The following is a 69,786-nucleotide window of genomic DNA, read 5'->3' on the forward strand; positions in this document are numbered from 1 at the left end:
CTTACATGCACTACATAAAAGATTAGCGACTATTTCTTTGTTAAGCACTCAGATTGTTCAGCGTATAAGCATGATGCTCATCATAGGTGTATAAATGTGCAGAAGTTAAAACATTTTACTCTGTTCCAGATAATGAAGTTAACACAGTTAGCTATGCAATGTAAAGGCATCCTCCCCAGTGCCATAAGAAACTATTTACAATAACTAGTGTGAGATGTTTTTTCAAAGCACTTGTAACAGTTAATCTTTCCATAAATAATGAGACATACCTTGAAAGGTTCCCAACCCATCCATTGGACAATTTCTTTTATGTGATCAATATATTCTTTCTTTTCAGTCTCAGGGTTCGTATCATCAAACCTAAAGGCCCAAGTAACAAGGTCAAAAAATTAAACAAAATGGGAGTTCAAATGGGTTACAATTAATTACAATTAATGTTCTAGATTAAATGTTTTTTTGTCAAGTCATAAGTATTATTCCATAAGCAAAAAAGGAAATCTAAGAGGGACCTTACTGCAAGTAACAACATCCATATCTCTCTTTTGCAAGGCCAAAGCTAACAAACATAGCCTGTAAAACTACTAGTAATTGATCAATTATTTCCAAAGAAAATAAAAATCTCAAGAAACTCACTGGAAGAAGATATTACCTTAGCATGACCCATATGTAGGTATCAATTCGGTTATGGGGGAAACGAGAAAAAACTCTGCCTCCTGTTGCTTTCAAGTGCTTATCAAGCATTTCCTTTGTATTACATACCCTTAGCACAGAGCGGTCGCTGAAAAATACTTCAGTATGCACCTGAAATGAGCAAATCAATTCTACCGAAACGAACAATAAGAAAGAAAACACGATTTTCAACATTTCTATATAAAATACTTTTGTACTCTTGCCAAAATTTCAAAATTAAATGAAGCATATATGAGTAATGGATCATGCCATCACGGAAAATCCACTGTGACCCGGAAGGAGTACATGGACAGCAAATGTCATTGTTAGAACAATGATAAACAGCATTATAAAAACGAAATTGTTATGAGCTAAATGTGTCCACAAGGTTATATAGCTCACTTTTAGAATAACATAAAACAACATCATAATACAATATTGTTATGAGCTACTGTGTGCACGAGGTTATACAACTCACTAGGCAAATGAAAAACATAAGACCGCAACTGTTCCATTACATACCTTCAAATTTTCCTCTGGTTTAGGGAATATTAGAAAAGGATTGAGTTCTTCTTCAGAGGGAACTGCTGTAGGCACATCCACTACTTTAGCTTGAACCTAAAAAATTTGCCTAATAGGAAAAAAAATGAACAAACGAAAAGCTCAGGAAATTGAAATAAACTCAAAATCAAGTGCATGGCAAACAGAATTGTTCACACCTCTGCTTTAGCAGGCTTCTTTTTCTGTTTTATAGGTTTTTCATCATCTGCTGCAGTCCTCTCACCCACCAGGTCATACAGTTTCCTAAGAATCTCTCCCTATTATAAAGAAGTATATAACCAGAATAAATTAGAGTAACAGAGCATGGAAACAAGTAATAGCCACAAATACTATGCAATAACAGGTTCTTAGTGTGTCACCTTAACAGTCTTTGTATCAGCCCAAGGAAGTATTTTTTGCACTTGAGCAAACGGCTTATTGCAGACGCAAGGATATACTGAGAAGTAGGGCGGGTAGTAATATATATAACGTATAAACTATTAAATTCCCCTGTGTCAGGAGGGCAAGTGAAGCAGTATGTGGGCAGCTACAAATGCTTAACTCAATTCTGTTTTAAAACTTTAGAAAAAAGCTAGTTATGCAAAGTGTAGATTTAGAGTTATTGACAATGTCTGGGTTGGAATAAGAGACCAATAAACATTTTGCACAACATTTTTCTATATAACGGCTTGGATTCTTATCACCTTTCCCATTTTTCATCATGTATTTGTCTTTTAGAGTTGAAGAGCACAAAACACCGGCTTTTCACGTTTTCTACAGAGAAGAACCACATTTTGTGACTATGGTTAGGTTGCAAGAAATAAACAACAGAGATAACATAACAGATCTGCAATATTTCCAACACATTCTCCTTTTGCAGTGACTTCCCCAATGTTCTCTCCTTTGGCAAAGGCTTTATATATTGGAGTTCAAGTTGATGTAGATGTTACAGCAGCAACATTCTAAATGAAAGAAGTGAAATGAACAAGCTAGGTTACATTTTCTTCAACCTGCAAAGATATATGAAGGTTTGAAGGATTTAAGAAAGAAAAGTAAAAAAAACAAACGATTCCAACCTTTGCCACATTGGCAGCACAAGCCAATGGCAGGAAAAGGTGTGGCATGAGGGCAGTTGCCAACTCTACCCCAGCACCTATCTCCATCAACAGATCACCAGAAAATCGAAGCTGCAACACGTTTCAGTAGTCGGAAAAGGTCATAGTAGGAAAGTTCAAAAGAAGAGAATATATTTTTATTGATAATGCTAAAGAGGACAATATGTCTGTAAGTACAACTTTACCTGTTTTAAATCATAGTCGAATTTCTTTCCTTGCCTTGCAAAAAGCATTTTCCCGATACAACCTACCCCATCCTAGAATTGAGTAAAACATTTCGCACAAGCTTAATTATGTAAAAGGGAACCCACAGCTTAAAAATATGAATCCTGAACATAAGAACAAATTCAATTTTATAAAAAAAGAGAAAGAAAGCCGCAGTAGATGCATCTCTACGAGATCAAACATTGTAGCAACACCAACTAACGATACTAATGCCACATCTCTCTCACTGATCCAGTATATAGAAGGAATGAAGAGAGACGGTGTTTGGGTGTTTTGTCTTCAAATGGGTTTCATCGTAGGGTAGTGCTAGGAAGCCTACAAGATTTGTAGATTTCACAGAGATTGGTAGAAATCTTCAGGAGATAAGACTAAGGTTCTCATTGAAAACAAAAAATTCGAATGCAATAAAAAATATTTCTACAAACAATTTAAACAAGAAAAAAGAAATAAACAAAAAAAAATACTTACTTTTAGATTTCAGAAAACTTTGTTGTAGTAGTAATGATCCCTTCTCAAACAAGTTTAAGTGCAGCAAAGAAGTGAGTGTGCGAGAAACCAATGAGACAAAGAAAAAAAAAACGTAACAGTTAGGGTTTGCAATGGAAGGGGAAGAAAGATAAATAGACATAACCCTAACATCAATCCCTTAATATCCGGCGAGAGGGAAAAACAATTGGGGTGAGCAGGAGAATTTTCATTGCGAGGGGAACTTGGATTTCTCATTATTGCGGTTTCCATAAGTGAGGACTAAGGAGTCTATTGACGGTTCAATTCTTAGTGAGGAGTATTATTTTGGTATTATTTTTTTTTTTTTGTAAAGTTGTTGACGGTTTAATTGAAACCCAACTAGTGCCCAAAAAATTGTGAGAAAGTTGACGGTTTATTCTATTGCTAATTTGAATGTTTTAAGAAACACCTCCATATTTTTTTGATGCTTGTGTCATACACGACATAATGTTGCAACAGCCGTCATAAAATTATTATATTTTTTTGACGCTTGTGTCATACACGACATAATGTTGTAATAGCCGTCATAAATTTATTATATTTTCTTGATGCTTGTGTTATACACGACATAATATTGTACTAGCCGTCATAAATTTATTATATTTTCTTGACGCTTGTGTCATACACGACATAATATTGCAATAGCTGCCATAAAAATATTACTAAAACACCTATCTTGACGGTTTTTAAAAAACAAGCGTCATAATATGTCATTTTTTTAGTAGTGTGAGAAATTTTTAACTCCAATTATTATAACAGATCTCCCGTTAGAAAGCTTTTCAATATTGCTCACAGCTCCCTCAAAAACAGCGATAGCAAACGGAGGGTATAGTACAACGTATGTTATCCATGAAATGTAACATTCTTCAAACAACCAAATAAAGAAGAAAACTTGGATTAGTTAAAACAACCAAACCAATAAATTCAATAAACATTGTATAAAGAAGTTATTTACCTTATAATCTCAAGTAGTTTTAACCCCCAACAAACCGACAAGACCATTAAAACCAAGAACGATGGATTTAATTTATTAACAAAACGAGGCACAACACAATAATCAAATTTGTTAGCGACAGGTATAGTACACGGATTGAAGGAGGCTTTTTATCTTTTAATCGATCGTAAAGTTTATAACCTAATACACCTCATAGATTCGTCATCTTCTCAAAACACTAAACAAAAACTTGTTAACCAATGTTTCCTTTTATACTACAACATTTAGAGTAAGATTTAATACAAAAACTTTTAAATCAACAACACCAATATTGTGATTTCACGTTGAGCGAAAAAGTTTAGTATGTGGGCATATGTGTCCAATAGTAGATTACATATTAATCATATTAATCATAGTTAGTGAGAGATTTAGCTATAATGGGAAAGTAAATAAGGTGAGTTTTAATTCCAAGATTTTAGGGATATCCAAACTGAAAAATGAAACAAAAATAAATGGAAAACCCCCACAAATCTCACACCAATACGTGAGATTTTTTCCCTTTTTTTATTCTCCATTTTTCGACACCTATTTTCCCTCCTCATTTTATTCTTTATTATCCACCCAACAAAATCTAGTGACTTTTAAAAGAAATATTGTATATACTGAACATTTTGAACATAATATATATATATATATATATATATATATATATATATCACATTCATAATAAAAAGAAGAGAACTTCCATTAAAAGAGAATTCGCATTAAAATGTTTATTTATGAAAAAGAGGACGAAGGAGAAGAATGCTATTTTTTTGTTTCTCATTTATTTTTGTTTCATTTTCGGTTTGGATATCCCTAAAATCTTGTAATTAAAACTCACCTTATTTACTTATTCATTAACTATGGTTAATATGTATAGACACATGACAATACACTATTAGACCCATCCATATGCCTACATACTAAAATTTTCAACATTGAGTCCCATAATTTTCCACTAAACAAAATGTTATCTAAATCAAAATCAACCTCATAAAAACTATTTATGGGAGAGACATAAAAACTATTTATATAAATTATTATTTTTTCTCTAAATTTGAGAAATAAACTTAACTAGCTTGTAAGCCCGTGCATACGCACCGGCTCTTCTGAAAAAAATTATATTTTTTTTAGAAAATTGGGACTACCATTTTAGTCGCTAACCCGTTTTAATTTTTGAACAAATTATTTTAAATGAAGTTTTAATTAAATTTTAAAAACCCATTTTTTCAATTGGGAGAGAGATCCTGTTTTAATAGGAGAATAATTCTCATTTTAATTAGATATGCTAGATTTTCTCTTTTCAATAGGAGAGAAATTTCCATTTTAATAGGAGAATGATTCTCGTTTTAATTAAAAGTGTTATAATTATAATAATAAAAAAAAAATTCTCGTTTTTCAAATAAGAGATAAATTTCCTTTTTAATAGGAGATGACATGGAATTTTAATAGAGCTCGAAAAATACCCCTTGTGGGAGCTTTAATATTAAGATACTAGCTTGTAGGCCCGTGCATGCGCATCGGCTATTTTGAAAACATTTAGATTTTTTTAAGAAAATTGGGGCTATCATTTTAGTCGCTAACCCGTTTTAATTTTCTAACAAATTGTTTTAAATTAAGTTTTAAAAACCTGTTTTTTCAATTGGGAGAGATATCGTGTTTTAATAGGAGAATAATTCCCGTTTTAATTAGATATGCTAGATTTTCCCTTTTCAATAGGGGAGGAATTCTCATTTTAAATATATTAATGATTTCCGCTTTAATTAGAAGTGCTAGAATTTGTTTTAATAGGAAAGGAATTCCGGTTATAATTGGAGAAAAATTCCTGTTTTAATAGAAGATGATGTAAAATTTTAATAGAGCTCGAAAAATACCTCTTGTGGGAGCTTTAATATTAAGACTAGCTTGTAGGCCCGTGCATATGCACCGGCTCTTTTGAAAACATTTAGATTTTTTTTCTAACTCGTTGACTACCGTTTTAGTCGATGACCTGTTTTAATTTTTTAACAAATTGTTTTAAATTAAGTTTTAATTAAGTTTTAAAATCCAATTTTTTCAATTGGAAAAGATAAAGTTTTAATAGGAGAAGGATTCCCGCTTTAATTAGAAGTGTTAGAATTTGTTTTAATAGGATAAGAATTCTCGTTATAATAGAAGAGGAATTCTCATTTTTCAAATAGAAGAGAAATTCCCGTTTTAATAAGAGATGATGTGGAATTTTAATAGAGCTCGAAAAATACCCCTTATAGGAGCTTTAATATTAAAATATAGATATAGATATAAATAGAGTTGCTAATAAAAAAAAAAAAAAGTTAAAAAAACGGTGAAATTGGATTTAACTCTTGTTCTACACAAAATAAAATTTGATTACACAAACCCGTTTTATTGGGAACGGTTCGGAATCGGGTCAAAACCCGCACCTCGAAAGGCCACTGTAGTACCCGTAGCCTCCCTTGAAAAGCAAACCCAGTCTCATAATCCAATACTCGGTTTGCTACAAGCATTTCCCTCTCTCTCTCTCTCTTCAATTAATTAGAGTTTGTATTTTAAATTAAGAAGAAGAAGAAGAAGAAGAAGAAAGAAGAGTTTTTTTTTTAGAAATAATGGAAAAGAAGAAAGTGGCGGTGCCATTGGTGTGTCACGGACATTCGAGACCAGTCGTTGATTTGTTCTATAGTCCTGTTACTCCAGATGGATTCTTTCTCATCAGTGCCAGCAAAGATTCAAGTCCGATGCTGAGGAATGGAGAGACGGGAGATTGGATTGGAACATTTGAAGGACATAAAGGTGCCGTTTGGAGTTGCTGTCTCGATACTAATGCTTTACGTGCTGCTTCTGGATCAGCTGATTTTACTGCGTAAGTACCCAATACAACTATCTTTTTAATGCAATCCCCAAACAAACAAATACATTACATTTAATGTAGGTATCATCATAGTGGGAGCATTGGATCATCTAGACTAAGGTTTTGCGGATTAGATAGCATTGTTGCCACATGCTGACTACCTAGAAAAATACTTGTTTTAGTTTGGTGGTTGGTGGAGTAAATACTATATAGAGTAGGCCAAAGTTGGTTTTGTCCCTTGAAAAATCACCAGGCTGACCTAGCAAGAGAAGTTTTCGGTTCTCTTGGATCTGTTTAGAGGCTTCTTATTCATCTTGATAACGTAAAAGTTAGAAGGTTTCTTGTTTTCAAGTCCTACTGGTACAAATATGAAATGATAAAATTGATGTTGTCAAAGTCGATGCCTAGGTGCTTTTTGTTTGGCGAACCGCCTTGCTCTTTAAAGGACCGCTTCAGACACCTTGACTTATGTTATATTATGTTTTCAGTTAATGCCCACTTTAGGAATTTGAAAAAGACCACAACATGTATTTCCGTTTGTAAGATTTAATGAAATAACTATATGATATGCTGTCTTTTGAGTTTATACAACGTAGGGCCCCTGAAAAACACTGTAATATGGCGCCTAGGTGGTACCGCCTAGGCATCTTTTAGGCAACGCTTTGACGTTTGAGGACAGTCCACCACCTCGCCTGGCATATCCCCTTTGACAGCATAGCTCGAAAGACCTAGGTGATTCAAATATGAAGTCTCATTGCACACTTTTATTCTTGTTATCTGTTGATTATTGGTGCTCTCTAAGCCTTCCTGCTAACAACAAATCAACTATGCGATATGGTAATATTCGACTTAACCAGTTAGAGGTTATGAAGAAAAGTAATCAAGGGTAATCCTTGTATGCTCCCTCTTTGGAGAAGTTACAGTTTCCCCACTAGTGTAAACACTGCTATTTCACCATTTGGATTTTCACACTAACCAACATTAAGAGACGATAGTGTAACCTTAACCATCTTATGCTTTCACTGAGACCAATGGTGCGTATATAGAATTCCTGTGATTCTCTTCAAGGTGAATGGATGTCATAGGTAGTGGTCTGATAACTATGGAGATGCTCACATCCACAACACAATCGCGTTTCGTCTACTGATACCATCTCGCACTCCAATCCTCTAGGACTTTTAAACTATTGATATAAAAAAGTTGTGGTTCTAGTAAGTTATTGGCTGTCTTATGGTTTCTGCTCCTATCTATTTAGGAAATAGTTGAGGTGCGCCATGTGGCATGGTCTCCCTGTGAATGTAAGGGAAAATAGCTTGTAATATCAGTTTTTCCAAAGTATTTACCCGAACTGTATTAAGTGCATATGTACCTGTGATATTGCAATAGACTATTGTGAGATGGTGAATATTTTGTTGATAGACTTGAACACTGGATCTTACTCTTTTTGTGCTTGATTCATTTTCAGGAAAATATGGGATGCATTGACTGGTGATGAGTTGCATTCATTTGAGCACAAGCACATTGTTCGTGCCTGTACGTTTTCAGAGGTAATTCAGAGTATGCTAATTGCTAAAGTAGTTTACAGCAAAAGTGGTCCATAAAGTTATGCATCACTGAGCCAAGAACTTCTTGAGCTCTTTTGTTTATATAACACTCTGTATGCTACCTATAGACAATATATAGAGACTTTATTTTCTAGTTGTCATCCATGTAGTTTTCTCTTTTGAATTTCAGTGTTTCATATCTATTTGCTAAGAGAATCACTTTTTAAAATGGTATTGCAAAAGAATGCATGCTATCGTTTTGCAGTTCGTTGTGGACCAGTAACTTAAGAAGTTATGTTTCTTGTTGATTTGAGCTAGTGATTTTACACTTCAACAGCTTAACTCAGTCTTACAGTGGATATATGTGATATTGTGTCAGTAGTACTGGGTAGTAGAGCACTGAACACGTAATGTATTAGTGAACTAATTTAAGTTATAGATTTTTGTTTAAACTTTGGACGTTCAGGAGTAAACTAGAAGCAGTATATTGCGCATTGGAAAACCAATCAATGTAGGAACAGTTGTCTATTCTGTTACATGTTTTCTGTTTGTTGTTGGCCTAAGTTTTCAATTGCTGAACAGGATACACATCTTCTGCTCACTGGTGGGATAGAAAAAGTCCTTCGCATCTTTGATTTGAATCGTCCAGATGCACCTCCAAGAGAAGTAGATTATTCTCCTGGGTCAATTAGAACTGTGGCCTGGCTTCACAGCGATCAGACAATATTAAGTTCATGTACTGATATGGGCGGTGTGAGGTATGTTCGTGTCAGCTCTCACAAATTATGAATGCTTTATCTTTGTGTTTATATGCTTGCGGATGTCTTATCGTGATTTTTTCAAAAAATTAAGCATCAGTATCATGAAATTTAATTTGTTTCTGGGGGGGTTTTGTTTTGAGGGTTACTGATTTAATGAAGATCACGAGCATTAATAATCTCTGAAGAGATTCCATGAGTAAGGACATTATCTGTGTTTTACTTGAACTCTCTAAAAGAAAAATGGGAGGTTGCCAGTATATTATTATTGGGACCTGTTGTGCTCTGTTATTCGATAGCTCCCTACCATTTTTAGGGTTTCAGAATATTTGTCTGTGGTTAATGCTTTTGAAAGAAAGAAACAAATGTCTAAATCATTCTTTTAACAGAGCCATTATGGTAAACCAGAGATTTGCTTATGTGATGAAATGGATTCATAGTCTAATTTCGGTTTGATAGGACTCTTTATTGGGCTGAGTGCAGAGGTCTTTGATGTGCTCCATTCTTTCTATTGTTTGTTTGTTTGTTTGTTTGTTTGTTTTATTTTTGATTTTGATTTTGATTTTGATTTTGATTTTGCTTTTGCTTTTGTTTCTCTGTTTTTTCTTGACTTCTTGATGCATGTATAATATCTCGTCCTACAGTTGTCTTTTCATTAGGTTTTAAATTTATATGATATATCTACTTGATATTGATTGAAATATATGATTCGAAATAAAATGACATATCCCACAACAAAGGATTGCATATTGCCAACTATCTGGTCAGACATGGGGGTTTTGGAATGTTACATTGTATCAGAAAGTTAAAGATGAAACGATGGGTTTTTGTTGACCTTTGAGGAGTTATATATTTAACGAATACAAGTACTTTACTTTTTTGGAAATCATCTTGGATGGTAAGCATGCATTTAAAAAGCATATTTGGAGATCACTTGGATGAGACGATCAGTTAATACTTAACAGTTAGATAGCTTTCTTTTGTTCAACTGCCACATTTCACAACTTCCTTCCCATGGTCATGCATAACCAGAGAGTACATTCATCAAAGGGGTGCAAACTATGGAACATAGTACTGCCCTTTGCAATTATGTGAGGTCTGTGGCTAGAGAGGAATAGAAGACAGTTTGAGTATAAAGCCTTAACTGTGGAGCAGATAGTCATTTCGATTGAAGGTTTGGTGGCTCACCGGGCTTTGATTTGGAGGAGTGGAGGAATACTCCTTTTGGTAGTTTTGTTTTTAGATGGGACTCTATCTTGGGGCGCTGTCATGTGGACACTTGATGTGCCCTGTTACTTTTTTCTCTGGATGTCTATAGGACAGCTCTTCCTTGATTTGTTCACATTTTCAAGATAATACATATTTCTTATACTGGAAAAAAGGATCATCCTAAATATATGTGCCCCAAGACTGAAGAGGAGGATACAGGGCACTAAATTCTGCTAATAGATGTGGCGAAGGAGATATGGGGCAGATTTTTGGGTTTATATTTAACTAGGTTGTTAAAGGCCAAGTCAATGAGTGTGGATCTTTCCCTCCTGGGCTTCTTCTGGGTGTCCTATTGAAGGAGATGGCTATTTCAACATATGGGGATATCCATTTCTTGGTGTACTTGGAAGGAAATGAATAGTTGCATATTCAATTCCATGGAACAAGGACTCCGCTGTACTATATGGGGTCAGAGGACTTATTTTGTCTTGGCTATCAATTGACTGACTTTGACTTTGTAATTACGTAGTGGGATGTGTTAGCGGTATCTTGTTATCACGTAATTGGTATTACTTTAAATCTTGCGAAGGGGTAATCTCTTGGAATTGGGCTCCACTCATTATTTAATTTTCTCGTTATTGGAATTGGGTCATCACGTTAGTGTAGAAAAACATTGTATTGTATTCAGAATCTTCTCTTTTTGTTTTGTAAAACGGATTGGATTCCTTTCATCTAATGTGCTTGGTATTGAGAGCTGGATTTTCATTTTATCAATCATGAGGAACTTATGCAAAGTAAAAGAAACAGAGTGAACAGACGGTCTTTATATACGTCGTATTAAGTGCAAGAATACACAAAGCTGCTAAAACTTTGATCCTTTTTGGGAAGATTTGAATTTGATCAAATATGGTATTTGATGTTCAATCGCAAGCATTGAAACCAATGTGACCTGACTGACATAATAAGTCTTGTCTCATTTTAAAATAAGATCCGAATCTGAACAGAGCTGTATGAGTCTTAGTGTTTTGGATATGGTATACATGAAATATGACTCAAGCCGAATCCAGATCCTAATACCGTTGTTTATTGAAAAAAAAATGAACCCGAATCAATTTTCACTGACTCAAACCTGTTGTTTTGTGTCCTACACTCTAGTTGCATTGGGCAAGTGGCATCAATAACATGGAGGATTTAGCTCGAACTAGGGCTTCTGTAATCAGCCAGTTGCTAAGCTTATGGCCTCCTTTATTAGCCAGTTTGAGGATTAAGTTTGAGTTTATCCTACTGTTGCACATTTTCACTCTAATAATAGGTTTCACAGGATCAGAAAGGAATTTTTAGGTTAAATAGGCAAATTCACCTTGATGAAGAACACGCTTTCTGACCTTCAGGTATATTCCCTATCACTCTATGACTTCTTGTTGTTGCCAAGAAGAGCCCAAAAGAAAAGGTGAAAAACTAGAGATTTTCTTTTGGGCATCCAAGCAATTGATTGAGTAGATCACGTGGGACAAGGTATGTCGTATGCTTCTCTTGGCAAGTGGTTATCGGTGGTTCAGTACAAATAATTAAGCATCATGAAAGGATTTTAATGCCGGTAAATGTCTAATATAAAATATGGATTGGTGCAGACAGTCTTTGCATTTGTACTCTTTTAAAAGGTTTCACCAAAAATTCATCGACGGAATCTCTTACAAATCTGGTACCATAAAGCTTTGGCTCAATTTCTGTGGTGAAGCTGGTCCTTGGTAGTGGTTGACATGTTTAGCAAAAATCGCCCCGTGATGGAACCTTTGCCTTAGATGCCATGTAAATGTGGGGATGTGGGGAAGTGTTATAGCTTGCCTCAAGTCTAGCTAAAACAAACTGGAAATTGAGGAGGATAATGCAGTTGACTATGGTCCAAAGACCTGAAGTACTTATCAAAATCTTTTGCTGTGATGAAACTCGTCTGTCGAATGAGGCTTCTATTTAATGCTTATGGAGATCAATTCAGAACCAAAGCTGTTGATGCCTATGTTAGGCAAAATTGTTCTGTTGATTAGGTTTAGATAAAGGAAGTGACTGTTATACGAAAAATCTAGGATCTGCACCTTGCAGTTGTGACTGTCAATTTTGCACTTCTTATGGCCTCTTATCTTGCTGCCGTTGTTTAGTCTGTATGTGGTCCAGTGATGTTGCTAATACATTTGTGGTTCTGGTTATACTAAAATGTTGTGAAGTTGGGTCACAAATTAAGGAAATTAAGTTGAAGTAAATCCATTAAGTTGACCTCTTATATATTTTGCTCTCTCTAGTCCTCTTTGCCTCTTGTCTTACATCCGAGTCCTTCCCTGATGACCTATTCTTTGCTACTAGTTTTAAAGAATGTCAAGACTGGTCGTTTTCATTTCGAACTCTCAAAAAGGTTTATAAAATATTAAGGTATTCTTTTTGTTATCCGATCTGATCCAAGTCATCCAAGTCCTGAAAAGCTCCATAGTCGATACTCTTGCCTGTTGAGTACATGGCTTGTCTGAATTTCGTTAACAGTTATATTATCTTTGATCATTAAGTTAGTTTTGAAGTTTAATCTGTACGGGACTGGTATTTGGTGATATGAATCTTCAATTACCAGCTATTAGTAAGATCTAATCGCTGGGTGACAGACTGACAGTTGGCAATGTTGTGGGACTTTCTATAGTTGATTGTAGAAGTTCCGATATCTCCTAGAGATGCTTCAGTGGGTAGTATTTTGATAAATTTTAAAAGATTCAAATGGATCGCATTCCAATAGAAACCTGTTGAGTTGGAACTCCTTAAATTATAAAATCTTGGCAAATTTGAGGAGTCGAAGTTCCTCCATCTGAAAATGAAAGTACACCCCTCTGCCCCAAATAATAAAATAAATGTGTCAAATTTATATTAAAACTAGAAATGTGACACAGAAGTACAATTAAGGCAAGTATATGGCCCAGAGTGCCCACTTAGAGAAGAGTTTGACCAGAAAGGAGGCCTGCCAAGTTGAATTAATATGGTGGGCTCTCCAACCATAACTGATGTCTGTGGGTTGTATTAATTATATCTACTGGGGTAGGAATGATCCATCTTTAAAGTTGAAGTTGCGGCATGGTCAATGAATTATGTAGCCCACTTCACCAATTTCGTACCACAACCCTGTATATATCAGTTCGATATTTGTCAAATATAAGCGATATGTATTAGAAAATCCAGGGTCTTATTTATCTGACGATGTTGATAATTTGGGCCTTGTGTTGAGGTGAAGTCTTTCCATTAACTGTTTTATTTGTGCAATTTGAATAATGCTGATGATTCTGCAGGTTATGGGATGTCAGAAGTGGGAAGATAGTGCAAACACTTGAGACCAAGTCGCCTGTTACTAGTGCAGAAGTTAGTCAAGATGGTCGTTTTATTACAACTGCTGATGGATCTTCTGTGAAGTTTTGGGATGCCAATCAGTAAGTTTTGAGTGAAATGCTTCTTGAATTTACTATACATGCATGGTTTATTATATTGTCCCCTTTTACGTTTTAGTTATGGACTGGTGAGGAGCTACGATATGCCGTGCACGGTGGAATCAGCTTCCTTGGAACCAAAATGGGGCAATAAGTTCATTGCTGGAGGAGAAGATATGTGGATACGGCTATTTGATTTCCATACTGGTGAAGAGATTGGTTAGTATTGAAAATGCTCAGATTTCTGGCATACTTGATTAGGCTAACATTTATTGTGAGTTTTATAAATGGGGATGGTTATATGAACTCCACCTTATAGTGACTCCAAAGTTATTCCACCCCTAAAAGTGGACTTATTAGATTAATTGAGGGCTGGTTTTTTGTGGATGTATATATTTCATAATGGAGAACTCCCCAACAAAAAATCAACTCAATTGAATTTGTCTAACATTTTCAAAAGTTGTATCGAAATTGAACTAATCTAGACCGTTGGATAATTCCATAACATTCTAAACAATTTTTGACAAGGTTGTACATCTTCAAATGAGTTGATTTTTTGTGAGGATAATCTCTATTGTTTTTAGTGGTGGAGTTCGTTTTAATGGAGTTCATATAACCATCTAGTTAAATTTAGTTAAACTTGCTTTATGGGCTTCTTTTCAGTAGTTATATATGCAAAAGCTGAAAAGGTTGTGGGACATCAGGGTATATCTTGATCCTGAGATAATGAGATGTATACACGATGCATGACTATCTTATTCAATGAGTGCTTTATTGGTTCGCCTGGAATCTGGATTGATGGTTGACATTGTTAATATCCAGTAGGCTATCATATTCTAATTTTCTTGGGAAGCTTTCTTCAGTTATCCTTAATATTTGACTTTATCAATAATTCACCCCTAATCGGTTTGATGCAGCCTGCAACAAGGGTCACCATGGTCCTGTGCATTGCGTGCGTTTCTCGCCTGGAGGGGAATCTTATGCTTCTGGATCAGAAGATGGTACCATTAGAATATGGCAGACAGGTCCTATGAACCATGATGATGGCGAGGTTCCAGCAAATGGTTCAGCTGGGAAATTAAAGGTTGCTGTGGATGAGGTGACACGGAAGATTGAGGGTTTTCAGGTTGCCAAGGACAAAAAGGCCGAAGAAAAAGAAGAGTCATCAGTTGTCTGAAGATTTAGTTTCTGCAGTGTGAGCTGCGATAACTGTTATACCTTTACACCTTTTGCTCACTCTTCCTAGTTGTAAGTGTGTATGGGTATGCACATCTTCTTCCTGATATTGCAACACCCTTTTGTTATTTAGTCTTGACCCATCCATTTTTTGTTAAGCTTTACTTTACCTTTTTCTGCATTAGAGAATACCAAAAGTAAAGATCCCCAACGTGACGGAGTTTTTTTAGTTCAAAGTACCTGGCAAAAGTCAAAACTATTCTTCTCTGCAAGTCCACTCTGCTGATAATATTTTCGTTGAATTAGGTGGTAAAATAGCAAAGTTGCATGGCCTAATGTACAGGCTGCTACCTAATATATGTTACAGTATACGACTCACAATTTTATTTGCATGGCCTCAAGTTGCATTTCCTACTAAATTCAGTTTCCTAGCACATTTTTTCCTGTTAGCCCCTGGTTTACAGATGCTCTCTCTCTCTCCTGTCTTTCCATCATTGACATTGGTGTTGAATAAAGTAAGATGCTTTGCCAGTCAAGCTCCATCATCACCACTCCAAAATGCAAAAACATCCATACGATCAGTAGTAACCATCCCACTCGCCAATTGCAAAACCTTTTCTGCTTCTTCATTTTCCCCTCTTTAGACAAGTTTTCAAACTCGTGTAGCTTTTAGAATCAAATTAAGAGAAAGGGTTTTGCAATGAGTACACTTCTTTAGAATTTGTTTCCAAGTAATCACTTTGAATACAACACTTCCGGCAGTTGTCTAAGGTTTCCATTGTTCCAAGGTGAGCTCAGAACTCAAGTTCCAAGATGACTTATGACTAGAATTGATGGAACCATCTTGATTCTCTCTCTTTTCTTCTTCCCAGCACAACATCTCTAATCTATCCTTGTGGGCAGGGACGGAGCCAGGAATTTGACCTAGGGGGGCGAGTGTATACGCATAATCAGAATACAGAGACGGCCGGAGCTAGAAATCTGACCTAGGGGGAGTGCTTATACTATTTCAGAAAATAAAATAGCATGAAGCGTGTTTACCATTTTGACCATGTAATTAACAAGGGATAACAAAACGCATTAGTAGATGAAGTAAAACATTCAAATTATGAACATACCCCATGGATCTCGAAAAGGAACAATCAAGGTAGACTAGGAGAAAGCAAATGCTTAACTTTGCCACTTTAAGCTCCCCACAGTCATTTATATAGACTGTTTTAAGAGGTTTGTTCCATGTATTACATGCACTCTGAGCTCTTTCGTCTCCAAAAAACTAAGCCAAATCGTTGAATTGAAAAAAAATAGTTTAATATCAGAATTTTAAAATGTTTACATTTTCTTCTAACATCATTTTTTGATTTCTTTCCATAAAATTCTTGTTGTGAATGAAATAAATTGGTTTAAGAAGTTATGAAATGATTAAAATGAGTGATTTTTCATTTTTTTTTTCAAAACTCAGAAAGATATAGTAAAGAGTAAAGACAGAATGAGAGCTTATTAAAAAAAAGGTATAAATAAATAGTATAATAAAGCTTTACTTTTTGATATGGATTTGATATGACGCTCATACACCTATTATAAAAAGACTATTGTGGCTTCCCTCATTAAAAAACAGAGTCAAAAAGTTTGAGGGGGTAGTCAAATATTTGAACCTCTATGTGTTCAGAAATTTTCAATACATAGAACGCGACTGCCCCCCGTCTCCATCTATGCTTGGGCGGAAACTGTAGTGACCAGACTTAACTTATTATAGTACAGTGAAGGGAATTTATAGAATCCCAGTTTTCTGATATATACTCAGATTTTGCTTTTGTGGCCATGCTTAGACGTTTCAAATAGTTTTTCCCTTTAGCTTGAGAAGAGTAGACCATCTTCCATCAATTGAGGATGAAGTTTCGTTCGTGCCAACTGCAAGAACAAAAGGAAAGAAGAAACAGTTGTAAATTGATCTGGTGGCATCGAACACCAGGAAAAATGTTGTTTCTCCAACTTACACTGCCATCTTTGTTCGGCTTTCTCACATGACTCTGAGCAAGTCTCCTGTCAAATTACTAGATCAGTATAAACCATTAAGTATCAAACGAAAGCTTTTGACTCTATAGTACAGTTCTTGCTGGCATCAGCTCACAGTACCACATTGTAGTTGATGAGTTGAAATATTAACAAAGCATGACATGGTTTTCTTTCTTTCACTTAAATAATCGAGCATTTTAGATTTTCGCATAGATTACGTAAAACCAAGCCTAGCGTAGGCGTGTATCCTGTATATCATGAGATTACCTTCACAGAGGTGGTAAGCCGAATGGTATCTTGGATCAGTGAATCAAGGTTAGCTTCGCATCCTGGTTTTACATAGATTACCTGCAAAGCCAATTAACCGTAGGTGTTAACTTTAACGCAAACAGGAATGTGTGTTTATATTGATAAAAAGAGCATAGTCAAGAGAGATGGGGTTGAGAACTTAACGACGGATCATCATCACCCATATCAGGCAAGTGAACTGAACGGTCATCCTTGCTAGATGGTAGAACCCAAACATCGAATGCCGTATTGATCTGATATACGTACAATACAACAAAGTCAGAGGGGCAAAGAAAAGAAATTTAAGGTTGATTTGATGAAGGAAGAGGTAGGAGATTTTCTTTCAAAAGGCATAAGGTATGCTTGCATGTGCTCACTGTGCTCACTGCTCAGGTAATTAGATTGCTCATGTATTCCAAGAGTACTAGGTTATTCGAGCTTTATTTCGAAGGAAGTAACCGAATCCCAAGTCCCGAAGGAACTCTGTAATGTTTCCACCAAAATCAGCAGGAAATGCCTCGATAAACAGGCAGTTCTCTGTATTGTGCTCTAAAAACTGAATGTGAGAAAATAACACGTTGAAATGCAAAAAGAGGCATTGTTCCTTCATCTTTTTGAAGAGGACTACCCTGCTCAAAGCATTTTCCTTCTCCGTCCAGAGATAGTAGAACATTGTCCTACTGTCGTCGACAAACTGGGGTTCAACTGTTGTTTAAACATTGTATGTAACATGGCAAACATTGTTAAACCTCTTACAAAGGGCAAGTAATAATTCTCCGATACTAATTAACATCATACATGTGCAAATAATAACTTGGAACACTTTGTAATATACGCCTCAAGTCCTCAACTAGTACTATTTCAACCAGGGTTCAAGTAAACTGTAAAAGCTATACCTCCTTGCAGTATGAGGAAGAGCAGTTAATACATTTTCTGCCAAAGGATGTCGTAATCCTCCCATCCACTGAAAATCCAAAGCTAGCATGCTGGAAACAAAGCCTCGATCAGTGATCAGCGCTTTGCATGTTTGTGTGTTTAGGTTATAAGTTGAACATGGTTTGCGCTAGATTGGATAGTACCAAGTAAGGAAAATGCATGCAAGTCTGTTTGTTCTATCAGTGAGAAATTTAGCAGGTAATCAAAATCTAGATAGTCATTCGACTTTGTTTTTCCAGAGAGAAGTATCAGCGTACTGTGACAGCCGATATGAAGATGGAGTATCCATATTCAGATAGCTTGGATTGCCGACGAATCTCATTATCAATTCAACTTAGCCTAGGAATTATTGTACAATCACTTTTTAATATTTTACACTGTAGTTGGATCATGGATGCATGGAGTCGCTGACCTTCTCAATGGTGAGGGTGATGAAGACCTCGGCATCTTTGTGGCCATCCTCAGCTAGATCACCCAGCCTCAACTCATCAAGAGAAAAAATGTAGTCAGACGTCAATTTACCATTCCATCTCCAATCCCATGACGTGGCTATCTTTATCAGACTGCGATGACTCCTTATTGGACGTGAAATATTTTTGCTCCTTCTTCGTGGTGTAACTAGAGGGGGAGAGGGAGAGGTATCCCAGTCGTACTTTTCAGTAGAAGAAGAAGAAGCAGCTCTGAGTTTGAAGGTCACTTGAAGTGGTTTGGTTTTGGTTTTTGGAAATGAGAAAGGATTTGGTTGGATTTGTTTTTGGATGGAAACGCTGGCTGATGCTTCCATCTGCCCTTCCCTCCTCTTCAGACTTCAGTGTACTTATGTCACAGTTTTTTTTGGTTAGAAGAGAGACAGACAGAAATTTTATCATCATGACTATATTTAAATGTTTGTGGTGTATAGTCTTCTGTCCCTTATCTTTTTCTTGCACCAAATGATTTCACAAATTTAAAGTGATGTCGAAAAGTACTCGTGGTCTTTCAGTCTTGTTGTCTTGAGAAGCACTCACATTAGACACTGATGATGATGGGAGACGAACTTGACTAATAGTGGGGGTTCTGAGGAAAGTAATGAGGAGGAACCTGAAATTGCTTTTACCTCCATCCTTTTAAGCAAACCAGTAAATAACACTACCAAAAAGAAGAAAAAAGAAACCAGTAACAATATGCTGTTGTTATACGTACCCTGCTCTGGGGGTTCCTCTGGCACAAATGTTTCTTCCAGAATTTTGTTTCCTGATGCTGAGTCTGATGGCTATATGGTGGGTGACTACACTACAATTGTTATTTAGAGTAATCCAACTAGTACAGACACAGATCACTTGCTAATTGCTATCATGTCCAGAAGAAACAAACTACTGATTATTAACGAAAATGAATAACTACTAAGAATTAGCCCTGGCCTCACCAAGAGAAGGAGAGAGAGAGAAGTGAAACATATAGAAAGGCTGAAGATATACACCTATGCGAAACTACAACGTCTTCACCATACCCACTTCCCAGTACCAACGTGCATGGGCACCAACTTATTATTCCTTGGAGGACTTGTTGATAAGTGATTTGTGGATGTGGGGAATGACTCCTCCACCAGCTATGGTTCCTTTAATCAGGGTGTCAAGTTCTTCGTCCCCCCTGATTGCAAGCTGCAAATGCCTTGGTGTGATACGCTTCACCTTCAGATCTTTGCTCGCATTCCCTGCCAGCTCCAACACTTCTGCAGTTAGATACTCCAATATTGCTGCAGAGTACACAGCTGCTGTGGCTCCTACTCGACCATTTGCTGCAATCCTTGATTTCAGATGACGGTGAATTCGACCCACTGGGAACTGCCAACACATAGAAACATGTCTAGTTAGATGGAGACAATCACATAACTCGAGCATTTAGCATTTGTTACAGTTAAAATGAGATAATTCAAATTGAGAATAAAGACCAGACTACAGGATCCATTATCAACTTCAACAGACCAGTGGGCAGTTTCTCAAAAGATACCAAGGAACACCAATGTTAGAAAGCAATTCACAAACATTCTTTATTCTTAAAAAAACCGAAGGATGTACTATCCTACAAGTCAAGGTCTCACCTCTGGACTATATTGGCTTGTCAGAACAAATGCATCATGACTCGCACTATAGTCTTTCATCAATGAGTATGGTGAATATTCCAGAAAAGTCCTTAAGAGAAGACTGTCCAGTCTTCATACAATTGGATCAACCAGCATACAAAAAGGATACTTCCTTATGGACTATGGATATGTTTTAAATGTGACGCCCACATAGTCAAACAGAAAACTACAATAACCATTATTGTCAGAATATGAAAAGAAACAGAACAGCGAAGTGATCAGCAACCATTACAGCGTAATGAATTGATTGTGGAGGTATTCCTCATACTCCTCGTCACACCTTTTAACTTTTTGTTTTGTCAAATACTAGGCTTCATCCTAGCTTTCTTATTCCTATCTGCCCTCTTAAGACCATTGGATATCACCTTAACACTCTTTTCATCCTCAGAAGGCTAACCCAACATATACAATGAATAAAATCCTTATATACCAATTGCACTAATACCTCTCATATTTGCTTACGAAGCACACTGGATATCTGCAGATGGGAATTAGATATCCAATGCTAAAAGGCAGATACAATCTTTGAAACTGGTAAGGGAATTAGATTGCCATTTTCTCTCTGGGTTAAGAAAATTTTTACCTACTATCCATCTTTTCTTAGATTTGCTTTCACACTAATACCTCCTCTTATATGTGTGCACGGCTTTCACTTATCTCTACCTGTTAGTAAGTCATTGATCAGTTAAGTATGATATGGGGTTTAATATAGGAGCATGTGTTGAATAAAGTCTCTACTCATTTCAAGTTCGATACAGAAACATTACGATTGAAGGTTTGGATTAGAAGGCAGAAAAAGTTACTGAGTTGTAGATGACTTTCCTGGCTACATCTTGTCATGGTAAAAACTAAATATAGACAGGCCATGTAGGGGATTTAGATGACTTTAAATGAAGTCTGGAAAGCTAAAACTGCTTTATGACAAACTAACTTATCCTTAGGATAGTTTTCTTTTATATGGGCGGTTTTCATTCAGTTCAGACTTTACACTCAAGTTCCAGTGCCTCAAACCCTCGCTACCAGGTCACCATGAATGTTTCAGGTGCAGTCATAGCATCCACCTAAGAGTCTAAGACACATCGGCTAGGTGACTCCTACTATTACCCAGGCTCATTGTAGACCATCTACATCAAACCCTACGCATGCAATCGTACATAAAAACATGTGTGAACTACATATAAATATGTTCCCCTAACATGCAACTGGCTAATTCCTTATGGTAGATGTTGCTGGAATTGTTATCAGACTTATGTTCAGAAACTTCAAGACCATTACCAGAAGTATATATTGCAGTTTCCTGCATGAGAAAGAAGCACGAGTTTCCTAAATCTTGATTGACATCCATTACTTAATTTGGCACGCTCCAACCAGTTTGCTAAAGTTTTGGTTTTGAAAGATGAGATGTCAGAGAAGTTATATTTGGTAAATGATTTTGTGGAATTGTAGCTTCAGTAGTTTGAAAATGAAAATGTTGGAGAAGAAAGATTTTCTTGAAGTATATTTGTTGTAACCAAGCATAACCATAATGAGAAGATTGAGGAGTATATTTCCAATCTATTAAAAACATTATTCTAGAGCATAAGAGCACCCAGAAGAACTAGAAGACATAGTGAAAGATAGATTGAAGCATTAATATTTAGGTAAAGTTGAAAATCTATCGTGCATATCAAAACAAATAGATATAAAAAAGAAATTATTTGTTTCCGCCTCAAATTCATAAACTACATATTAGCTAGCTATCAACAGACAAGCATGGAAACCTCATAATGAATCTTATAATAATGAACAAGAAAGAAAAGCAAACAAAAAGTAACCTGAAGACCGGCACGAGAAGAACGAGAGACGGGTTTCTTCTTGTCTTTGTCCTTGTTGGATTTACCCATAATCAATCCTTTCGCTCCCTTTCCAGACATCTTTCCTTTAATTCCTAAACAAAATTCAAAGTGTACGTACGCTTTTTTTGGCAACGCAGAATGGACTTGCGTTGAAATTAGTTACTTATCAACTTCTTTCATATTTATTATTATTTATAACCACATCCCTGCTCGCTGCTAAATTGCACTAATGCCATTATTTTTTTAGACAAGAAAACTTGTTGCCTCACCAATATCATCACGCCCCAAAAGTGTTGCCAATTTCCAATGATACCAATTTCATCTTAGGCATTGGATCACTTGGGGTCGTATCCTATGCTCCAACAAGAGACTTGTTGGCACCAAGGACCAAAATATCGCATATATTTTCGATATATTTCGGTTTTTTAGATATTCGATATAGATATTCTATATTAATCAAAGACCATTAATACTGAGTAGTGGAAAATGCTCCCAATGACCCACGTCAACCCTTTTTTTTTCTGAGACTGACACATCAGATTTTTCATAAAAAAAAGGAATTCTACGCCCTTTTTTGGCGATTTCAATTGTTCGTAATCCAAAATAGATAAAAACCTCTTTCTATACTTTTTTTTCAATTCTACAAAACACTCTCAACTTTCCAAAAAAAAATCTCTTCAAACCCTTTATCTTATTCTTCTCTTCTTCCAAAATTAAACAAGGTCAAAAAGGATAATAGAGTGATGAAAGCATTCTCCAAAAAAAAAATCATCTCTTCAAACCCTCTTTCTTATTCTTCTCTTCTTCCAAAATCAATCTGATTTGGATCGTTTGTTCTCAAAATATGGACGTGTCGAACGCGTTGATATGAACTCAGGTAGTTCTTTCTTTTTTAATTCAATTTTTACATTTTTTCATTATTATTATTATTATTATTATTATTATTATTATTATTATTATTATTATGTAATAATGTTTTCATAATACGAACGACATGTTATGTATTAATATATTGTTGTTGGTTACGTTTATATGATTCAGATACAACATTGTGGAAGACTTCATATACAAATGTGTTAACAGGTTGGAGGGGCGGTGATGAGAGTGTGATATGTGATGGTGTTCTATATTTCTTGATCTATTCTACTGGAGGAGGCACGAACTGGCCCGAAACCCGCCATAGGCTAATTAGGTTCAATCTCAATAACTAGTATTGCCCTGATTCATTGATGCGCACTTATATTCCTGTGCCTTTCTCTCTTACCTGCGGTCGTCTAATGAACCTCAAGGATAAGCTGGTAATGGTGGGTGGAATTGGGAAACATGAGCGATCTGACATAATAAAGGGAATTGGTATCTGGACTCTTAACGGGACTGAGTGGCTTGAGGTTTCACGGATGCCTCATAAATTTTTTCAAGGATTTGGTGAGTTTGATGATGTATTTGCTAGCAGTGGAACAGCTGATGTCATCTACATACAGAGTTACGGTTCACCGGCTCTTCTCATGTTTGACATGAACCATAGGCAGTGGAAATGGTCACAGAAGTGCCCTGTTAGCAAGAAGTTTCCCCTTCAGCTCTTCACCGGCTTTTGCTTTGAACCAAGGCTCGAAGTGTTGCCTTGATTTACCTTCTTTCAGCTTCTTCGGATTTGAGCTATATTTGGTATTTAGTACAATTTTGCTATAATTCTGTCAATTTAAGTTATCTGAAGAAGTTTATACTTGGCATATACTAGAAAGATGGTACCTAACATTATTCATTGGTTAGAGATGGATCGTGGGAGGATGTAAAGGAGAATACTGTGGAAAGATATTAAAAGTGGCATGGTGTCCACATATTTTGGTTTGTCTTTATCTTTATACCCATAGAAATTCCACTTTCACTTGATGAGTTAATTTTGCTTTGTAATGCTATTATGTTTATATTTATTTATTTCCATGATCCATCTCTCTGTCTCAAACACGCACATGTGAGGGTGCCGTTCGGATAGGGACCCGAGGGATGAGCTCCTTAAAAGGTTAAAACATTCGTTCTGTTTCAGTTCTAGGCTAGCATATTGAAATTAATATAGCATTGAGCATAAATAACTCGATTTAGGTCATTGCAGCCTGGGCTTATCATCCGGTGCGTATGTTCTTGCCTGGAATTGGGATCTTTAATATTGTAGCCAAGGTAGTTGAGCTTAGAGTTCTTCTTTAGGTTTGCTGTTGTTTTTCCAGAATTTTGAAGTTTTGCATTAGATATTTGGTTGGTTAGTTGCATTTTCCCCCATGTTGAATTCTCACAGGTTTCTCCTCACAGATGATTTTTAGTATATCGGTATATCCAAATAGAGCAAGCTAAGCTATATTGGATTATATTCCAAATTTTAATATTTGCATTCTTTTTGTGTAACGTATTAGTATTTGACCCTGCCATTTTTTCGTTAGACTGATACTTTTACTGCATATAAACCTGGTGTAGCTTCTAATTGGTTAGATTAGATTCACTGAAATATTAAAAATTGATATAAACTTCATTTCAAGGAATATTACTGATTGGTACCTGCCAAACGCACATGATGGCTGTGTGAGGTAGAGTGACTGGAGGGATGAATAAGATGACCTGATAGTGTCCTTTCATGCATGGGGCTCATGTATGTTGATTTTCTGGGAATACACCTTCTGGGGCACCATCCCCAAGGAAGAATTCAAGAGGTGTTAACAAAATCCAACAAATACATTCTTTTACATTACATACCTCCATTTTTAAATGTTTATTTTCACGCAGGGAAGTTACTAAGGAAAACTGAGCTCCCCTCTGGGCTCATGGCAGAGGAATTCTTCCTGCCTTCCTGCTCATCAGCTCCATTCTCAAATGGCAGCATCCTGCATTTCCTTCACTTTGTCATTCATCACTCTCCCTCCACACTGCCATATTATGATAGTTGTTTTACAAGGACCTGGTCTTACTGTTCTTAGATGGATGAAACAGATTAGTCATGCCATGCCTACCACTTCTCTCCTCTTCAAACTGTCCAAAGTTGCCATTCTACAAGAATGATCATCATTTATATGCGTACTTACTGTTCATAGATGGATCAAAGAATTCGGTCATGTCATGCCTACTACTGTTCACTTACTGTTTGAATGGCGAAGCATATTCAGCAATGACTTCACAGTTCTGACTATTTGGGTTTAAACATTTATATCATCACCATGATTTAGTTCATCGTGCAAGGCCTTTACATTGTTGAATTCCTTATGTGCATCGGGCCTTCACCCATATGCAGGTGTTGTACTCTTTTATTTTTACCAGGGGAGAGAAGCGATGATTTCGCTGTCATATGAGGCCTAATTATAGGCACTTTTCATATACTGTATTACTTTCCTCTGACTTTTGTCAATCTGTTGCAGGATTTGCTTTTGTGTACTTTGATCATGAGCGTGATGCTGAAGATGCCATTCAAGCTCTTGACGATGCGCCTTTTGGTTATAGCAAACGTAGGCTTTCAGTCGAGTGGGCAAGGGTAATCTTTTCCGTTCATTTTCTGAGTCACTCTCCATTCTACTGTATAGTTTGCCTGTAGTTGAGGGGGTTTTTATTCTGGATGACTGCTATCAGGCGAGCACCACTGACAGCCACAGAATCAGAAACCGCTATACGTGATATGGAACTTTTGCTCTACCAAGCTCAACAACTCCATTATGACAGTACAACCATGATCATGAAGCTGAAAGCAAAGATTCAGTCTCTCGAAGAGCAGGCCAACTCTGTAAGTGAGAAGAGCTCAAAGTATGGACAAATAGCAGCTGAAGAAGTCCCGAAAAGCCTATACTGCCTTGGTGTCAGGCTGATGGTGGAATGGTTCACAAACTCAAATATTTAGAGGAAACTCACTGAAGACAATCGTGTTGTAGAGAAACTGAGAGATAACACTCGCTACCATTTCTGTGTTTTCTCTGACAACATTCTTGCTACTTCAGTAGTTGTCAACTCAACTGCGTTAAATTCCAATCATTTGGATAGGATTGTGTTCCACCTGGTGACTGATGAAGTCAACTATGCTCCAATGAGGGCCTGGTTCGCCATGAACATTTTCTGAGGAGTGTCGGTTAAGGTTCAGATGTTTGAAAATTTTAGCTGGCTCAATGCTTCATATGTTCCTGTCTTGAAGCAACTCCAAGATTCTGACACTAAGAATTACTACTTCTCTGGAAGTAGTGATGGAGGTCGAACTCCAATTAAGTTCTGCAACCCAAAGTACCTGTCTATGCTTAACCACTTGAGGTTTTATATTCCAGAAGTTTTCCCCGCCCTGAAGAAGGTGGTATTTCTTGATGATGATGTTGTGGTTTAGAAGGATCTCGCGCCTCTATTTTCAATTGATCTGAATGTCATGTAAATGGAGCTGTCTTTTTTTCACTAAGTTGGACACCTCAGCTTTTACAAAAGTTCGGCAGAAAAAAAAACAGACTCACGCCCAGTTTTGGGAATTGTTCGCGTAACAAGAAAAAGATTAAAAACTTCGTCAAAACTCAAAACTCAAAACCCCACCCCCACCCCCACCCCCACCCCAACCTTTACCCAAAAAAAAACAAAAAAACCCTAGATTGGTTGAAATTTTAACAAAACAACCCTTTATACTACGGATACCTGCCTCTCTATGAATCGACCCGGATAGATATGTTTGAGCAACTACGCCGATCCTTATATGTTTTCTCTCGCCTCTCTCAACAACAATATTTTTGAGAGAGAAAACATTCGTTTAATTCTCCACAAAACGATAATGGGTTTGCCATCTTCTCTCGAACCCGTAAGCATCTGTGAGAGTTCTCAATAGTATGGCTCAGATATTATCTCCCAATTTTTCTTTTTAACCCATCTCAACAATATTTTCATTAGAGATTGATTAGTTGGCTTTGTTGTTGTATTGGGATTGCTCAAGAAAGCAAATGAGTGGAATTATGAAAGCAAGTTAGGTGAAAAGTGGTTTCTCTTTCTCCAGGTGATATGGGGTGGCCTTTTCCTTTTGCTTTGTTCTTCACGGAGGTAAGAAATAAATGCAATTTCAAATGTCTTTAGGGATAAATTTGTATAACTTTTGGTGTATTTTGAAATTTAGAAATCCTTAAACACCTTATTTTCGTGCATGGTGTACGTCTATTCAGCTTATCAGGAAATTTGGTTTGGTACATCACTCTCATTTGCATATGCTTTATATTAAGCAAAATTTTCTTATTTCAAGCTTGAAAGCAGTTAGAAGTATCTGAGGCATATCACACGTGCAACAATGGTCTTACAAAGGATATGGGGAACTTAATATTTAATTTGTACACCATACTTGATGAGGACTGGACAAAAGATCAAATCATGGTTAACAAACTCTAGCTAGATACATTTCTTTTTTTCCCTTAGTATATTCATGTAATGTGGTATTAGCTTACTTCATTCTCATACATTCAAAATAGAGTTGATCTAATGTTCATTCATGGTTGTCTCAAGCTGCATTTATACAATTATACATTTCCTGGACTTGCTTATACGTTTTTACTTTTTAATGGAGCATTTCATTAACTCAACAATAGCGTCCGTTGTTAAGTTGTTATTCTTATATACGGTTATTATATTTTTCTTATTTTCAATTAGATCCTCATTATTCCCCGATTAATTCCAATGACTAGGACTCATCACTATGTGCTCCTAGACCGAGTAGCTATACATAGATTAGAAACCAAATGGTGACTGTCGATGGGACCAGTTTATATGAGTAAAAGTTATCATCCAACTTTGTCTCTCATTACTGTAATGTGTTGTCCGATAAATTGTTACTAATACGTTATTTATTTAACAGCAAATATAACTTTTATAGAAAGAGCAAAGTAAATTGATCTGGAAGATGTGAAATCATGTTATTTCTCTCTCATTGAAAAGGTGAGTTGTACTCACAACGATGTTATGAAGCAAGCCAGCGAGTGGGCAAATCCAGCTTCTTTAAGATAACTTTTTGTCACTTTAATCTTGCTGTGTGAGGTTATATCTCTAGAAATACTTTTTGAAAATCATCGAAAAGCCTTGGTGAAGATATTTTATTTCGTTACAGAAAAACCAACCACAACCAAAGTCTATAACTGAGTGAAGACCAGATAAAGAATGATACTCTTTGTGAGATTGAGAATATTATGGTTCGTAGGGTATTAATTATTATTGGTTAATTATGGTAATTCACAATTGGATGGTTCGTAAGCTAGAATTTCATGAAACTCCGCAATTTAGATTGAAATGACCATATGGATTGGTTATTGACAAGCTATTGATCAATTTGTTTATACTTACTACTCCTTGAAAAAATCATTATACTTACTCCTCAAAAGAATTAGTACAAAGGAAAATTAATTTCATGTGGCAGGCCAGCTATTAATTTTTTATGCTACTGATGCATCAATTATATTTCAGTGGAGGCAGGTCACTCAATACTCTGCCAATGGTAGATGGTAGGTAATGCAGGTAATGAGTAATATTGTATTATAGTTGTTAATAGTACGCTTGATAAAAGTAAAATAAGTTCATCGTGAACTATCAATGTAGCATGCCCGGCTGCAGGCGGGCTAATTGGCTAGTAATACAAAGCAGTGTAGAGCCCACGCTCTAAATTTGTTCTCTCAGATTATGACGTGGATCATCTAAGAGATAAAGGCCCGTATACTGATTTACATAGCAACATCCGATCTCGTTGGATTTAATCTAATCTAACTCTCCCGATCGTCTCTCTCTCTTCTCGCTCTCTTCAAAATCATCCGAATTTAATTTTAAAACATTACCTTTAAAATCATCCGAATTAGAAGAATTACAACTCTATTTATGTCTTCACTTATGAAAACATGAGGAATCTCAAGTTCACAACTCAAATCTAGCAGGTAATCTTTTCAGCTATATGTAAAGGCGAGGAAGAATCCATGGTTGGAACCTTTTCTCATCTGTGTTTTAATTTCTAACAATTTCTTTTGTCAATACCACTATTAATGATCAGCTCCATTTGTAAGCCTTTCTCATGTGTAAGTTTTCTGTTCTATGCAGTCTCGACCTTTTAGAGTCTCTCTTCTGATTGTTGGCCACGACGAAGATGGGCCAAGCTTGTAAGTTTTTATTTTTTTTTTTATTTTTTTTTTGAGGTTATAATGTGTGTCTGTGTGTGGTTTTCTGTATTCTGAACTTGAAGGAGTGCGGACTCTTAGTAAAGCAACTTTGGAAGAAAAGTGGCCAACATTCCGTATTTTTAGTCAAGTCCTCTCATTAGTTTGCTTTCTTATTCCTTTACCATTACTAGTCTCTACAACTTAAGAGGTAGAAACTGAAAGATGGAAGTAATGAATTCAAGTCCTAATTCCAATCGAGTATATCCTTCTCTTTTTCCTCTGAAAATTTTAGAAGCACATTCAAATGTCCACCGTTGCTACTTTACAATTGGAATTTTAGAAGAATTACAACTCTATTTACTACTTTAACATTGATTTAACATAATGTTTTTCGACAGGTTTTTTCTTGGGTCAAATAAAGTTATGCAAGTGTTAGGCCTGGGCTTTATAAAGTCTCCAAGGTTTGTATGCATTATTGTCTTTTATAAAGTTATATTTTATTTTTTCTAATGGTTGTTTCTTGATTTTGTTTTTCAGCTTTTGCGGGGAAATCTTAGACTTTTCTTTACTAACTTGCCCAAGGAAGAAGTTGTAAGGTGGGTCTTTTTTGGATGTTGTGAATTTATAGAATCTTGTGGTGCTTTATGCTTAATGGTATATCATATTTGTTATGAGATGGTTACAAATATCTAATAAAATGTATGATATTGTTCTTCTTTATATTCTTTGCAGGTTCTTTGAAGAATTTGAAGTGCATGATTTTGCAAAGACAGGAAGCACTATAACAGAAAAGGTTTTTGAGGATATTTTACTTTTTTGTATATTTTATTGTGTTCTGATGCCATACCAAGTCCTGCTGACAACAGTGCCTTTCAACAGCGTGAATCCTCACCCATACATGCCGTAAGTTCTGTTTAACTCTAATTTGGGCCACAGCTGGTTCTCTTGGGGTGTGTTGATAATAACATAAAATGAATAGTTTACCTACGAAATGAACGATAAAACTCAAAACGTAAGTAAACTAAAACTAATCTATATGCCTATGTTTTTCAAAGTTTCTACTCTCGAATCTATCGAAATAGAGTGGAGTAACAAATTCGTTCCACTCCTAGTGCTCTAGCATGGAATGTTTTCTAATCTAATTAGTCGGTCTTAAGCCTAATGAGAGCTTTACGAAGGGTGTTATACTACGATACAATATAAAATTGATTATTTGAATTTAACTACGAATGCTATGGAAATACGATTGTTGTTGAATCTAGATAAAGGATTAGAGGGGAATTGAATCCACCTCGAATTCAACTTAATAACCTAGTATAGATTCTTGTATCTCGATTCTTACATTCTTACGGCAAGAATTCGAGTTATAATCCCTAGTGTTCATGGCATTTCTACCGAATACTAACTAGCATGTGAGGTCGTCCACCCATTCTCATGGCGAATCACGACCTTCTAGATTGGAATAGATTCTACAATGTTTCTACACTATACCACTAAGTTTTCATCAAGGCTTCATCAACCCCTCTAATGGAGGTTTTAGCCTTGAATCATTCCGCAATCATTCCCATATGAATCTAAACTAAACATATTATCAAAGATTCGAAATTTACTAATCTAAATTAAACAATAATTAAATTCTAATTAACAACTAAGAAATGGTAACCAACAATAATTAAAACTAGATCTATAAATTGAGATGACAAAATCGAAATTAACAAAATAACTATTTTATTTATCTAATCAATCAAGAACAATCATTTAAAGACTTAATCTAAAACAAGAATTGAAAATGGAACTAAAACTTAATTAAAATACTGGAAACTAGATCTAGAATTATCTATATTGTTTAAGTCTAACTAGCTACCATTAACAAAGAGCTAAGCTTTTGTTTTTATTTGTCTAGATCCAAAAATCGTGCATGGGCTTGGAGCCATGTTTTGGGCCAGAGAATCAGGCCCAAAACCCAATTCTTTCAGTCCAAAAAGGCCTCTTCAGCTGCAGTTGGTTTCAACAGACTTTTCGTCCACTTCTGCTCCTCTGATTGGGTCAAGACTTAGACCATTGGTAAGATCTTTCCGAGCCGGTCGTTTTGACATAAGGTAGGCCCAATTCCGAGGTTTGAGTCCAAAGATACGGCTTTCGAAAGTTCTGCAGACTTGTGTGCTGTTTCATCCCGCGTCTACTTTTCAACTTTTGACCGGGCCTTAGAAAGGCTTTGTCTTCTTGAATCTTGGCCTTTAATCATGGAACTCCTTAGTAATCGACCTTAGCTCCTTTATCTCGCTAAAGTGGCACATTTCTACACATAATGGACTTTGAAACCTGAAATGCATAAAAACACGTAATCAGTGTTAACTCTTAATTATTACTCACATAATTGGTCTAAAAGTATGACTGTTATAGGGTTAAAACTACAGTTTTGGGCTCTTATCAAACCACCCCCAAACAGCATTTTGCTTGTCCTTAAGCAAAGATGAGAAATTAGAATAAGTGACCAAAAATGGAGTTCTATCTACTCTCGTTTCGCTGAGTGCGATTGCATTGACCATATGCAACAAGGCCTTAAACCACTAGGAATTCCCTAGTGGACGAGTTATAGCCTCGTGAGAGTTTTCCAATGAAGGTACTCACAAACTTCAACTATACTACAACGACTAAGAAATAAAACTATTGTTTCCTCATTTATGTCCCAACTATCTATACATCTCACTAGCAATTGAATAAGAATAACTAAGTCAAAACCTTAAGCTAATACATGCATAATAATCAATCATCTATGATACAAATATAAATACTACGAGTAATACTATGAAATGCCTAGCAGGTTCGTTTATGAAAACTCGAAATAGCGTCCTTAAGTAGGTCCTCACATAAATGTCAAGACAAAAACCACTCTGATTTTTCCGCTCAAGTTTCGCTACTCCGATTAACAAGGTGGGCACACTTTACCTTACAATCTCAATGACAAACAAGGAAGCTGGAGTCGATCAAACACATCTGCCACTTACTATCACACTAACCTAATCCTAATTGAGCTAGAGGTCTTTATTAGGTGTTGCGGGGATTAGGAGATGGTTTAAGAAGGAAGGAAATGGATATTCAAAAGGACAAGTCTGAGATAATAGAGTCTTCATATTATATAACTTAGAGAAAACCTTGTTATTTTCTTTTGCTTCTATACTTTGTTTCCATCCTTAACCATATTTTTCTTTTTCTTTTCTTTGGCTTTTGACTCCCTTTTATTCTATTTTTTGGAGTTTTTATTTATTTCTATTTTTTTTTCTTTTTCTTGGATGGAAACTTCTTTTCTTTTTCTGAAGCAACTACTAATTTATGTTTACACAGGTTTTTCTCTTCTTCTTTCTTCACTCATTCTATTCTCAGACTTATTCTATATTGGGTAAGTTTTTTTTTTTTTTTGTAACGGGGTAAAAGGAATTGTGGTTTATGGAAGGCTAAAGGAAGGCTTTAGGGCGACTAAGCGGAAAAATAATTCATAGGTTTGAATTTCCGGCTATATCGATCCAAAGAGGGCCTAAATTCTCGCTTAGGATATGGTTTAGTGATCAAACAAGTGGACGTGTGATTTCTCTATCCGGATTTTACTTCTCCCTTGTGTCATTTCTCAAATGTTTCGCTCATATAGGCTTTAGGCTATATTCTTACAGGATTTGTAGAATAAGTACTCTAGCCTAGATTTGAAACTTCATCGCTAACAATCATAGATACTCATGTAATATATTTATAGATAGATGCAAAGATTATTACCTACATATTAGCCTAAGTTTCTAACAATTATTCTGATGCAAAAGCTACGTGAGACTTCTAGATTGTTGAGAGCATAGAGAAAGAAAACAATACCAATATTCCTAAGTGTATAGCATAAACTTATTTATTTATATTTTTTTTTTTAAATTTTTTTTATTAACTTGAGACAAATGCATATTATACATATCTATATCCTAACAGATGCCTTAATTACATGTGTTTCTATGCCCCCCCCCAAACAAGAAGCATGCTTTGTCCTCAAAGCATTTAAATAAAGAGGGTAGAAAAATACCATGGAACGCGCGTGAAATTTCGGAACATCGCAAAACAAGGTTCGAACATACTAATATAGGAAATAAAAACTGACGCAACTCTATAAGAGTTCCACTCATTATGGGGTTAACAGAATTAAATTGCTTGGGACATAAGCAGACACTAATAAAGCTAATAACTTACCTTATCTCCCGCTTAAACATCCTCTTCCTCGTTGGTAAGACGAGGTTCCTTCGCATCCTGCCAGTCCATTATAATTTGCCAAGCTTGCCGCCATTTATCATCTACTAATGCTAACCTGTTAAGTGTTATCATGTCTGATGGGATGCACGGGGCGACCAAATGAGGCTTCACCTGCCATCCCGGCCAAGTCATTATTCACAACGAGCGAACCACCCAATTGGTGGGTCTCATGACTTCAACCCTTTTCCAATCTGGGAATTGTTCACAGAATACAGGTAAACAACTACGCATGATGCGGCTAACCAAAACAGGCATAAGAAGATACTTATGCCTCATGGTTTGGGCTCTCTTAAGACTAGCGACTAATACTCGGGGAATGTCATATCGGCGACGTCTCTCAACTAAAGCGAGGAAAATGTCACCAGCGATCTTGATTTTGCGAAATGAACGCCATTCCCCAAAATATTCATCGGGATGAATAACATGGTGGTGCCTACGTTTAGGGAAAGGCTACCAAGGGCAATGTTTATAGCCCCCGGTCCATTACTCGAAATACCCCTCCCCATAATACTCATGGAAATATGTATAATCATAAAGATATGCATTATCGGTCATATATGCCTATGTGTGAACGGGATCGGTATTGGTAATCCGAAACTAAAGCGACCACATTTTATCGAATTGATGTGTCGTGGTCTTCGACTCTGACGAGAGAATTTCATGTTCTCCATCCCGATTACAATAGAATTTAACATGGTCGTAGAAATAAGCGAAGAATTTGTGGTGAATATGAATCGTCATCACTTACGGTAGATGACGCCATCCTAATTGCGGGATCCTAGCGTGGGAACCAATGTCCATAGGTCACCGGTGCCCAACACATCTTGAAAGGACTGTTCAGGTATGACTATAGGAGATGTCATCACAACAACTCTTTGAACAGTTCAAAAATCACGGATCGACCCTCCGAAAATTGGAATTTCCGTTAGCGTTAGCGAAGGCTGGTGCGCTCACATAGGGCGCGGTCGCGCTCGTGGGTTTTAGAATTACAGTGTTTTGGGCGCGGGTCGCGCTCAAGGAGGGCGCAGATCGCGCTTTGACAAAATTTTGTGAAAATGTAGAGGGCGCAGGCGCGCTCGTAAGTGCTGAAACCGGAGTTTAGAGCAAAAAGAAAGAAAAACTTGGAGTGGAAGGTCCGGGATGATGGTGGGGTGTAGTGTGGTTTGTTAGTGTAGAAAGAAGGGAGTTTAAATAGGTTCTGAGCTACCAAAACGAATCGGCAAGTTCCCAATTTGTTTGAAGGCAATTTCCGGAAATAGAAAAATTCAAAACCCGAAAACGGAAACAAACCATTTCCATGATTTTCTATAAATCCTGGTATCTTTCATACTTGATTTAGAATAGTAACTTCTAAACTCTCCTAGATTTCATGCTACCACCACACAAATCATAGATATACCGATATCGGCCAAATTATCAACCTTTCCTCCAATACAACTTTACAGCAGATGATCATATAACGGCTTATGCTCGGTATAAATATTTCCACCCCCAAACAAGTCGGGAAGGTGGGATTAATGATAAAACAAGCAGTACTCGAAAATAACCAATTATATTAAAAATAAAATTTAAATCTAAACAACATTAAATAAACACATTACTATTTAAATTTAACTACTGAATTAAAATCCAACTAATAAAACAAAATTATGAAATAACATCGAACACAACTGATGGTGAACACCTAATTCTGTGATGATGATGGACCCTGAGATGGAGATTGGCTTGAACCATCTGTCCTTTGGCGACGACGCTCATGCCTGTCGGACTCGGCTGAAACAGAGTCCTCCACGGGTGGCATGCATCGTAGCATCTCTATTCGGAACAAGCGCTGGGCTTCCATCTCAAGCATCGAAAATCGCATAACCGGGTTTGTTGATCTTTGGTGGATAGTCTCCATGTTAGACAAGATATCGTCCAGAACTCCTTCGAGCATTTCAAATCTCGTCTGAAGGTTCCCTTGCTTCTTTTGAAATACAATCTGTCTATCTCGGATATTTTCACAAATACCATAAACGCACCGCAAGGCAGTTTGCAGCACTTGTATGCGTTCTAAATTAGAATTACAATTATCTAATGCATCTTCATCCAGACATGTCATATCCTCCCTTTCATCGTCCGACTCAACCATTTTTTCTTCAGACAACGGCCAAGTCTCTTGGATGCAATCCATATAGATACTTGCATTAGAATGCAATTTGATCTTAATAGGAGCAGATCTTGCGATAGCTCTAAAGGAGAGCATGATCTTAGTGATCAATACGGGAAGAGGCGCCAAGCTCTTCCCCACTCCTCGAATCACATTAAACATTAAATCAATGATGCAGAAATTATACTTATTTGTTTGCAAAATCTAGAGAACGTGCAGACATTGCAGGCCGATATCACTGACTTTGTCTTTCCCGAGGACGTTCCTACCAATCCACCGAAGCTACTGACCAGTTGATTGATTGGTTCGTGGTGGTGGCGGGAATGAATGAGATGTCGATTGTATTCACCCTCCGGGATAGTATCCTTCATCAAAGCGGGAACTCCAAAGATCTTGGGATTCTCGAATTGTCGTTACTGTGTTGCTTTCAAGTGAAATTCCTAACAGTTCGGCCAACAACTGCCGTTACTTCCCTCCTCCTCGCCCCGCTACCTTTATGAAAATCCTATCCCCTCCAATTCTCGCTTTTTATAAAAGCTGTTCTACCAAATCATAGTGATAGAACTCCTCGTCGAAAGTACCACAGTCCGTTCAATGCCTCTTAATCATCTCCGTCAGTAAAATGGCGTGGAAACCGTCGGAAACAAACGTGCTGCTCGGCAAAAATTCTACGTCAGAAGCCATTGAAGTTTCTTAGACAAAAATGGTTTTGTAGACTATGGGGAGGCGAGTGTGAAGAAAAACTACTAAAAAACACGGTGGTGGCGGTGGTTACTTGAACCGGGTGGCTGTTTTTTTCGAGTTGGGGTGGTGGTGGTAATGGTTTAGAGAAGATTTAAGTTGGCTTTGATTATCTTGGTGTGGGTGTAGTTAGGTTTCCCTCTCTCTCTCTCTCTCTCTCTCTCTCTCTCTCTCTCTCTCTATATATATATATATATATATATGTATATATATATGTATATATATATATATATTTTTTTAAATTTTGGTTTTCAAAGTTTATTTAACTTGTAACCGGCGGGATTGAAAGGGAAACACTGTGCGTGCGGTTTGGGAAGGAAGGAGACGCACAGTCGTGCGTGCGGTTTGGGCCCAAGCCCAATGTAAATTCTGAAATTTTCCGATTTTTCGCGCAATTTCCGATTCAATTTGCCGCTTCGTTACTGGCCCGATTTTGGCGAATGAGTTATGGAAATGATCAGTAGAGAATTTCCAATCCAATGATCCATAAAACATTCAATTCCAACCATGGGTGACGTATAAGAGGGTGGAAGAATGCCTCGAAATGCGTGTGTGACGTAAGTTATGCGAACGAAGGAAATCTAAGTTTAGATTACGTCAACCCAATTGAACTACAAGTAATGGGCCTAAGCAATACAAATGGAAAGTTTGAGCAATCCAGATGGAAAGATCGACTACCCACCCCCAAACAAATTTTTAAACACAAAATTTGTTTAAAACGTGGGTCGTTTAAAGTCAGATTCCCAAGACTTGTTGGATTGCTATTTCTATGATTTTAGAATTTTTATTTTATTTTTATTTTTTATATTTTTTATTAGTTTATTATAAGAAACACGAAAAACAATAAATACATAATTCACCCCATAGAGGAACATGACTCAAAAACCGAGGAAACATGCAAAAGTGGAAAACGTGAATTATGTGAAACGTGGACTTAGGATCCGGTACTTACAGCCACACACTCCATAGGGAGGGCCCGGTTACCTGAATGGTGCACTTACCACTATATGGGGTGAAAGAAAGTACACCAAATGACAAGGTCGATCCTCATAGGCGAGGGTCCTGTAAAAGGACTTCCCTCTACATCGGGACGCGAAGTTCGTGAAAATGTTTTAACCGTTGACCATTAACTTGAAAGGTACTGTTGTCATTTGGATTTACCAAGGTGATTGCCCCGTAAAGGGTGACTTGATAAGAAGAAAAAAGGGCTAGACCAACGGGTTTTAGTTTTCCGGGAAAATATGTAGGCGGGAGTTGTAAAGCAAGACCTTTTGACCGACTACAAACTCTTTGCGCTAAGATTTGCTTATCATGAACCGCGTTTCATATTAGCTTTATAATCCTTTTTGCGAGATCGTAAGAATCGCTCACGGATTTCTTCAAGCTCATTCAATTGCAACTTGCGTTTGACACCTACCTCATCAATATTGAAGTTAAGGCTTTTTATAGCCCGCGAGCATGGTGCTCTAATTCAACGGGCAAATGACATGGTTTCCCAAATACAAGTCTAAAGGGAGACATACCTATAGGAGTTTTGAAAGCAGTTCTATCGCCCATAAGGCATCCGATAGGCGCTTTGACCCGATCTTTCCTATCGGGGTTTACTGATTGTTTCTAAAATCTTTTTGATTTCCCTATTAGAAACTTCTACTTGTCCGCTAGTTTGTGGATGATAAGGAGTTGCTACTTTGTGTGTAACTCCATACTTTTTCACTAGGGATGCAACAACTCGGTGCAAAAATGTGTTCCACCATCACTAATGATGGCTTTTGGAATGCCAAACCGACAGAAAATATATTCTTTAATAAAAATACAACGGTCTTATGGTCATTGCTACGGCAAGCTAGGGCCTCTATCCATTTTAGACCGTAGTCCACGGCAACTAGAATATAAATGAAACCGTGGGAAACCGAAAGGACCCATGAAATCAATGCCCCAAACGTCAAAAATTTCTACTATCAAGATTGGATTTAATGGCATCATATTACGCGTGGATAAGCCCAAGTTGTTGCAACGAATACACGCCTTGCAATGCACTTGGGCATCCTTAAAAAGGGTAGGCCAATAAAACCACATTGAAGAACTTTAGCGGCTGTTTTCATCCCACTAAAATGGCCACCACACTCTTTGTCATGGCGAACGATAGAACTTCATTATATTCCCAATGGGGAATACAACGATCTAATAATCTGATCCGCACAATACTTAAAAAGGTAGGGCTCATCCCAGTGAGTATAACTTAACTCGGCCAAAAACTTCTTACGTTCATTTCTTGACCAATTATAAGGCATAACATCAGCCGCTAAATAATTTACAATGTCAAGATACCATGGTCTTTGAAAAAATGGCATACGATGCTCATCAAGAAAAGAGTCCGGTATGGACTCGAGAATCACCGATCGTCGTTTTGTGAGTCTAGATAAGTGGTCAAGAACTACGTTTTCGACCCTCTTTTTGTCCTTTATTTCTAATGTGAACTCTTGCGGGGAGAAGGATCCATCGGATTAATCTCGCTTAGCATCCTTCTTCGCAAGAAGGTACTTAAGTGGCTGCATGGTCCGTGTAAACTAAGGTTTTAGAACCAACCAAATAAGGGACGAAACTTATCTAAAGCATAAATGACGGCTAAGAATTCTTTTTCGGTAGTTGAATAATTCCGTTGAGCATCGTTTAATGTTTTACTAGCATAATAAATAATGTGGACTTATTATCTAGTTTTGTCCAAAGCGCACCAACTACATAGTCACTAGCATCACACATGAGTTCGAAAGGTTTAGACCAATCGGAGGTCAGTATAATGGGTGCGATGGTTAGAGGCGACTTTTAAAGTTTCAAAAGCTTGCATACAGTTAAAATTAAAATCAAAGATTGCATCTTTCAAAACCAGATTAGTTAAAGGCCTAGCTATTTTCGAGAAGTCTTTAATAAACCGCCTATAAAACCGCATGGCCTAGAAAGGCTCTAATATCCGCAGAACGGTTAAATTGGTTTAAGTAGAATTCGCTATCATTATCTAGTTTGGCTTTATCCACTTCGATGCCATCACTAGATCTGATGTGACCTAGTACTATGCCCTTTTTCACCATGAAATTACACTTTTCCCGGTTTAAAAGCGAGGCTCTTTTCTTCACACGATTGTCAAAACCTTAGACGGGTTAGACAAACGATCGTGAAGGAGTCTCCATAGATAGAAAAATCATCCATGAAAACTTCTATAAAGCTCTACCATGTCACTAAATATATGAAGCATACATTTGGAAGGTTCGGGGAGCATTACAAAGGCCAAAAGGCATTCGTTTTATAGGCATACGTTCCAAAGGGACATGTGAAGGTAGTCTTTTCTTGGTTATCAATATCAATAATAATCTGAAAATAGCCCGAGTAGCCATCCGGAAAACAATAAAAGCATGACCACTAGGCGTTCGAGAATTTGATCTATAAAAGGTAAGGAAAATGATCCTTTCGTGTCATAGCATTTAACCATCTGTAATCAATACATATCCTCCATTTCATAGGACCTTGTGTGACAACATAGTCACCCTTCCCGTTACGTACCATGGTAACTCCCGATTTCTTAGGAAGTACATGAATGGGGCTTACCCATTCATTATCGAGATTGGGTATATGATACCCAGATCGAAAGTAATCGTAAGACTTCTTCCCTAACCACCTCTTTCATGGTCGGGTTCAAAGCGGCCGAGGTCGCGAGAAGTCTTAGCGTTATCCTCCAAATGGATACGATGAGTGCAAATATTAGGGTTAATTCCCTTAATGTCGGCTAGTGACCAACCAATCGCAGACCGATGTTCCCTAATCACCGGATAATAGAGAAGATATAATTACCGGATGACTACCATCCGGATCAAGTTGAATATATTTTAACTCTGGTGGAAGGGTTTAAAAATGGGGTGGAAGGAAAATCAATAGATGTTTAAATCGGGGTCCTCATTTTGCATAATGAATACTTGCGTAGGTAGCAAGTCTTCATACTCAATATAATGGAACAACCGAAGGATCTACAATTGGTGTGGACTCAAGGATGGTGTTGACTTCCTCTAAGTAGGAGTCATTTACAAAATCTGAAATTCCAAAAGAAAGGAATTTGTACATATTGTTTTTTTGAAACGTGTTGTTAAAATAATCTTGAGCTAAGCTCTCGATCATGCTAACCTCCCCATCTATAGCCGAATCGGTAATTGTTTCATCATTTTAAAACATTTACCTCAACCGTAAGATGGCAAAAGATAAGGACATCTTACCATCGCGGCAATTTATAAGTCGTTGGCGGTTGCTAAGAAGAAAGCCCTAAGATGATCGGTCTGAGTCGTTGGCGACTTACGTATCGAGGATAACAAAATCAGCGGGATAGTAAAATCCTGAACTTTAACAAGCACGTTTTTCACTACACCCTTAGGATACTTAATTAACCCGTCCGCTAATTGCAACGCGTTATTTTTGTAGGTTGCATTTCACGTAGACCTATTTGTTTATACAAGTAATATCACGGGGAGTAAGTTAGCTTTTCGCCCGTGTCTAATAAAGCGGTGGTCGTCGTGTGGGAATCTCCTAAGGTGCATTTTCTGATGGGGCGACCGGGGTCCTTATATTTAACGATTCCATTATTTTCGGATAAAGTTGGGAATTGTTCGGTTAAAAAAGCGTCTTTAGGTATGTTGGTCTTACGCCTAGTAGTGCATAACTCTTTAAGAAACTTAAGCGTGGTTAGGGAGCTTTTAATAGCTTCGAGAAAAGGAAGGTTTATCGTTAGATTCTTGAAAATGTTCCTAATCTCCTCAAAGTTTGTATCCCCGGGTTAGCATGGCTAACCCGGGAATGGTGGTTTTGCTCTATATTTAGCGTATGGCTCAACTTGATGTGTTACCTTGGCTTCTGTTTCTTAGTTTGTTGTTTAACCGGTACCTCTACGATTGGTAGGGTCTTCAGTTTTACTTCGATATCTAGTTCGATATCCGGTGTAGGAATCTTGATGGGGTAACTATAGGCATAGTTACTTTGTTATCAACCACTCTTCCGAGGCGGAGAGTGGTGATGGCATTTAGGTCACCTACTATTGTCGTTTCCGCACTAGTATTACCGTTTACCTCAATTTTTGTGTTTGTTGTTTTAGGGTTTGGTATCGCTTGTCCCGAAACACGCCTTTTGGTTGGGCTTTCTCTTGGGCTAACTGTTGTATGCCCCGATTTATGGATTGTAAGATCTGTTGGTTTTATTGAGTCATTGATTGGAAAAGTTGTTGGGTAACCTGTATAAAGGCGATCACGATTCGGGTTGTGTAGGTGTAGTAGTCAGTGGAATGCGATCGAACTATCTCACGTTGATTATTAATGGGTGGGTTGTGATAGTTACTATTGTTAACGGAACGATACCTCTATTGGTATTATAACTATTATAATTATTTTCGACCTTGTGCTACACCTTGTCGTGGTAGTTTTTGGTTGTTATAATTATTATAATTTCCTTGACCTTGTCCCCTGTCCTTGCCTAGGTGGAGCTTGATTATAGTTGTTTACTTGCCTAACATTTTGGTTATTAAACCACGGAGGTGTAACTTGTTGATTGTTTCGCCAACTAAAGTTGGGATGTTGTCTCCATAGGGCATTAGGAATAGGATAGTTATTAATAGAGCAAACATTATCTTGCTCTAATTGTTGTTGTTCATAGGCGAGGACAATAGGAGTCGTGGTGCTCGGGGACTCAAACAGAAATTACATGGGTTGGAGTTTACATTCATGACGAGGATAGGCTTTTGTTGAATAGAAATAGCCTCTACCTTTTTAGTTAGAGATTCGATTAAATTTTTAAGTTCGGATCGGGTTTCATCTCAAACATACCGCGTGGCCTTAAGTTGAAGAAGAAGAACTAGCGCAGAGCGGGGGATATCATCACTCTCCAATTGTTATTGCGTTTAGTTTGTTCTTCTAAAATTTGTAAGCCTCCAAGGCTCCTTTACTTAGGAAACTACCCCATTCATTATGTCAAGGACTTCTTTATGGTGATGTTGAAGTCCTTTGAAAAAGGCCGCGAACTAACGTGTCTTTTGCTAGATTATGGTGTGGACACTCTATAAGCAGATCGGTGAAACGATTCCAAGCCTCGAAAATGATTCATGAGGGGTTACGCCGGAAGAAATGAATCTTGGAAAGCATCTCATCCGTCTTTAGGGGTGGGTAAAAATGTTCCATAAATAATTTGAACAAGTTTAGCCCACGAGTCCACAGAGTTAGGTGCTTGGGCGGAGTTAACCAAGACGCATTTGCCTTATCGGCTAAGGTGAAGGGAAATACCCTCGAGTTTAATTTGTTCGCACCAACCGTAGGATGATGGAATGTTGTAAGGACTTGTTCAATCCTACGCGATGTGTTGGTAAGGTTTTTCATGGCCTAAACCATGGAAAGCGGGTAACAAATTAAATATGTTTGGGGGATTCAAAATCCCCAATCGGGTCCGCTAGAACGATGCAAGATTTAGGGCTATCATTTCGAGGCTTTGTAAAAGTCGGAGAGAGGTCTCTCTCTTTCTTCAGCCATCAGGTCGGTGTGGTTGGTGGAATAGTAGTTAGAGGTGTAGTGATTGGTATACTCAATAGATTTGTTTGTTGGCGTTGACGGTAAATTACGTTCGGTGTTTTCCTCCTACCGGACCTTAATCTCATGCAAGTCTAAGTCTAAACACGACAACAATCCAAACAATCTTGATATATTAGTATGAACCTCTAACGGAGATCGAGGTATGGAAGAAAGGAATACCGATAAGCGTCCTTGCTTCGCTTATGAATAACGTCTTGTATGCAGCGTGTTCGATGTAAATAACAAGTTAGAACACGAAAAACTTAAAAATCGAAGTTTGAAACAAACTGTTGAAATCCGGGATTTTTGGCTTAGGGGCGCAGTCTTCGCATAGAAGAAGCGGTCGCTCCTTGTTCGATGACTTAAGCGTGGGTCGCTTCTCGTGGTCCAATAACTTAGAGCGGTCGCGCTCGGTCCGAGGGGTGGCTTCGTGTTCCAGACTATATAGAGCAGTGCTCTTTATAAGGCGGTCGCTTCGGTGTAATTTTGTCGCGGAATTTTTCGACAAAAACGGATAACCACGGTATGAATCAAACAAGGGTGGGTGGGTTTAATGGGACTTAAAAATGACTAATTCCACTATGAAAACAATGCTAAAGTGAACTAAGATGGCAACCGGCCATTTGATAAAACATAAAATGAATAGTTTACCTACGAAATGAACGATAAAACTCAAAACGTAAGTAAACTAAAACTAATCTATGTGCCTATGTTTATCAAAGTTTCTACTCTCAATTCTATCGAGATAGAGTGGAGTAACAAATTCGTTCCACTCCTAGTACTCTAGCATGGAATGTTTTCTAGTCTAATTAGTCGTTTTTAAGTCTAATGAGAGCTTTACGAAGGGTGTTATACTACGATACAATATAAAATTGATTATTTGAATTTAACTACGAATGCTATGGAAATACGATTGTTGTTGAATCTAGATGAAGGATTAGAGGGGAATTGAATCCACCTCGAATCTAACTTAATAACCTAGTATAGATTCTTGTATCTCGATTCTTACGTTCTTACGGCAAGAATTCGAGTTCTAATCCCTAGTGTTCATGGCATTTCTACCGAATACTAACTAACATGTGAGGTCGTCCACCCATTCTCATGGCGAATCACGACCTTCTAGATTGGAATAGATTCTACAATGCTTCTACACTATACCACTAAGTTTTCATCAAGGCTTCATCACCCCTCTAATGGAGGTTTTAGCCTTGAATCATTCCGCAATCATTCCCATATGAATCTAAACTAAACATATTATCAAAGATTCGAAATTTACTAATCTAAATTAAACAATAATTAAATTCTAATTAACAACTAAGAAATGGTAACCAACAATAATTAAAACTAGATCTATAAATTGAGATGACAAAATCAAAATTAACAAAATAACTATTTTATTTATCTAATCAATCAAGAACAATCATTCAAAGACTTCATCTAAAACAAGAATTGAAAATGGAACTAAAACTTAATTAAAATACTAGAAACTAGATCTAGAATTATCTATATTGTTTAGGTCTAACTAGCTACCATTAACAAAGAGCTAAGCTTTTGTTTTTATATGTCCAGATCCAAAAATCGTGCATGGGCTTGGAGCCATGTTTTGGGCCAGAGAATCAGGCCCAAAACCCAATTCTTTCAGTCCAAAAAGGCCTCTTCAGCTGCAGTTGGCTTCAACAGACTTTTCGTCACTTCTGCTCCTCTGATTGGGTCAAGGCTTAAACCATTGGAAAGCTCTTTCCGAGCCGGTCGTTTTGACATAAGGTAGGCCCAATTCCGAGGTCTGAGTCCAAAGATACGGCTTTCGGAAGTTCTGCTGACTTGTGTGTTGTTTGAACCCGCGTCGACTTTTCAGCTTTTGACTGGGCTTTAGAAAGGCTTTGTCTTCTTGAATCTTGGCCTTTAATCACAGAACTCCTTAGTAACCAACCTTAGCTCCTTTATCTCGCTAAAGTGACACATTTCTGCATATAATGGACTTTGAAACTTGAAATGCATAAAAACACGTAATCAGTGTTAACTCTTAATTATTACTCACATAATTGGTCTAAAAGTATGACTGTTATAAGGTTAAAACTACAGTTTTGGGCTCTTATCATGTGTGTATGTGTTATTTTCTTATTTTTTTAATGGAATAAAACTTGGTTTCTGTTGTAATATATATAGTTATGTCCAGTCATGGTACATGGTATTAAAACTTGCTAGATGCAAATCCTTAAAGCTTTAATATTAACTTTTTATTATTCACGGTAACTTGACAGTTTTGTGCAGTGTATTAGCTAGATATTTGGAGCTCGCTTCCGTAGTTCCACGAGTATATTGGGACTTCACTCTTACATCCAAGTACTTGTAAGAATGATGCTCTGATTGTGTACCTTAATTTGAATTATGTGATGTAAGCTGGGCATATTCATGCCTTTGCCTTCACAGCCTCCCAAATGGCGGACAGGGGCAAGCGCCCCATGAATCCTTGTGAGGATCCTTCAAACCATGAGAAGCATAATTCTGATCCAGTCTAAGATAGGTTGACCCTTCAACCACCACCTGCTTTTCGAGTACTACTTCAACTTCTCACACTTTTCTATTATTTTGTTATGAATTTTACTACCCTTCGTACTGTGCGATGTCCATTGCTCCTAATTATTAACTTTTTTTGCCTTCCTCTGTATTGCTTAGTATCGACTTAATCTTTTATGATTTCTCTTTATTAAGCAACCCACCCAACCAAATGTGGATAAGGGCAAGCGCCCAATGCACCCGTCTGAGGAACCTTCAAACCAAAAAAAACGTATTTACATTCCCCCTGAAGATAGGCTGAATCTTTAGCCACCTCATGCCTTCCAGGTCTTACTTCAATCACCTCATGACTTACTATCTATACATCATTGCTTTGATGCATTCCTCTTATTTTATATTTCTTTATTGTTTAGCACCCAACGGATGACATTCCTCCCTCTCTTCAACCGTCGTCTAGGGCTCAGGTAGGCTTTGTCAATGTGTTTTATTCTACCATCGTCTACGATTATTTCTACACCAAACTGTATTATAGTGTTTATCGTCTTACTATAGAGCTTTTACTTTCTGTCTCGTTTTTTTATTGATTTTATTTTTGAAATTTCATATTGTGGTCACTACTCCAACACATTTATAGCTATTGTTCCTTTGCTATAGATATTAACAAAAAGAATGATGGCACAACGTGTTAGAAGGGAACGAGAAAAACAACTTAAACAAAATAATAACTCGCGTTGTTTGTTCGCACAATCTACCACACCAGTCTTACCCGGTTTCCAGCGACTGCCCGGGTCCTCACAAAATATCCTTCCTCCAAATCTACGTACTCCGCCTGAAGCTGTGAGACGCCCAACTCACCATAGCCCTATTACGCCTATTCCTGGATTTGAGCTACTCACTTCCTCTGAATCTCTTAAACGAGTCGTGGGACATCTTAATCCTATATGGCTATTTACAGATGTCCTCCCATCACATGCTCAGACTGATTCTGCACTAGGTCATCAAAATGCAAGGTATTTAAATAGGCAATTATTTGCTACCTATATGATCTTGACTTTTACAGTAAACTCTTACATGTATTCCCCTAACAGCCGTATGCCCCGAAGTCTTCAACCTCATAATTACTTCATGCGATACCACAGCCAACAACATCAAATGGTGCTTCAACATCGCATCACCAAAATGCAAGGGATACACCTGTTCTTATCGAAACATTTATCATTATTTGCACCTTCGTCTAATTTGCTGACACGTTAATATAACAACCACTATATTTGCACCTTTGTCTACTTTGCTTACACGTTCGCTATTATGTAGACAACAACAATATGATGGAAATGATGACATGACAGACGATGAAGATGATGTACTTTCTTCTAATGTTCTTAACCGTCCAATTGAACAAGGGCGTCACTCCTTAGGGGAAATGAATGTTCAGTGTCCTTTTTGCCATGCATTTCATTGGAAAGACAAACGATTGAGTAGATCGTTGCTAGCAAATCCTCGGTTTGGGACTTGTTGTTTGCAAGGGAAAATAAAAATGCCACCATTGCAGATGTTGCCTACTGCCCTTAAAGTTTTGTACGAGGAAGATGATCGCAAGTCAAAGTCTTTCCAAAAGTATAGAAGACAATACAATCAGGCATTTGCATTTACAAGTCTAGGTGCTGATGAACGTGTCTTTGTTGGTCGAGGTCCACGACCTTTCACTATAAATGGAGAACTACGACACCGAACATGAGCTCTTATTCCCGATCCAGGCAGATAGGCAATGTACTCTCAGCTCTATATTTATGATCCAAGTGCAGCATTGGATATTCGATAACTTCGGAATCCTAATCTGGATGTAGATGTTCTTAGGTTCTTGCACGAAACTATGCTCCAATATACCGTTTCTTTGACACTTTCCTCCATGCATACGAGGTTCTTAGATCGGCTTCTATTGGGAATGAAGAAAATCTCAACATCCATGCTTATTTACATTACAGTGCGGCCACTGACAGACGCCGCTACAATTTGCCATCTGCTGATGAAATTGCTGTTATTTTATCCGGAGATGGCAGTGAGCGGGACAGTATGCGAGACATTGTGATTTATCTTAAAGGGGGAAATGAATTTGTTCATATCAGTGAATGTCATCCAGCTTACTTACCTTTGCAATATGTGTTGATGTTTCCTTGTGGAGAGCTTGGGTGGTCACCAGATCTAAGGCGTTCGGACCCCTCGACTTCAACCACCACTGTTGACCGCCTCACACAGATGGACTTCTATTCTTACCTACTGTTTCAGTGCCCCAACGAATATTCTTCTATTTTGCGAGGGAAAAAACTATTTTAGGAATTCTTAGTTGATGCATGGGCTGCCACTGAACAAAACAGATTACGGTACTACAAATTTAGGCAAGATGTACTTCGTGTTGAATTATATCAAAATCTCACTGATGTCCCAGTAGAAACTTTAAATCCAAATCAAGTTGGAAGGCGCGTAGTTCTACTAGCATCATACGTCGGCAGTCCAAGGCATATGTTTGAGATATTTCAGGACTCTATGGCTATAACTTGGTTCAACAACCATCCAGATATATTCCTCACCATGACTGCGAACCCGCATTGGGAGGAAGTTATTAAGGCTTTGCAGAAGAACGAAACTGCTACTGATCGACCGAAAGTGGTAGCCTGTGTGTTTGAACTAAAGCAAAGAGCCTTAATGAGAGAGATCAGAGACAAGGGTGTGCTTGGTATTGCTATTGCACATGTTTACACAATTGAATTTCAGAAACGTGGTCTACCACATATGCACGCCCTTATATATCTTTGACATCAAGACAAAATTCGTGTGCCTGCTCAGGTTGACCGCATTGTTTGTGTTGAATTTCTTGATCCAGATACTAAACCTGAATTGTTCCACACTGTTATCAAATGTATGGTTCATCGGTCATGTGGCTTAAATAATCCAAGTTGTCCATGTATGGTAAATAGGCATTGCAAAAGTCAGTATCCCCGTGCTTTCGAAAATGTTACGACCATGGATAAGACTGGATATCCTATCTACCGTTGTCGTGACACTGACAAGAAATATAATGTTAGAGGGGATGAAGTTGATAATAGGCATGTTGTTCCATACAATCATTATCGTTCTAAAATGTTCGATTGCCATATTAATGTCGAAGTTTGTGCCGGGATACGTTGTGTCAAATATATTCTCAAGTACATATTCAAAGGACACGACAGGACAACAGTGGTGTTCAATGACTTGGATGAGATACAACAATATTTAGATACACGATATATCAGGCCACCTAAAGCAGTTTGGAGGTTGTTCGGGTTTTCTCTTCACCAAGAGAAGCCGGCTGTCATGAGATTAGCACTTCATCTCCTTGGAATGCACCGAGTGGTTTACAATCCTAATGAATCAACGGATGCTATTCTCTTAAGGGCTGAGCAACAAAAGTCAATTCTAATTGCATTTTTCGAGCAGTGTGCTTCAGATCCTGATGCACGAGGGCTTAGATATCAAGAATTTCCATAACATTAAGTTTGGAGTAAAAGGTGGCATAGATGGACAAAAAGGACTCAAGCACCTGCTATTGGCAGAATGTACTTTGCAAGTCCTAACTTTGGTGAGTGGTTTTATTTGCAGTTACTTCTAACTGTTGTAAAAAGTCCACAATCCTTTAATGATCTAAAGAGAATTGGAAATGGTCCTCTGCTTCGTACTTTCAAAGAAACGTGTGTTATGCGTGGACTTCTTGAAGACGATAATGAATGGGTGCAATGTTTACAAGAGGCTGCAATCATGCAAACTGGGTATCAACTTCGTTGACTATTCTGTACTATTCTCACGGAGTGCAATCCGGTGCAACATGAAGCCTTATGGAATGAATTTTGCAAAAGCATTTGTGATGACCTCCCATACAAGCTTTAAACCATGTTCTTCATTCCTCATCCTACAGATGCCCAGGTACAAGATTATGGCTTATTTCTCCTAAATGATATTCTCTACGAGTCAGGTGGTAGAACTCTTGCTCATTTTCCTACAATGCCGCTCCCAATTAGAAATTGGAGATGATTGTTGGGAATAGACTTATATGGGAGCTAAGGCAATTTCAATTTGACCCACACAATGAAGAGGCACACGCCAATGCCATCCACTTAAATGCTGAGCAACACTTTGCATATAGTGAAGTGACAGATTCAGTAGCTCATAACAGCGGACGACTATTTTTCTTGAATGGAGCAGCCGGCATAGGAAAAACTTTTGTTTACAACACCATTGCTGCTACGTGTCGTACTCAAGGACACATTGCTATTATGGTGGCTTTATCCGGAATAACTTCTTTACTATTGGCAGGTGGTCGGACTGCTCACTCAACCTTTTTGCATCCCATTAGATATTATGGATAACTCTGTATGTGGGTTCAGCAAGCGTTCACCACAAGCTGATTTATTCAGACAAGCTAACCTAATCATATGGGATGAGGTCCCGATGCAAAACAAGTTCTGTTTGGAAGCTGTTGATCGCACACTTCGTGATATTCGAGACAATGACAACCCATTCGGGGGAATTACTGTTGTTCTTGGTGGTGACTTCCGCCAATGCCTACCAGTTATACCCAGAGGGTCCCGAGAGCAAATTGTTCGTGCTTCCTTGCGATGCACTTTTCTTTGGAATCACGTCAATGTTCTCACCCTAGTATAGCTAGAACATGAGATTAGAGCGTGGCACTTATAAGAATTTACTATTTGCAGAGTTCTTAACAAAGGTACAAACATTCTTGTCCTAATTTATAATATTCCTCTATTATAATTCTCATAATATTCTATTTCACATTTTATGTCATCAGGTTGGAAACGATCCTGTAGCGGTTATTGAGCTACCCTGAACGATCCATCATTGCACACATCTTCAGGACCTGATTTCTGCTACTTATCCTCATTAGGATGAAACTTTTACTGTCACCCCTGACTATTTAACTGAGCGGACAATTCTTTCTGCGAGGAATGATGATGTCAATGCCATTAATGCAGCAACTTTACGTATGTTCCCAGGAGAAACTAGGACTTTTCTAGATGCTGACAAGTTGGATGAGGCAGAAGAAGCAAATAATCCTAGAAATATTAATCAGTATCCAAATGAGTACCTAAACTCACTTGATCCCATGGGTTTGCCACCATTTCGACTCAAACTAAAAGAGGGTTGTCCAATAATGTTGCTGCGCAATATTGCCCCCAGAGATGGGTTATGCAATGGGACTCGCTTGATGGTGTTGCAATGTCAACCACACGTTATCTGGGCCATAATTCTTACAAGTGAAAAATCGGGTAACCATGTATTTATTCCAAGGATCTCTTTGTCACCATCCTCTTTAGATTTTCCTTTCAATATGACAAGAAGACAATTTCCTATCCGTTTGGCTTATTACATGACTATAAATAAATCACAAGGACAATTCGTGAAGTTTGTGGGAATCGATCTTCGATCTGTATGTGGCATTATCCAGGTGCACTTCCGCAGCCCGCATAAGTATTCTTCTACTTCCAAATGCTGAAAAGCTTACTACAAATGTCGTATACCCTGAAGTCTTGTTTTAAGTATTTGCCAGGTCAGTGCATAAGTAGTTTCTTTTCCTTATTATTAGTTTTATTTTATTTTCATGGTTATTTACATTTACTTATTCAACAAGTCGATCTATTTGCACTCACTTCATTTAAAAACTTTACTTCCTACAGTTGAATAGATATTCAATTTTTGTTCACATGCCAAGAGTCTTTCACAATGTGTTCTGCAACGTGGTCAGTTTCTATTTACTTTTACTATAACATTCGCCTTTTGTCTTTATTTCACTTTGAATCTCCAATTCCTTCTTTTGCTAGATAATATTTGCACATGCTCTTATTTATTTCTCTTACTTATTCAACTCGTACAAATTCTTATTAATCTATTTGAAGATATGCCTCAAAAGAGACCATGTATTGTCTAAGGAATTTTTTTTAAAGAAATGAAATTTTTTAGACTCTAGATGATATCTGAAAAAGAGTTGTTAATTGTTCCAGATTTTGTCATGGGAGTCAGCAAGACGGAGATAAACTTGATAAGGTTGCTTAGCGTGGCACCTCATCAACAGAATGAGGCAAAGCTCATGCATGTAAGTAATACAAAGTTGTTCAGTACAATCATGTATGTGAATCTTTATTAATTCTATAATAATTGGAGGTCAATATCTTACTCCATTATCATTGATGGCTGATGCCATTGACTCTTGTAGTATGTTGCTACTCTACGGGAGTTATTGGAACAACTGAAGGCAGAGACTACAGCGGATGCCTTGCCAAGCTTAACCTATTTTTCTCTCCTGTTTGTCATCCTTTGTTACTATGTGCTGGCAAAAGCTTTTTATGTGTGCAATAATTATGTGAAAACAATTAGGACTAAAATTAGTTGCGATATTTAATTATGTGAAAACCATTGAAGCTGTGGCATTGTTATGCGTATGCCCAATTTTGGAATAAATATGGCTACTGTTGAAAGCTTGTAAGTGTAGGAGGAGACTGCTATGTTTGTATGTACATGAGGGCCTTTATCACTTTCTTTGTTTTGATAGTCTTGTATATACTGTCTAATCTGTAATATGTTCTTTATTTTCATTTTCTTAAAAAACAATCATGTGGTAGGGTTTTTCAGAAATTCAGAGATCATAGATAGTGGCTACTCAGAGAAGATTGAAGACATTAATGCCAGGTTTTCCTACCCACCGGTGCGTGTACTGGTTTAAGTCCTTTGAGAAAACCATATGGATAATATCATTTCAAGTTTTCTTACAAATGCTTTTAATGACCGGGTCCATGGTGACACTCGTAGAAATAAGGCTGTTGTTTTCAGAGACACATCTGGTCTATACGGATCCCCTTTGGATTTTGGAATAGCAGAAAATTAACTTAGGTTTCCACTTTATGTTCCGCCTGTTGGTCCAAGATGTTTGAGAATTGAGAATACTAAGCCACTTGCCTTCTAATAATTACCTATAACCGCAAGCCCATAAGTATATTGTTTGGCACCGTAGTCACGTGTACGCCTTGCGCCGAGTTCTTTCGCCAAGGTGCGGTTGGCCTGTCGGCGCGATGAGTTGTTTCGCACCAAATGCGCGCGTAAGCCTTGCACCGAAGGCGCAACAAGTTTTTGGGGTAGCGCTGCAGGTGCGTTGAGGTCTCGTAGGCCGTAAGCATGGGCATATTCTAGTTGCTATATATTAAATAGATATATTGACACATTTTATATCCGATATATACCCAATTTTTTGATATATTATATCAATTGATTTTTATTAATATATTTATGATATTTTCTAATATATCGGCATACAAAACAAATTTTTGATAAATCAACAAAAAGATATATATCCACCGAGATATATATATATATATATATTTTTGATATATTATATCAATTGATTTTTATTAATATATTTATGATATTTTCTAATATATCGGCATACAAAACAAATTTTTGATAAATCAACAAAAAGATATATATCCACCGATATATATATATATATATATATATATATATATATATATATATATATATATATATATATATATATATATATATATATATATATGCCGTAAGTATGAGCATATTCTAGTTGCTATATATTAAATAGATATATTGACACATTTTATATCCGATATATACCCAATTTTTTGATATATTATATCAATTGATTTTTATTAATATATTTATGATATTTTCTAATATATCAGCATACAAAACAAATTTTTGATAAATCAACAAAAAAATATATATCCACCGATATATATATATATATATATATGGGTATATGGGGTAGGTTCCGTTTACAACACTTTTTATACAACGTTTTATACAACACCTTTTGAAAATATGAATTAAGCATTGATTCCTTGTAGATATGATCTCCACACCATGGAGATCATCTCCACAAAAATTCAGCTCATTTGAAAACTCCTAACCATGAGAAAATTTGTTCTCAACCTATGAATTTTTATCAACGGTTTAGAAATATCGATTTTGTAACTTTTTTTTGGCAAACTTAGAAATGTTCAAATGACCCAATTTTTTGTGGAGATTTATATCCATAGTGAGCCCTTAAAACATCTTATCTACAAAAATTAGTATAAAAGTGTTTAAAAACATCTTGAAGGGTATATATGGGGGTATTATATAAAGCGTTGTAAAAAAGTGTTATAAACGAACCTACCCCCTATATATATATATATATATATATATATATATATATATATATATATATATATATATATATATATATATATATTTTGATGTGGGCCCATATATCGACCCTTTTAAAACCGATATATATATATAAACGGGCCGGCTACGTCGACATACTATTCTAACATACTATCTTGACATACCATCTAAACCGTCAGATCAAACAAAATTTAACATTTCGGATATATACGGATAACTTAGTTTGAGAAACAAGAATTCCATTTAAAAAACGAGGAGGGGCAAACTGGCATGGTATCACCATTGATGCTTGTTTTTATTCAAATGAGAAACGTTGTGATTTTGAGTCACACACCTAAAACTATATCTCAAAAACTGAATTACACCTACACCCATATTATTTACCATTTCCCGGCTACACCAAAGGATAGTAGCAACAACCATTCGAGCGAAGTGTGAAGAAGAAGGCGACTTTATAAGACTTCCATCCATTGCTCCGTCGGATAAAGAGTTAGAATTGATTGTACCTTGTTTTTCAAGGATATTGATTGTTTGGTTTCCTTTTGGGCGGGGGAGGGATATCTATGTCACGGCGTGTCCAAGAGGTACACCTTTAACAAGAGCCTCCTTTTCCAACTGATGTAAAATCAAGTGTTCATCAGCATTTGATCCCATGCGATGAAGTTATTCTTAATAAACGAGAACCACAAACTCATCTTTGGATCAGAAAAAGGCAAATAGCTAAACCATACATTCATACCATGAACATAGGTTATTATTTGCTCGAGGAAAATGGCTCGATGGAAAAGTTATTAAAGAGTAAAGCTTAAACTTATACTCCTCACGGAGCTCGAAAGTAACAAACACCCATACGACAACCTCACACGGCTACAATTATGAACTAATTTAGTGCTCGCAATTTCCCTTACTATTAAAGAGGAATCATGAACTCGAGAAAACAGAGAACAAAACTTTTCCCCATCTAAAGCACTAGTATTTGCGAGACCGAAATTCAATTCCAACACGCCTTAGTAAGTAAAGATTAACCAATAAGCTTTATAGCTTTGAGTGCTTCGGACTCTTTAGGTACAATCTTCTCGTTTCCTAACAATTGAACTGAATTCCCTATTAAATAAAATGTGTTGTGGAGTCAGAGAAGAGATAAAAGAGTCCTAAAGGTACAAAGAATCCAACTCTATCCTTCTATAAAAAGCCCCAGGATCTTAAAAGGTAGTTTCTTTAGTTAGTCCATTTTACCTTTTAGTTATTCAACCTAGTTGATTCCATGGAGAAAAGGAGATTTTTCAAGAGGGGTTCAGTTTTTGTGGATAGAGACAGAGGTGGGAGCATAGTTAATTTGGGAGAAAGGGAACACGTTTAGTGAAGAAGAAAGTTCACTTTTTTGTTTAAAAGCTCAAATGACATTGTTACCCTTTTTATGTTTCTTTTTAAAACAAACTGAGATTGGACCGATAGATTCAATCTAAATCTACAGTTTAGATGGTATGTCAAGATAGTATGTTAGAATAGTATGTCGACGTAGCCGGCCCGATATATAAAACCGATATATATATATATATATATATATATATATATATATATATATATATATATATATATATATATATATATATATATATATATATATATATATATATATATATATATATATCGGTTTTAAAAGGGTCGATATATGGGCCCACATCAAAATATATGGCCTTGGTTGGCACTAATTAGTGAGCTGCTCCACGCCACAAGCTAGGAAAAACTTGTGCGAACCGCGAAGGTCCTGAAGCAAGTTAACAAGATTACATGGACTTCTTAACAAGATCTACCCAGACTTAAGCCCAACTTTGATGTACCCGAAAGCTTTGGGCCTATATGTTAAACCTTTCCGAACTTTATCTTGGCTTAAGCCCACGGTATCTGATTTTTGTTCGTTCTCGTTATGTATGTACATGGAAGTTATCTTTATATATACTAGCAAGATGCACGTGCTATGCACGTGATGTCAAACAAAACTTAAGAAAGAGTGTAAACATAATTTGCTTAAGGGGGGGAGAGGGAGGAAATTGATGTACTGTTCGTAATTGTGTTTATAGTTGCTAAATTTTCTTGTTGAGGGAATGAACTTAATATTTAAAGAAGGATATAGGTAAGCGTCTTGCTCTTCAATATTGTATACCTGAATTTTGCAAGTTAACTAACACCATTTATTCAAATTGTAAGAAACATAAAGCTTCATTGAAGATGTATAATTTGAACTCCATAAAGATGTATATTCATCTTACTCGCAAAAGTTCAGGTAAAGGGAAACACAATCCTATAAAGAAAGCAGACGGGCTAGGCTTGTCGTGAGGGTGTCAAGGTTTTCAACTATAATGGTTGCCCCACCATTGCACTTCCAGGGACCTCAAAGTAAGCAGCATTTTGACCTATCAAAATTAGAAGTTCACAATAATTTGAGACAAACCAGATAAGAATTTCCTTGTAAAGACACCAAAGTTGCCTTCAAAATAAGAAAGACCACCAGAAGGATTTAACCAGAATACAAACTGCACACGGGTTAAGGTTGTTGTGACTTGTGAGACAGTGAGAGTGTTTTCTATAATAAAGGTTGCCCCACCATGGCATTTTCATGGACAACCAAGTAATAAAGCAGCATTTATTCTATCAAAATAAGAAGTTCTCAATTAATAGAGAAACCAGATCAAGATTTCCTAGCAACCATGCCAATAAGAAAACCACCGTAATCGTCGAGGCTAAGCTAAGCTTGTTGATAGAGTGTTGAAGTTTTCAACCACAAAGGTCGCCCAACCATAGCACTTCCATGGACGGCCAAATATGCATAATTTAACATGGCATATAAGGAGTTAACAATGAGTGTAGATTTAGACACAAACCATGAAGTAAATAGTAGACCTGATTGAATAAAGTATTGAAAGCTGACAAAAGGGGAAAAAACTTACTTGTCAGCGTTAGGTGTAGCCAACGGATCATATAGTTCTTCTTTCTGCTCCACAGATGGGACAACACCTGCCATAGCTACCATCTCTTGTGTGCCTTCCACCTGAAAATGTCTTGAGAATAGTTAGGTTACCAATGGAATTATATTCATGTATATTATACCTTCATGACTTACATAATTTAAATTTAAAAGGATGAAACAGGGCTCATCTTAAAGAAAATTAAAATGTACAGATGCAAAAAATAATATATAGAGTCCAAATATCAATAGATAATTTCTTCCATCATTTAGTCCTCCTTTGTTTGAATCTAGTATCACACACCTAATTTAAATTGACACGGGTACACATACCCATCCGACACCGATACAAAGTGTCCGATATGGTGAAGAACCAAAAATTAGGTATATCACATACAATACGTGTGTGTCATGTTTAACACAAACACATGGATACATATCTGACATGGATTATTTTTAAAATATGGAGTGTCCATAATACATAGACGCACACCAATTCTCGAGTGTTTCATAAACCTATAAATAAGAAGTAACACTAATAATCAAATTTTTAGGCCAATCAAACACATGCCAAAAAAACTCTCTAAAGAAGCGTTGAACATAAGGATTATTTGACAAATTAAGTGTTTGCAATATCTTGCTGTTGAGGATACCGCCCATATCTATTATTATGCACGTATGAATATAAAGAAGGGTCTAGAGCAGCCCCATAACCATATGCATCATAGCCTTGCCCATAACCATAATAAGCACCATTCCATTGATGGGGATCTGATGGCTGAGCCCAGACGCCCGGCTGATCATGTAATTTGGACAGTAAAACATCGGTCAGTGGCCATGTAAAAATGGAACTCCAACATTTTAGAACAGTATTTGGCAAGTTAAAAATCAAGAAAAGAACTTTGAAGGAAGTCGGGGTAATTGTGTTCCAGTCATGATTAATATGTGAGGAATGTGACAATAAAACATCATGCACTTGTTGCTTTGAAACTCGCCAGGGAATAAATCGTTCAAATCCTCAATCTCCTTAAAATGTTCATAAGTATGGAAATAGTTATAGTAAACAAAATTCACTGGTTTCTAAGAATAAAATGTTATAGAGTTCATCCTCACACCATATATGCACAAATAGAAATCTAATTCAAGGCCCTCCCTATTCAATAGCAAGCATATATCATAGATTTACTGTTTTAGTTTGTCATACTTCTACCCCATGAAAGGCGACGGTTTGTTTGGCCAATCATAGTTCCATTCAATCTCAGTATTGCTACTTCCGCAGATTGCCTAGACAGAAAAACATAGATTTAAAACCTTAAATACTAACAAATAGATAAAAGAAATTGAATATCAATGAATGTAAATGACCATCCTGACTGATCACCAATGCAGAAATACAATATTATACCCTTAAATTGCTAATAGCAAAAAGAAAAGAATAATGTGCTAAAAGTAGCATGCTTCTAATGTTTAGAATTTGGAAGTCACAAGCAAGCAATTGACAATAGCTAAAGTCTAAAACGAAACAAAACAAGGTACTACATAAATTAATCAATAAACAAATATAAGAAAATATAAATTAAAGCAAAATAAAACTGGGTAATACAATGAAAAGGGGGATTCAAATATACCTAGTTCCAAACTGTACAAAGCCGCATCCTTTACCTGGTATTGTTTTTGCATAGACAAGATCACCAAACTGCGTAAATATTTGCCTCAGTTCCTCCTCTGTGACATTCGGGTCCAGACCACCAACGAATATCTACAGTAGAAATAAGACAATCATTAACTTTTAAAGATGGGAATGAAATTCATTCAGAATATATTTACCTTGACTTACTTTTGTGTTGGTAATATCATTGTCTATAGCTGAAATGGTCTGACTACCGGTGTTGTTGAAAGCAGTGTTGGATATCTTCTTTGCCACAAACAAATTGAGAAATTAGAGAATAAATTTTACTTGTAAGTCTGTCCATAACCATAAACCATCCACTAACAATCTCTAAGGCACAAACCGTAATGCAATGGGGGGTATTGTGCACAATGCTTATCTTTTTTTTTTGGTACGTGATGGACGGTTTAAGTACTATGCATATCCGCAAACTATGTAGGACCATTTTCAAGCAGAACTTAGCACCAATAACTCTAATGTTCAATACAACATAAACACCAATATAGCACTAGTAGCGTTTCTTTCTTAGGAAAAAGATTCTTACCTTTCGGTGCAAGATAACGGTTCTTTGGAAACCGGTAGCCTTCTTTAGAGTACGATTGGCACCTGCTTGAGCAATACACCCCATTCATTTCACTCATAGCACGGTTCCTTTCCATTTCATCAGAAAATTTAACAAATCCATAACCCTTAGAACGACCAGTATTAGGATCAGTCACCACCTTAGCACCTCTAACAGACCGATGCTGAGCTCGAAAAGTCTTTTGTAATAAATAATCCGTAACGTCCGATGCTAAATCCCCAACAAAAATAGAATGCTCGGGGTCCTACATTAGGACATCTTTCTCCAATCCCAAAAGACGCCCAATTCAATCTAAATGGTTGGTCACCCCGAGTGCATTAGTGTATCATTATATGTTTGCAAAACTCGTTCCACCCCATGAGAAGCAAACTCCACAAAACAAGAACCCGTCGGGGCATGTGCGTAATCTTGTTACGATATGATTTTATTGACATCACCTACCAACATACTAAATATTAATTAAAACACAAAAGATGAAATAAAAGAAGATGGGCATTGAGTTCTTTTTACCTCTCTAGTGTGAGCAAAGCTAGTATTGAGGTAATTTTCTTCGACCCAGTATTGAAGATCACCAATCCAAAGAGTTCTTATTTCTTCAAGAGTAGTTGGTTGGTAGTTATGACGATTGTAATTACTTGTTGGTGGTACTGACCATGTTGCTATTTGTTATGCTCCTCCTCCACTCATCGTCCATTGCTGCTGCTGCTGCTGCTGTGAATCAAAGATTGATAAAATGTAAGGAAGAGAATATGCAACTTGACAAAGTAGAAAATAGTGCATTCCTTTCAATGCGCATGCTGCTGCTGATTTAACTCAATGCTTCTAATCCATTCGGATCACCAGTGATAGATGGTTACTTTTTTTTTTCCTTTGGTCTTACGGGGGATTTTGGACAAAATTTGCAACCTCTTCGTCGAGCTTTGTTGAGCAGTCAGTTGCTTCATTTTTCTTTATCGGGTACTCTTAAAATATCCGCCTTTTAGTCGCCCTTCTTTTTCTCTCTTTCATTTTATTTTTTTTAGGTGGGAGAGGACTTCTAAGAGATTCTATGTGAGACAAAGAAGGGGTAAGCATCGATTTTAGGCTTCTGTTCTAGTTCCAGGATGTGGGAGAGAATGGAAAAGAATCGGTTCCTATTCTCTGATTAGACTTTTCCTTTTCTGAACCTCTTATTAAATAACCCAATTATTGCTAATTAAATGACATTAATAGTAAGGCGTACAATTGAAAATGGCGTGGATTTGGTTTTCTAATATACTACCACATGAAAAGACTGATTGGTCCTATTTAAAGGTGTTAAGCAATTTTTTTATGAGTCTTTTTGAGTTATCCCCCCAAAGATATGTCGAGTTTTGTGTTTAACCCCCAAAATTTCAATCATCACAATTAGACCCCCAATCTGTCTCAGAACTCTAAAAACACTGTTCATTTTTTCCATAATGCCCAAACTACCCTTTCAAGAAAATTGCGGGAGCAAATTATTTTCTCCCCCAATTAAACATGGCCCACTCCAATAACTTAGATTAAAACCCCCAACTTAGGGTTTTATTTTGCTTCTTACTCTATTTCTCATCTCAATGCTCGTCTGTTGAATTTAGGGTTATTTAGTGTGGAATCCATGATCTTAGGGTTCTTACACTACTCATCACTACTTCTTACACTGGAATCCACGATCTCGTACTCGAATCGACAATCTCACAATCAAGGTAATTTTCATGTGCCTTATTTAGGGTTTTTCATTCTAAGGTTTTTTTTAAAATTATATAAGAGTATCAATGCCTTATTGATAGCATGGTTTTAAAGTTTGGTTGTTGTGTCTGATTATTGTTTTGGTTTTAGCTTGGTTACGTTGCTGCAGATAATGGCCTCAATTAGGATCTTTAGGTGTCACCATCAAGGTAAATTGGTAGAGGATGGACAATAGATGAAATATGTTGGTGGACAATATGTAGATTCTGAGGAATGGGATTATGATTACGCAAATTTGATAGACCTTGTTGCTTGGATCACTTTAGCATTTGGTGTCCCATCTGGAAATGTATTGGAAATATGTTGGTTGCATGGTGGAAACAAAACTAGTCTAGATACAGATACAGATGTGATGTTCATGTGGGAATATGCAAGAGTTGATGCAAAGGGGTTCACACATATCTTTGTAAATTGGCATGAGTTGGATGTCATTTCAAGTGATTCAAGTGATGATGAAAATAACTCTGAAGGTGAAATACCACATGTTGTGGACTCTTCCACAGATAGTGAAGATGAATATGTATATATGCATAGCAGAAGATGTAGAAAGGGAAAAATGTTTGACTTGGATGACTGGCCCACTACAGAAGACTTTGACTATGTTATGAAGAAGACAGCAAATTTGAGGTCCCCACCATTACTATTGCCATATTATTCTGAAGACAAGAAAGATAGTGGCCCTAGTCTTAAAGTAAAGGGAAAGAGAGTTGTTCGAGAACAAGATCAACAACCCACATCCATTGAAGTTGAGGAGTTGTCTACATCTACTGAAGTTGCAGGTATGTGTAATTACAACCAAATTATTTTAATATCTGTCTACATCCAAATTTTTCCAAAGACTTCTTTTATAATTCTTGTATGTTGCTTGAATGATTTAGGTCCTGATGCAACTCAAAGTTCTAGATGCAGCAGAGCATTACTACAGTCAAGATTCATCTGATGAGGAGTATGTACCTTCTGAAAATAATTCAAGTGGTGAAGAGTCTTTGTTTGATGAGGAGTCTTTGTTTGCTGAAGAAGAGGATGGAAATGGTTCAATTGCTGAAGAAGATGAACCAATACAACCAAATGTTAGGACACAAACAGTTGAGGATGATGATGTAATAAATGTGTTGGTTGAAAACACATTTAATATTCCAACTGATGAGGGAGAGACTAGAACTGATGATACATCAGTTAGGTTGTTTGTAGGTCAGAAATGGGCTGATAGATTCTTGTGTAGAGATTATCTGAGGTTGTGTGCTATTAAAAGAAAATATAATATGAAGTTCAAGAAAAATGATGCTCTGCAGATTGAAGCTGTGTGTAAGGAGGAAGGTTGTAAATGGAGGGCTTATTGCAGGTGCATGACTAAGAGGAGTACATTTAGATTAAGAAGGTTGAATGATGTTCACACTTGTACAGCTGATAGAAAAGATAGAAACCCTATGGCAAATGCAGCTTGGATAGCAAAAGATATTGAGAAAGACATGAGACTTCATTTCAAGAGCTACAAACCGGTGACATCGGGAAAATCATTTGGAACAGATATCAAGTTAAGATTAAGTATTGGCAAGCTTGGAATGCGGGAACTTAGCAATGGAAATGATTCATGGAAGTTATGATGAGTCTTATGCAAAGGTTCATCGGCTTTGTTTGCATATTCTCAACTCCAACCCGTGTTCTATTGCTAAATTCTCTAGAAATGCTAACTACATGAGTTTTGAATGGGTTTGTATTGCTTTCAAATCATGTTTAGATGGGTTTGTCAGTGGGTGTAGGCCTTTAATAGGTCTTGATGGATGTTTTTAAAAGGGGAAACATGGGGGTGTATGTCATTCTGTTTTCTAGCATTAGATGGAAATAATGGATTGTTTCCACTAGGTTTCTTTATTTGTATTTGAAAAACACCGAGAATTGGACTGAATTTCTAGATATTATGGCACCATCCTTGAACTTACATCCATCTAGACTGACCATAATTTCTGATAGACAAAAAGGTTTAGGTAATGCAATTGCCACAGTGTTTCCTGATTGCAATCAAAGATATTGTTTTAGACACATGGTGCAGAACATGAAGACAAGGTTTAAGAGTCTTGAAGTGGAAGCATGGAATGCAGCAAAAGCATTTGGGGAAGCTGACTTTAATAAAAATATGGAGTTGCTTGAGAAAAGATGTAGCGATGCCAAAGACTACTTGATGACTGAGGAGCCTAGGTTGTGGGCAAGGTCACACTTTGACACTGAATGTAAGGTTGACCACCTCTCTAATAACTTCTCTGAATCATGGAATAGTTTTATATTGGATGCTAGAGACAAGCCTATTGTGAAGATGGTTTCCAAGATAGTGATGTTACAAATGAAGTTGATCTATGATAGAAAGGGGAAGTTTGTAGACTGGAATGAGAATGATCCAGTACCAAGGGTGAAAGATATCTTAGCAAAAAGAGAGAATGAAATTGGTGATTATGAAGTTGCTGGTTCAAATGAGGATAAGTTCTGTGTGACACATAAGTCTGGACATTGGTGGACTGTTGATTTGGTACAATTAAGTTGTACATGCAGAGAATGGCAAGTGTGTGGAATTCCTTGCATTCATGCTGTCACTGTTATTAAGCCAAGGAGAGACACTTGGACACAGTAAGTTTAAATTTGATATGTTCTATTGCAATTTGTTGTGTTAAATTATATTATTTATTGCAATTTGTTGTTGTTCTTGTTTTTAGATTCTGCAGTCTCTTTTTTCACTATTAGAGCATATAGAAATGCACATAGTCAGCACATAACTCCAATGGTTCATGAGGATGATTGGCCAAAGGTAATTCTTATTCCAATTTTCAATTCTTTTAATTTCTGTTTTATTGATTGCGTATTGACATGTGTTTTGTTTAATTGATGCACTGCAGAGCTGCAGATTATGTTTATCCTCCAATTAAGCATAGACAACACAGGAAGGCCTAGAGTTAACAGGAGAAGGGGTGCAAATGAAAATGAGAACTTCAGTTAGGTGTTCTAGATGTGGTGTACTTGGCCATAATAAAAAGAGGGTGTCAAGGAGGTGAAGTGGGTGGTAATGTTGTTAGAGGAAGAGGGACAAGAGGAAGACCGGGTAGGCCAAAAAAAAAAGACCACTTCCAAATCCATTCTTTGGGGCACCAATCAACCCACGAAGATGGAGCTCAAGTTGCTCCACCAATAAGAGGCAGAGGCAGAGGCAGGCAGGGCAAAGATAGGTAGAGGATAGGCAACCTGAAACTCAAAATTTCTTTGGAGGAGGAGGAGGGGAGAGACCGAAGATGGAGGAGGGAGGAGAGGCTCCCACTGTTAATGGAGGAGAGGCTCCCACTGAAACTATTAGTAGAGGAAGAGGAAGTAGGGGCAGCAGAGGAGGAAGAGGAGGAAGGGGCAACAGAGGGGGAAGTGGCAGTAGAAGAGGAATGTGTGCTTCTAATAATGCAACTGAGGCCTCATTTGCCTATTCCCAGCCCAATCAGTCACAACCATCTCAGCCACAACCATCTCAGTCAGAACCTCCAGCACAACAGACTTCAAATGTCAGACCTCCATTGGTGATACCTGCTATGCCTCCCATACAGCCACAACAACAGAGAAGGTACAACAACAGAAAAAGTACTTCAACAGAAAAGGTAATATCAAGCCAAACCTCATGCTCAGTTAATGAGGAGACCAGCAAAGAGAGCAAAGAAAGGGAAATAGTCTTGTTTTTTGTGATGGTGCTTATTTTGTGTTAGTTGCTGTGTTGTATGTGTGTTTTGTGGCTTTTGTATTTTTGCCCAAAACAATGCTTTCAATGTGTTTTTTGTTGGAATTTGCTTTCCGTTGTTAAGACATGATTACTATGTTGCTATGCTCTGTTTAGTGATTAGTATGTTGCTATGATCAGTTGTCAGGATTACTATGTTGTTATGATATCTTAGTGATTACTATGTTGTTATGATCAGTTGTCAAGACATGATTACACATAACATTTATTTCATTTCCATTCCTCTCTTTCATACATAATTCATCCAAGTGACAACTTTTTCACAAGTTCAGTTACATCACTAGCATTTCCTTTCACCTTCATTTTAATAGGACCCTCAATTGTGACCAGTAGCTTTCCCTCTTGGCACTTCATATCCTCTTTTGAATCCTTTGAAGTACTGGCAGCAGCTTCTTTGTTCTTGTCTTTGTCTAGGTGTCCCTTGTCTATCCAAATAAAACCCTTACATCCATCTCTCTTGCATGTTAGAAATCTCTGTCCAAAACTCCAGTCCCTAGTACTCTTGTACATTTTCATAGTTTTTCCACAACCCCAAGGACAACTGTGAGGGCATATATCTTTCCAATGGTTCAAATCGCCACATTGAAAGCAACCAGTAGCCTAAAAAAAGAAAAACATAACCCTCAAATCATGTGTTAAAATTATGTTATTAACCCTTACTCTTTGTAACTAATTTGTAATTAACCCCCAAAAAACCAGACGAAAAAAAACGAGGAAGGAAGCTATAATCAAGAACCCAATCAAGAACAGTAATAGTAAAGACCCTAATAGTAACAACTGAAGGGTCAAAAGTGATACTTACCTGAAGTGACATCTTAGCTGGTTCACCACCACCCATTAGTTATTGTTGGAGAGAGAAGCGAGCTGGATTTTATATGGTTGGGGAAGAAAGGAGTCAACTAATATCGGATAAGTCAAAGAGGATGTCAGAAATTTCAAACGGTTCTTTAACTTTCTAACGGCTCTTTCAAAGGGGTAGTTTGGGCATTATGGAAAAAATGAACAGTGTTTTTAGAGTTCTGAGATAGATTGGGGGTCTAATTGTGATGATTGAAATTTTGGGGGTTAAATACAAAACTCGACATATCTTTGGGGGGATAACTCAAAAAGACTCTTTTTTTATTTAAGGACAATATCGGTACTTAAAATTTATAAAGGCATAAAAAGACAAAGTAGTCCTCATTAATAAATATCTAGGCATCTGATTTTATTATTCATCAAGGGCATTATGCGTCAGAAAAAGTCCCGGATGAATTTAAGAGGCCACGATCATTATAGGCTATACTAGTAGTATATATATATATATATATATATATATATATATATATATATATATATATATATATATATATATATTATAGCTCTCGCTCATCAATTGAACGAGAGTTTTGAGAGTGTCAACGTGTCCATAAGTAATTACGATAAAATAGGAACCAAAACTAATTATGACTTAACCCGCCTAAAAAACCCACGATTATTCCCAAAGAAAAAAAAAAAAAAGAAAAAAAAAAAAACCCGCGACTAAAATTAAAAACAATAACCCTAGAGTTTCTCTTCATAATCTCTTCATAATGCTTACCCTAGAGATCTGCCTATGCCGGGACTGATGGTAAGAGAAACTCTAACAGAGTTTTTGTTTTTGTTTTTGTTTTGTTTATCCACGATAAAAAAAAAGGAAACAATGAATCATAGATATCTCCTTTAAACTAGGGATTTCTGCTTAAACAAAGAGGGTGTCCGAATTATAATGAGTGCTAAACAACAAAATTTCTTATAACTGTTATGTAGCTCATTATATAGATCACAAGTTGTTCACAAACCTTTGATGGATGTCTTTTAAGCCAACAGAGCGCTACCACAATCGTTAGGTGTTTCAAGACCTATAACCAACAACACTTCCATTCTCATGGTTCATGGCAACTATTTCACCATCCAAAGTACCAAAAACCATGAGACTAGGATCAGATGGATGGTACTCAAATTGCCTTGGACGAAATCTTTTAATTTCTTCCCTAGTTACACTGCTTAGCTTTGGCACCGGATCAATAGACGGCCATGCCAAAGAACCCACTTTAGCAGCAGAAATTGACATGGAGAAGAAATATTGACTTTCACAAAGAGGAAATTGTGACTTTACATTGGAACATTGTCTCGACTGGCCTATAAATGATCCTTTCTCACGCTTCTGCAATATACTAACAAGATTCTCCTTGCTCTGCCGGTTGTAAGGTAAACATTCATAGTACTGAGCACAAATAACTTTGGCCAGCTCTCTATCTGTATTGGTTATGGACAAGTTGTCCAAAACTTCCAAACGAGGCAAAGATGCTACCATGTATTCTCTGTAGTGTTTCTCAAAACAAATTGGAGAAGGATGATGTGGCACATACTTCTTTGAAGCAGCATTTGCATCACCTACAGTTTGTCTTGAATTGAATGGGCTAGCCAAAACCGATGGTAAGAGAAACTCTAATAGAGTTTTTGTTTTGTTTATCCACGATAAAAAAAAGGAAACAATGAATTGGCAGGAAAAAAAAAAGGAAACAACATCTAACAGAGAATCTTTTTTGTTTTTTTAGAATTCACGGCAAACAAAACACTCTATTCATTATTGATCACACTCTCTCTCTATCTCTGATCGAGATGCTCGATGCTGCTAATGTTATTGATCAAATTGGTATTTCCCCAAATCACTTATGAATTCCTTGAATCAATTACACATTATTTTTTTTTGTTGCTGCATTGTATGCTATTGTTTCAATTTCTTTCTACTGACTGTTGTGGTTTGCTGACGACTGATTGATTTTTGGTTATTTACTGCTATAACATTGTTATTTATAAAGAGAATGCTAGAAATTTATTTCTTATAAATTTGTTTGCCACCGATTGTTTGGAGAAAATATGAGGTAGATTTATGTTATATTCCTTTATGGTTCATGTGACGAGTGCTATGCTGCCTTCTTTTTCATGGAATCATATGCAATCTTTAGTTTGAGGTGGTCTACGACTCAAATTAATTTTTTTTTCTTCTTCCTTCCGTTGACAAACTTTTGAATTGTTTTTGAAAGAGTGGTTTTCGACTGTTGCTCTCTCTCTCAAAATGGAAAGTCAGTTAATTTAAGCAACTTAAATGAGACTATTAGCTTGATGATGTGTTTATATGATTTGATCAGTGTGAAATGGTTATTTATGCGAATTTTTGGATCTTAATTAAGTTGCACCGAGCTTATTAGCATTGATGTTTTGTGTGTTGGTTGATTTTGATGAAAATTGTTGTTAAAGCCATTTGCTAAGGAAATGCACTTATGAAGCCTTCGGTGTTACTGCTTAAATCAGATGGGTAATTGTTCATAAATTTGTCTATTAATTTTGGCTATTTCAGATATTAGTTCGAGCCACTTAAGAGGTTATTTCAAGAGTTTTCTCATTTATATCTGGAAGTAATTTGCTTATAGGCGTAACAATCAAAATGTATCCATCACATTTAAGTAATGGATTCCATGCCAAGAGTTAACTGATTATTTATTATTATTTTTTCCCTGTTTTGTCTATTGCTGCATATATGTCATCCCGAAGAAACATTATTGTTCTATATGGGATGATCAGACATTGAGTGTGTGTAATTTCCTGTGATGAGAATGGTTTATGCATGTACGTCATCTTTAACCTTAAAGTTTATCGTTCGAGGACACAAACTATGTTATTGATCCCTAATTTACAACACAAGATAGTGTACCATATTATCTAAGGTATTATTTATCTTACTGTGGGCTTTGTAATTGCATAAAAATGGGTATGCTTGGTTGGGGGGTATGCTTGATTGGGTATTTTATTAGGATTTTGTTGCTGGATTGGGTATTCCAAAACATGTGTTGACGTCCATGTTATGCACTCATATCAGGTATGCATCCCCTTATTCTCTTTCTTTTCAAATGATGAGTTGTAGATTTTGTCGTTTGGTCATTGCCGCATTAGTTTTGTTCCAATAAATTGTTAGGGTTTACAAATGAAATAGCAAAAAGCCAATTGAATCACAAATGATTGAATTAAAAACATGGAATAACAGTATGTATTAGAGTTCAATTTCGACTTGATCGGTTTCGAGATGTATAGTTTCCTCATTAACGTTTTTAGTAAACATTGTTTATCAATCGAGCTTTCATAAACATAACCCACCAGCATGTCCGCAATGGATTCAATATCTCAGGTACTTTTTTGTGACGTACGTTTCATTAACCTAATTAACCGATAGTTAGAAGTGGCATCAAGATGACATGTTATCCTTAATGTCAATCCAGACAAATTCAGATATGAAAAACTGTAAGGCTTAATCGTTACATTATCTCTCTCAACCTTTATATTGAGATTAGGTTTAACGAGTAGAGCGTGTTGGAGCTTCCAACTTCCCCGTACTATATGCTATGTTCGGCTTCACAACTCAAAATTTTGAAATTGTTTTACGATGGACTTCCTCTAGGTAATTCCAAGGGGGTCAAAATTGTGTTTGAAGTATTATTCTAAATTTCAGTTCATATATGTCCACAGAGGTGTTTTTGCTTCATGTGGTTTTCAGAAGATGCATGTGTGGCAAGATGGTTTTATGTATTCCATCGCTTGCATAAAGCCTTTACCTTGAAAAGGTCTTCGCAAGTTTTTTTTTTTTGTCCATTGTGATTGAAAGGTAATGAGCAAGCACCCGGCCTTGGTACTTTTAATTTCAAGCACCATGGTACACTTTTAGAGGCACTAGACTATCTATGTAACTATTTGAAACTTTAGATTATCATTGTAAGTATTTTCATACCTACTCTTCTAGAAGAGTTATGCCCATAATCGGATCTTTGAACTGTGATGAAGTAAATCATGATTAGAAATCAATTAGCAATTTATATATTGCACATTTTAAATTTATATATGACCAATTATAGACGAGTCTACAAGGACTGTGTTGAGAAAGAGATGTGCTTCCAGATATTCAAAATCAACGTCGACTACATTGATACTTTTAACAAAATTGGTGATCGAACCTATGTGCTAAGTGCCAATGGAAGAAACCCAGTAGAAAGATATTGACGTTCAATCAAATGTGAGTTTCCGGCCATGGGTTTCATGATTTACTTTTATGTATCTTCGATTCTCCGATATGGGTATATTTGATTTCTTTATTGGCAATGTTTTCCTATAATCAAATCTACAAACTATGC

The 69,786-nt window shown here is 36.8% G+C and overlaps 7 protein-coding genes, 3 long non-coding RNA genes and 3 pseudogenes across 15 annotated transcripts; 8 read left to right on the forward strand and 5 right to left on the reverse strand.

Moving 5' to 3' along the window:
* Positions 1–666: 666 nt before the first annotated feature.
* LOC147510570 (uncharacterized) lies at positions 667–1,520 on the reverse strand. Its single transcript, XR_015216812.1, has 3 exons — positions 1,389–1,520; positions 1,192–1,287; positions 667–801 (listed from the first exon to the last, which is right to left on the reverse strand). It is a non-coding gene; the product is annotated as an uncharacterized LOC147510570 (long non-coding RNA).
* A 4,822-nt stretch (positions 1,521–6,342) lies between these two features.
* On the forward strand, positions 6,343–15,255 carry LOC147510571 (uncharacterized). The gene is made up of 6 exons (XM_086602494.1): positions 6,343–6,889; positions 8,343–8,424; positions 9,004–9,179; positions 13,709–13,846; positions 13,923–14,062; positions 14,761–15,255. The coding sequence occupies exons 1-6, from the start codon at positions 6,636–6,638 to the stop codon at positions 15,018–15,020; spliced, it is 1,050 nt and encodes a 349-aa protein (XP_086458620.1). The 5' UTR covers positions 6,343–6,635; the 3' UTR covers positions 15,021–15,255.
* Positions 15,256–16,513: 1,258 nt separating this feature from the next.
* On the reverse strand, positions 16,514–19,149 carry LOC147510572 (E3 ubiquitin-protein ligase, putative (DUF177)). 3 transcript variants are annotated; one of them, XM_086602495.1, is made up of 6 exons: positions 18,669–19,137; positions 18,217–18,306; positions 17,485–17,574; positions 17,300–17,380; positions 17,014–17,059; positions 16,514–16,927 (listed from the first exon to the last, which is right to left on the reverse strand). In XM_086602495.1, the coding sequence occupies exons 1-6, from the start codon at positions 19,038–19,040 to the stop codon at positions 16,851–16,853; spliced, it is 756 nt and encodes a 251-aa protein (XP_086458621.1). In that variant the 5' UTR covers positions 19,041–19,137; the 3' UTR covers positions 16,514–16,850. The 3 variants fall into 3 exon arrangements, with proteins under 3 accessions (XP_086458621.1, XP_086458622.1, XP_086458623.1); XM_086602496.1 differs by lacking the exon at positions 18,217–18,306 and having other exon boundaries at positions 18,669–19,149; XM_086602497.1 differs by lacking the exon at positions 17,485–17,574 and having other exon boundaries at positions 18,669–19,145.
* A 364-nt stretch (positions 19,150–19,513) lies between these two features.
* LOC147510573 (putative histone H2A variant 3) lies at positions 19,514–22,595 on the reverse strand. The gene is made up of 2 exons (XM_086602498.1): positions 22,193–22,595; positions 19,514–20,079 (listed from the first exon to the last, which is right to left on the reverse strand). Exons 1-2 carry the CDS (start codon positions 22,289–22,291, stop codon positions 19,783–19,785), a joined length of 396 nt encoding a protein of 131 aa, XP_086458624.1. The 5' UTR covers positions 22,292–22,595; the 3' UTR covers positions 19,514–19,782.
* A 353-nt stretch (positions 22,596–22,948) lies between these two features.
* Positions 22,949–24,061, forward strand: LOC147510574 (F-box/kelch-repeat protein At3g61590-like; annotated as a pseudogene). Its single transcript, XR_015218940.1, has 2 exons — positions 22,949–23,090; positions 23,255–24,061. The product of XR_015218940.1 is annotated as an F-box/kelch-repeat protein At3g61590-like (transcript).
* Positions 23,812–26,649, forward strand: LOC147510575 (putative galacturonosyltransferase 10; annotated as a pseudogene). Its single transcript, XR_015218939.1, has 5 exons — positions 23,812–23,878; positions 23,984–24,058; positions 24,324–24,388; positions 25,612–25,724; positions 25,820–26,649. The product of XR_015218939.1 is annotated as a putative galacturonosyltransferase 10 (transcript).
* Positions 26,650–29,730: 3,081 nt separating this feature from the next.
* LOC147510576 (uncharacterized) lies at positions 29,731–30,287 on the forward strand. The gene is made up of 3 exons (XR_015216814.1): positions 29,731–29,792; positions 29,869–29,927; positions 30,064–30,287. It is a non-coding gene; the product is annotated as an uncharacterized LOC147510576 (long non-coding RNA).
* Positions 30,288–46,281: 15,994 nt separating this feature from the next.
* LOC147510577 (uncharacterized) lies at positions 46,282–49,134 on the forward strand. Its single transcript, XM_086598181.1, has 5 exons — positions 46,282–46,619; positions 46,924–47,290; positions 47,467–47,888; positions 47,985–48,360; positions 48,454–49,134. Exons 1-5 carry the CDS (start codon positions 46,282–46,284, stop codon positions 49,132–49,134), a joined length of 2,184 nt encoding a protein of 727 aa, XP_086454307.1.
* A 399-nt stretch (positions 49,135–49,533) lies between these two features.
* LOC147510578 (uncharacterized) lies at positions 49,534–51,154 on the forward strand. The gene is made up of 3 exons (XM_086598182.1): positions 49,534–49,566; positions 49,957–50,241; positions 50,546–51,154. The coding sequence occupies exons 1-3, from the start codon at positions 49,534–49,536 to the stop codon at positions 51,152–51,154; spliced, it is 927 nt and encodes a 308-aa protein (XP_086454308.1).
* Positions 51,155–51,484: 330 nt separating this feature from the next.
* LOC147510579 (uncharacterized) lies at positions 51,485–52,116 on the forward strand. 2 transcript variants are annotated; one of them, XR_015216816.1, is made up of 3 exons: positions 51,485–51,575; positions 51,660–51,751; positions 51,872–52,116. It is a non-coding gene; the product is annotated as an uncharacterized LOC147510579 (long non-coding RNA). The 2 variants fall into 2 exon arrangements; XR_015216815.1 differs by lacking the exon at positions 51,485–51,575 and having other exon boundaries at positions 51,582–51,751.
* Positions 52,117–56,208: 4,092 nt separating this feature from the next.
* On the reverse strand, positions 56,209–60,014 carry LOC147510580 (polyadenylate-binding protein RBP47B'-like; annotated as a pseudogene).
* Positions 60,015–62,860: 2,846 nt separating this feature from the next.
* LOC147510581 (uncharacterized) lies at positions 62,861–63,805 on the forward strand. Its single transcript, XM_086598184.1, has 3 exons — positions 62,861–63,438; positions 63,553–63,616; positions 63,713–63,805. Exons 1-3 carry the CDS (start codon positions 62,861–62,863, stop codon positions 63,803–63,805), a joined length of 735 nt encoding a protein of 244 aa, XP_086454310.1.
* A 992-nt stretch (positions 63,806–64,797) lies between these two features.
* On the reverse strand, positions 64,798–65,632 carry LOC147510582 (uncharacterized). The gene is made up of 2 exons (XM_086599327.1): positions 65,385–65,632; positions 64,798–65,182 (listed from the first exon to the last, which is right to left on the reverse strand). The coding sequence occupies exons 1-2, from the start codon at positions 65,418–65,420 to the stop codon at positions 64,823–64,825; spliced, it is 396 nt and encodes a 131-aa protein (XP_086455453.1). The 5' UTR covers positions 65,421–65,632; the 3' UTR covers positions 64,798–64,822.
* Positions 65,633–69,786: the final 4,154 nt, after the last annotated feature.

Source organism: Coptis chinensis, chromosome 3 (genome assembly GCF_015680905.1).
Source record: "Coptis chinensis isolate HL-2020 chromosome 3, ASM1568090v1, whole genome shotgun sequence".
Taxonomy (NCBI): Eukaryota; Viridiplantae; Streptophyta; class Magnoliopsida; order Ranunculales; family Ranunculaceae; genus Coptis; species Coptis chinensis.

Excerpts from the sequence above, each read along its gene's own strand:
- LOC147510573 (XM_086602498.1), bottom strand. The coding sequence starts at position 22,291 with ATGTCTGGAAAGGGAGCGAAAGGATTGATTATGGGTAAATCCAACAAG. Across the intron at positions 20,080-22,192 it reads CTTCTCGTGCCGGTCTTCAG|TTCCCAGTGGGTCGAATTCA; the intron begins GTTACTTTTTGT and ends ATGTGTTGGCAG.
- LOC147510581 (XM_086598184.1), top strand. The coding sequence starts at position 62,861 with ATGGTGCAGAACATGAAGACAAGGTTTAAGAGTCTTGAAGTGGAAGCA. Across the intron at positions 63,439-63,552 it reads AGGAGAGACACTTGGACACA|AGCATATAGAAATGCACATA; the intron begins GTAAGTTTAAAT and ends TTTCACTATTAG. Across the intron at positions 63,617-63,712 it reads ATGAGGATGATTGGCCAAAG|ATTATGTTTATCCTCCAATT; the intron begins GTAATTCTTATT and ends GCAGAGCTGCAG.
- LOC147510572 (XM_086602495.1), bottom strand. The coding sequence starts at position 19,040 with ATGGAAGCATCAGCCAGCGTTTCCATCCAAAAACAAATCCAACCAAAT. Across the intron at positions 18,307-18,668 it reads TCACCCTCACCATTGAGAAG|CATGCTAGCTTTGGATTTTC; the intron begins GTCAGCGACTCC and ends CTTTGTTTCCAG. Across the intron at positions 17,381-17,484 it reads TGGGTGATGATGATCCGTCG|GTAATCTATGTAAAACCAGG; the intron begins TTAAGTTCTCAA and ends TTGGCTTTGCAG.
- LOC147510571 (XM_086602494.1), top strand. The coding sequence starts at position 6,636 with ATGGAAAAGAAGAAAGTGGCGGTGCCATTGGTGTGTCACGGACATTCG. Across the intron at positions 8,425-9,003 it reads GTGCCTGTACGTTTTCAGAG|GATACACATCTTCTGCTCAC; the intron begins GTAATTCAGAGT and ends ATTGCTGAACAG. Across the intron at positions 13,847-13,922 it reads AAGTTTTGGGATGCCAATCA|TTATGGACTGGTGAGGAGCT; the intron begins GTAAGTTTTGAG and ends TTTACGTTTTAG.
- LOC147510578 (XM_086598182.1), top strand. The coding sequence starts at position 49,534 with ATGTTCTTCATTCCTCATCCTACAGATGCCCAG. Across the intron at positions 49,567-49,956 it reads CTCATCCTACAGATGCCCAG|GTGGTCGGACTGCTCACTCA; the intron begins GTACAAGATTAT and ends TACTATTGGCAG. Across the intron at positions 50,242-50,545 it reads GAGGGTCCCGAGAGCAAATT|GATGAAACTTTTACTGTCAC; the intron begins GTTCGTGCTTCC and ends TATCCTCATTAG.
- LOC147510577 (XM_086598181.1), top strand. The coding sequence starts at position 46,282 with ATGGCACAACGTGTTAGAAGGGAACGAGAAAAACAACTTAAACAAAAT. Across the intron at positions 47,291-47,466 it reads GTGCTGATGAACGTGTCTTT|GTTCTTGCACGAAACTATGC; the intron begins GTTGGTCGAGGT and ends AGATGTTCTTAG. Across the intron at positions 48,361-48,453 it reads TTGGTATTGCTATTGCACAT|GTTGACCGCATTGTTTGTGT; the intron begins GTTTACACAATT and ends GTGCCTGCTCAG.
- LOC147510582 (XM_086599327.1), bottom strand. The coding sequence starts at position 65,420 with ATGGGTGGTGGTGAACCAGCTAAGATGTCACTTCAG. Across the intron at positions 65,183-65,384 it reads CAGCTAAGATGTCACTTCAG|GCTACTGGTTGCTTTCAATG; the intron begins GTAAGTATCACT and ends TTCTTTTTTTAG.